Source organism: Bufo bufo, chromosome 4 (genome assembly GCF_905171765.1).
Source record: "Bufo bufo chromosome 4, aBufBuf1.1, whole genome shotgun sequence".
Lineage (NCBI taxonomy): Eukaryota > Metazoa > Chordata > Amphibia > Anura > Bufonidae > Bufo > Bufo bufo.
Genome location: NC_053392.1, coordinates 59,476,617 through 59,543,432, shown reverse-complemented (window position 1 = coordinate 59,543,432; position 66,816 = coordinate 59,476,617). Strand labels below are relative to the sequence as shown.

Below are 66,816 nucleotides of genomic sequence, written 5' to 3'. Positions count from 1 at the left end.
GCCCTTAGTTCCAAGACGTTTATCGGGAGACGGGACTCCTCCGTCGACCAGACACCCTGAACTGTGAGGTTCCGGAGAACACCTCCCCAACCGATGAGGCTGGCGTCGGTGGTGACTACCGTCCAGGAGAACGGAAGGAAGGACCTTCCTGACGATAGGTTGAGGGAAGACTGCCACCAAGGGAGAGAAGCTCGAACTTGCCGGGACAGAAGAACAGGAGTGTCTAGACCCCGAGGGCTCTTGTTCCAGAGGGCAAGGATCATTTGCTGTAGCGGACGAGTGTGAAATTGGGCGTACGGAATCGCCTCGAAAGAGGAGACCATAAGGCCCAGCACCCGCATGCACTCCCGAATGGTGGGACGTGGAGAGCGTAGAAGAAACACCACTGCCAGTCGAATCTGGGAAACCTTGGAATCCGGAAGAAAACACCCGAGAAATCGAGGTGTCCAAGATCATCCCCAGGAACGAGAGTCTCTGGGAGGGGTGAAGCGAGGACTTGGGAAGATTGATCAGCCACCCGAACCGTTCCAGGGCTTGAACGGTGATTCGGACGCTGTCCTCGGCCTGTGGAAGAGACGGAGCTTTTATCAAGATGTCGTCTAGGTATGGTAACAAAGAGATGCCCCTGGTGCGAAGAAGCGCCATGAGAGGCGCCAGAATCTTCGTAAAAACCCGAGGGGCGGTCGCCAACCCAAAAGGTAGGGCGACGAACTGGTAATGACGCCCCCCTATGGCAAAGCGCAGAAAACGATGGTGGGACTCTGCAATAGGGACGTGCAAGTAGGCGTCTTGAATGTCCACAGACGCGAGGAATTCCCCTGGACTCAGAGAAGCAATAACGGAGCGAAGGGACTCCATGTGAAACTTCCGCACCCGTAGAAACTTGTTGAGAAGTTTTAGATCCAAGATCGGACGCACTGACCCCTCCTTCTTTGGAACAACGAACAGGTTTGAGTAAAAACCTGTCCCTTGCTCTTCTGGGGGAACGGGGGAAATGACACCACGGTCCAGAAGAGAGGAGACCGCAAAAAAGAGATCCGAGGCCTTGGCCGGATCCCCCGGAACGCGAGAAGGGAAAAAACGTTCCGGCGGACTGGACGCGAACTCCAACTTGTAACCGGACGTCACCACTTCCAGAGCCCAGGCGTCCAGAACGTGAGCCCTCCAAACTTGTTGAAAGGAGAGCAGACGTCCCCCCACCACGAGGGGTGGGGGCACCCCTTCATGCGGAGGGTTGCTTGGGAGCAGGAGGACGGGCTGACTGCGCCCGAGGCCGCCAAGAAGGCTGGGGCTTGAAGAAAGGCTTCTTGCGGGAGTCCTGGGACCCCCCTGCCGATGAGGACGACGGCGTCCTGGCAGTGGAGAAGCGACGAAAGGACTGGCCCCGGAAACCTGAAGGCCGAGACCGAAAGGGACGCTTGGTCCTGGGCTGAGGTAGATGAGTGCTCTTGCCCCCAGTTGCGGCCGAAATAAATTCATCTAGTTGAGCCCCAAAGAGCCTGGACCCTTCAAAGGGAAGATTAGCGAGTGAACGCTTAGATGAGGCATCAGCATCCCACACCTTCAGCCAGACCTCCCTGCGCTGAATGACAGAGAGGGCCGAAATACGGGCAAAGAGGGAGCCGATGTCCATTGAAGCCTCACAGAGATATTTGGAAGCTTGAGACATCTGAATGATAAAATCCAGAGTATCTGCAGAGGCGTCCTGTTCTGACAGATCCTGGTGGTGGCGCTGCAACCACATTGTAAGGGCTCTGGCGACCCAAGCTGACGCGAAGGCCGGTCGCAGGGAAGCGCCCGCCAGGGAGAAGATAGACTTGGAAAGTGAGTCCAAACGTCTGTCCACCGCGTCCTGCAGAGAGGAACCGTCTAGGACGGGAAGGGCCGTGTTCTTGGCTAACCTGGCCACCGGAGGATCTACCTTAGGGGAAGAAGTCCACTTTTCCACTGTGTCAGCTGGAAAAGGATACAGTGTATCCATACGCTTGGTGGCCGAAAACTTTTGATTAGGACGATCCCAAGCTTTTGATATGACCGCAGTGAATTCCTCATGAATAGGGAACACAGCGGACTCCTGCTTCTTAGGTGGAAAAAGGGAGAACTCCCGACTAGTGGAGGGAGGCGAATCCCCTTGTATATTAAAAGTGTCACGGACGGCTGCCACCAACTCTGTTACCATGGTGGAAAGCTTAGGCAGGGGTTCCCGCTCCGTGACTTCGTCCGATCCGGACAATTCCCCTTCGGATTTGCGCTCCCTGCGGGGGGGAGAGTCAACCGGGCATGCCTCAAGGCGAGGGGGAGAAGCGGAGTCATCCGAGGAGGAATGCTGCCGCTCACGCTGCCTTTTAGAAGTCAGACGCCCTCTGTGAGAGTCACTGAGAGGAGATGGAGTGGTGGCTGCCACAGGGGTAGTAGCCGCCATGCGCTCCATGAAGGATATGGCTGCCTTGGCAACTAAGGCCAGATCAGCTGCTGCATTAGACATGGCGGAGGCCCAGGCGGGTACCGCTGGTTCCGCAGGGGCAGAGGGAGGACCGGGCTGAGCAAGAGAAGGAGGCTGATCCTGTATAGGAGCAGGGCATGAGTCACAAGAACCAGTGACAGAAAAAGGCCTAAGGCATATCTTACATGACTCCAATGGAGCCTGAGAGGGAGCCTTGGAAGGCTTAGGGGCCCCAGGTTTAGGCATGATGGATTCCAATGTAAAAACAGATTTCCTACCAGGTTGCTGCAATTCCTACCACCCAGGCAAAAGCAGAAGTCTCCGGTCACTGAGGAGCTGCACGGCCACAAACCAGCAGAGTCTCCGGCGTAAGGAGAAAACAGGCCGGACGCCGAAGCTCCGCCCCCTTGAGCGCGTCATTGCGGCGCGAAAAAAGCGCGCGCGCGCGCGATTCAAACTACACCCCATAGCCGTACGGCGCAGCAGGGGTTAATGAATGACGGAGCGGTCCGGCGGGGAGCTGCAGAGAGCGCAGCGGCCGCAGTCTAAAGGAACGGAAATAATCATATGCAGAGGCGTCCTGTCTCTGCCGATCTTAAGCTGCCGTTTGAGCTGTAGGCAGGTAGGAAAAATGAAGATAGGGAATCCTCAGCCCTACCCGGAAGGCCCCCTCCTCTAGGAAAAAATGCCCCCAGCAGGTCCTTTTCCAGCTCACCCAGGCGGCCTCAGAGTGCCAGACAAACGACATGAAGATAGGGGGGAGGGAAGAGAGAGAAGGGAGATTGAAGCAGGCAATACTTATCTGCTCAGCATGCTCCCTCGATGTCCAAACCAGCAGGGATTCACCTCTTCAGACATCTGACTCCAAAGGAGGGCAGTGCTCTGGGGAGGGTAGGCAGCAGGTGTCCCAGCAGCTGGTGGGATGCCAGAGCTTACATGTCGAGCCTGGATCCACTTTTCTTCTGTGGGGGAATGGGAGGTAGCCAGGAACCTTCAGAAGACCGTGGCAGACACTCCACAGGGGCCAGGAAAGCGCAATGCTGACCTGCGTCCCCATCTGAAAACAGAAAATAACAAACAGGAGAAGAGTAAGAGTCAACCTCCTTGGACGGACACTAAGCAAAGACTGAAGTTCTCCTGGAGGTGCCTGGGGGTATAGCCCGAGGAGGAGGAGCTTCTTTTTTTGCATAGTGTCCCTCCTAGTAATATCTCTAAGCTATACCCATGGTCTGTGTCCCCCAATGGAATGAACGAGAAAAATAAAAACTGTGCTAAATAAACCATTTTTTGTCACCTTACATCACAAAAAGTGTAATAGCAAGCGATCAAAAAGTCACACGCACCCCAAAATAGTGCCAATAAAACCGTCATCTGATCCCGCAAAAATCATACCCTACCCAAGGTAATCGTCCTAAAACTGAAAAAATTATGGCTCTCAGACTATGGAAACACTAAAACATGATTTTTTTTTTCTTCAAAAATAAAATCATTGTGTAAAACTTACATTAATAAATAAAAAGTATACATATTAGGTATCGCCGCGTCCGTGACAACCTGGTCTATAAAAATATCACATGATCTAACCTGTCAGACGAATGTTGTAAATAACAAAAAATAAAAATGGTGCCAAAACAGCTATTTCTTGTTACCTTGCCTCACAAAAATTGTAATATAGAGCAACCAAAAATCATATGTACCCTAAACTAGTACCAACAATACTGCCACCCTATATCCCGTAGTTTCTAAAATGGGGTCACTTTTTTGGAGTTTCTACTCTAGGGGTGCATCAGGGGGGCTTCAAATGGGACATGGTGTCAAAAAAACCAGTCCAGCAAAACCTGCCTTCCAAAAACCGTATGGCATTCCTTTCCTTCTGCGCCCTGCCGTGTGCCCGTACAGCGGTTTACGACCACATATGGGATGTTTCTGTAAACTACAGAATCAGGGCCATAAATATTGAGTTTGGTTTGGCTGTTAACCCTTGCTTTGTAACTGGAAAAAAATTATTTAAATGGAAAATCTGCCAAAAATGTGAAATTTTGAAATTGTATCTATATTTTCCATTAATTCTTGTGGAACACCTAAAGGGTTAACAAAGTTTGTAAAATCAGTTTTTAATACCTTGAGGGGTGTCGTTTATAGAATGGGGTTATTTTCGGGTGGTTTCTATTATGTAAGCCTCGCAAAGTGACTTCAGACCTGAACTGGTCCCTAAAAATTGGGTTTTTGAAAGATTTGCTTCTAAACTTCTAAGCCTTGTAACATCCCCAAAAAATCTAATATCATTCCCAAAATGATCCAAACATGAAGTAGACATATGTGGAATGTAAATAACTATTTTTGGAGGTATTACTATGTATTATAGAAGTAGAGAAATTGAAACTTTTTTACAAATTTTACAAATTTTGGGTAAATTTGGTATTTTTTTTATAAATACATTTTTTTTTTGTTACTTCATTTTACCAGTACAATATCTGACAAAAAAAACTGTCTCAGAATGGCTTGGATAAGTCAAAGCTTTTTAAAAGTTAGCAGCATTTAAAGTGACACTGGTCAGATTTGCAAAAAATGGGCAAGTCCTTAAGGTGAATTTTTTTTTTTGAACAATCATGTATTTTTAACCACCTCAGCTCCCCTAGCTTAAACCCCCTTAATGACCAGACCACTTTTTACAATTCTGCACTACACTACTTTTAAGTTTATTGCTGTCATACATTACCACCCAAATGAATTTTACCTCCTTTTCTTCTCACAAATACAGCTTTCTTTTGGTGGTATTTGATTGCTGCTAAGATTTTTAGTTTTTCCGATATTAATCAAAATAGGCCGCAATTTTCTCAAAAAAAGTTTATTTTTGACTTTCTCTTATTCAAATATAATTACATTTCTATACAAGTTTGTGTCAGAATTTATTGTGCTACATGTCTTTGATAAAAAAAAAATCCAATAAGTGTATATTTATTGGTTTGCGCAAAAGTTATGTTTCTATGTTATAGCGTTTACAAACTATGGTACAAAAATGTGAATTTCCGCATTTTGAAGCAGCTCTGACTTTCTGAGCACCTGTCATGTTTCTTGAGGTGCTAGAATGCCAGGATAGTATAAATACCCCCCAAATGACCCCATTTTAGAAAGAAGACACCCCAAAGTATTCGCGGAGGGGCATGGTGAGTTCATGTATGATTAAAAAAAAATTCACAAGTTAGGCTACTTTCACACCTGCGTTCGGGTGTCTGCTCGTGAGCTCCGTTTGAAGGGTCTCACAAGCGGCCCCGAACACATCCGTCCAGCTACCAATGCATTCTGAGTGGACGCGGATCCGCTCAGAATGCATCAGTCTGGCAGCGTTCAGCCTCCGCTCCGCTCAGCAGGCGGACACCCGAACGCTGCTTGCAGCGTTCGGGTGTCCGCCTGGCCGTGCGGAGGCAAGCGGATCCGTCCAGACTTACAATGTAAGTCAATGGGGACGGATCCGTTTGAAGATGACACAATATGGCTCAATCTTCAAACGGATCCGTCCCCCATTGACTTTCAATGTAAAGTCTGGACGGATCCGTTCAGGCTACTTTCACACTTAGAAGTTATAATGCAGACGGATCCGTTCTGAACGGATACAAACGTCTACATTATAGGAGCGGATCCGTCTGAGCAGACATCAGACGGACCCGCTCTGAACGGCAGTGTGAAAGTAGCCTTAGCGGAAAATGAAACTTTCTGAGAAAAAAAAAAACGTTTCCATTTCTGCTAACTTCTGGCAAAAATAAATAAAATCTCCCACGGACTCACTATGCCCCTCAGTGAATACCTTGGGGTGTCTACTTTCCGAAATGGGGTCATTTGTGGGGTGTGTTTACTGTTCTGGCATTTTGGGCGGGGCTAAATTGTGAGCAACCCTGTAAAGCCTAAGGCCCCTTTCACACGGGCGAGTATTCCGCGCGGATGCGATGCGTGAGTTGAACGCATTGCACCCGCACTGAATACCGACCCATTCATTTCTATGGGGCTGTGCAGATGAGCGGTGATTTTCACGCATCACTTGTGCGTTGCGTGAAAATCGCAGCATGCTCCTCTTTGTGCGTTTTTCACGCAACACAGGCCCCATAGAAGTGAATGGGGTTGCGTGAAAATCGCAAGCATCCGCAAGCGATTTTCACACACGGTTGCTAGGGATGGAGACCCGATCATTATTATTTCCCCTTATAACATGGTTATAAGGGAAAATAATAGCATTTTGAATACAGAATACATAGTAAAATAGCGCTGGAGGGGTTAAAAAATAATAAAAAATAATTTAACTCACCTTAGTCCACTTGATCGCGCTGCCCGGCATCTCGTCTTTTACTATGTTGATAGATCATGTGATGACCGGAGTGACGTCACCACAGGTATTGTTCCTGTAATGAATGCTCACCACAGGTCCTGTTCAACAAAGGAGACAGACGAGAAGCCGGGCAGCGCGATCAAGTGGACTAAGTTGAGTTAAATTATTTTTATAATTTTTTTTAACCCCTCCAGCGCTATTTTACTATGCATTCTGTATTCAGAATGCTATTATTTTCCCTTATAACCTTGTTATAAGGGGAAATAATACAATCTACAGAACACCGATCCCAAGCCCGAACTTCTGTGAAGAAGTTCGGGTTTGGGTACCAAACACGCGCGATTTTTCTCACGCGAGTGCAAAATGCTTTAAAATGTTTTGCACTCACGCGCAAAAATCCCACGTGTCCCCTGCAACGCACCCGCACATTTTCCCGCAACGCCCGTGTGAAAGGGGCCTAAAGGTACTCGTTTGACTTTCGGCCCCTTTACGCACCTAGGCTGCAAAAAAGTGTCACACATGTGGTATCGCCGTACTCAGGAGAAGTAGGGCAATGTGTTTTGTTTTTGTTTTTTCATATACCCATGCTGGGTGAGAGAAATATCTCTGTAAATTGACAACTTTGTATAAATTTTTTTAAAAAGTTGTCATTTACAGAGATATTTGTCACACACAGTATGGGTATATGTAAAAATACACCCCAAAACACATTGCCCTACTTCTCCTGAGTACGGCGATACCACATGTGTGACACTTTTTTGCAGCCTAGGTGCGCAAAGGGGCCCAAATACCAATGAGTACCTTTAGGATTTCACAGGGCATTTTTTACGCATTTGGATTCCAAACTACTTCTCACGCTTTAGGGCCCCTACAATACCAGGGCAGTATAAATACCCCACAAGTGACCCCATTTTGGAAAGAAGACACCCCAAGGTATTCCGTGAGGGGCATGGCGAGTTCCTAGAATATATATTTTTTGGCACAAGTTAGCTGAAAATGATTTATTTATTTATTTTTCTCTTACAAGGTCTCATATTCCACTAACTTGTGACAAAAAATAAAATTTTACATGAACTCGCCATGCCCCTCACGAAATACCTTGGGGTATCTTCTTTCCAAAATGGGGTCACTTGTGGGGTATTTATACTGCCCTGGTATTTTAGGGGCCCTAAAGCGTGAGAAGTAGTTTGGAATCCAAATGCGTAAAAAATGCCCTGTGAAATCCTAAAGGTACTCATTGGTATTTGGGCCCCTCTGCGCACCTAGGCTGCAAAAAAGTGTCACACATGTGGTATCGCCGTACTCAGGAGAAGTAGGGCAATGCGTTTTGGGGTGTATTTTTACATATACCCATGCTGGGTGAGAGAAATATCTCTGTAAATGACAACTTTTCCCATTTTTTTATACAAAGTTGTCAATTTACAGAGATATTTCTCTCACCCAGCAAGGGTATATGTAAAAAGACACCACAAAACACATTGCCCTACTTCTCCTGAGAACGGCGATACCACGTGTGACACTTTTTTGCAGCCAAGATGCGCAAAGGGGCCGAAAGTCCAACGAGTACCTTTTAGGAGGGCATTTTTAGGCTTTTGGATTTCAGTCTTCTTCTCACGCTTTAGGGACCCTAAAATGCCAGGGCAGTATAAATACCCCACAAGTGACCCCATTTTGGAAAGAAGACACCCCAAGGTATTCCGTGAGGGGCATGGCGAGTTCATAGAAGATTTTTTTTTTGCACAAGCTAGTGGAAATTGTTTTTTTTTTTTTTTTCCTCACAAAGTCTCCCTTTCCGCTAACTTGTGACAAAAAGTTCAATCTTTCATGGACTCAATATGCACCTCAGCGAATACCCTAGGGGGTCTTCTTTCCAAAATGGGGTCATTTGTGGGGTGTTTGTACTGCCCTGGCATTTGAGGGTCTCCGCAATCATTACATGTATGGCCAGCATTAGGAGTTTCTGCTATTCTCCTTAGGCCTCATGCACACGACCGTTGTTTGGGTCCGCATCCGAGCCGCCGTTTTGGCAGCTCAGATGCGGACCCATTCATTTCAATGGGGCCGCAAAAGATGACGACAGCACTCCGTGTGCTGTCCGCATCCGTGGCTCCGTTCCGCGGCCCCGCTAAAAAAATATAACATGTCCTATTCTTGTCCGCGCTTCACGGACAAGAATAGGCATTTATATTGCCGGCGCCCGTTCCGTAAATTGCAGAAGTCAACACGGGCGCCTTCCGTTTTTTGCGCATCCGTGCTTTGCGGACCGCAAAAAACGGCACGGTCGTCTGCATGAGGCCTTATATTGAGCATACGGGTAATGAGATTTTTTTTTTTCGTTCAGCCTCTGGGCTGAAAGAAAAAATGAACGGCACAGATTTCTTCATTCGCATCGATCAATGTGGATGAAAAAATCTCTGCCCAAAAATGTGCAAAAAAAAAAAAAAAGCTGCGATCGCTAATAAAGATCCAAAAAGCTCAAAAGTGATCTTTATAGCGCCGCAGCGATTTTACGGTGTTTTTGCAGTGATCAGAAAAAAAACATTTCTGTCACTGCGGTGGGGCGGACTGAACGCAAGTGTGCGCACAAGATCAGGCCTGATCGGGCGAACACTGCGTTTTTTGTAGAGCCTAAGGTGACTCTAATGTACTGATATAGATCTGATTGCGATCAGTCTTGATCACTTACAGATACTATAAAGTACTAGTGCTGATTAGCGACAGCGATGACGCTAATCAGCGACTAATCAGTGACTGCGGTGCGGTGGGCGCTAACTACCTAACAAGTGGCTAACTAACTGGCGGTGATAAGAGACCCTTAGGCCCCATTCACACGTCCGCAATTCTGTTCCGCATTTTGCGGAACGTAATTGCGGATCCATTCATTTCTATGGGGACAGTTTTTGTCCCGCTCGGATCCGGAATTGCGGATCTGGACTTTCGGGTCCGCAATTCCGTTCCGCAAAAATATAGAACATGTCCTATTCTTGTCCGCAATTAGAAAAGGCATTTTCTATATAGTTCTGGCAATGTGCGGATCCGCAAAATGCGGAAAGCACATTGCCGGGGTCCGTGTTTTGCGGATCCAAGCAAAAGGGACCACCAGAGGACCAGGTAGCAGGTATATCAGACGCTGTTAACAAAACAGCGTCTAATATACCTTTCTGATGTTAAAAAAATCGCATCTACAGCCTGCCAGCGAATGATCGCCGCTGGCAGGCTGTAGATCAACTCGTTTACCTTGCGATCCCGTGAGCGTTCACAGGAAATCTCACGTCTCGTGAGATGACGCGCCTATGCGTCCAAGAGGAATTACCCGGCCGCCCGCAGGACGCATCCCTGCGTTAGGTGGTCGGGAGGTGGTTATATTGGGCTTATTACTGAAAATTGCTCATTTCTTATGTTGGCCTGCCATCTGGTGGCCAAAATAGGAATTGCAGTTTGAATGTTCTTTGCCTTTTCAGCGAGGCTGAGCGCACTCAAACCAATTACCGGCATCCCCATTGGCCGCAGGGGATGACGGTAACACTCCCAGAAGCACAAGCTTCCGGGTTTTTGCGCATTTAGATGCCTTTAATTCGAAGCCTTTAATTACCGTGAAGGGCATTTTTGCTGGTGGCGGCAATTAGCCGCATGCCTCTGCGGGCGCCATGTTTGCCTATCGCTCCAGCGCCGTACATGTAAGGTGCTGGTAGTGAAAGGGTTAAAGGCTATGTACACCTTTGGGGGCAATTTTTTTAAATTTTTGCACTGTACTCATTTTGAGCTAAAAATCTTTTTTCAATTGGTCTTTATTAAAAATATGGAGTCCTTTTTTCTGTACAGAGCTGAAATGCTCTAGTAGCAGCCTGTGGGTTTTCTCTCTTTTCTCTCAGTTGGGGAGCTGAAGGGCTCATTATTTCTGCTCTCTTACGTTATAAACACACATTACAGCTCAGTTCTTATCTTACTGATGGGAATGTGGCTTAAATAAGTGTTTATGACCTCTCAGTAGTTTAGAGTTAAAGGGGTTAAAGGGGTTGTCCGGGATTGGGTACAATGGTCCCCTAAATATTACATTCACGCCTGTCCTTCCCTTACCAGACATTTCTGATGGCTCTTTTTCACTTCACAAATTTTCGGCCGGAAGTGCAGTTTCTATCACAGTCAGTGACGTACCAGGTTCCTTTCTGTATAACAAAGCCTCTTCTTCCGCTTCGCAAGAAGCCCGGTGAACGTCACCGTCAGCCTCAGTAATTATTCAAAGCGCATGGAGGGGCAGTAACTAGGCGGCAACAGACCGCGCTAAGCCACGCCCCTCTGGTCCGGTGACGTCACCGGGCAGGGCACATTCTTTGCAAGGAAGGAAGCAGGAAACATAGAAACAGAAACATAGAATGTGTCGGCAGATAAGAACCATTTGGCCCATCTAGTCTGCCCAATATACTGAATACTATGGATAGCCCCTGGCCCTATCTTATATGAAGGATGGCCTTATGCCTATCCCATGCATGCTTAAACTCCTCCACTGTATTTGCAGCTACCACTTCTGCAGGAAGGCTATTCCATGCATCCACTACTCTCTCAGTAAAGTAATACTTCCTTATATTACTTTTAAACCTTTGCCCCTCTAATTTAAAACTGTGTCCTCTTGTGGTAGTTTTTCTTCTTATAAATATTCTCTCCTCCTTTACCGAGTTGATTCCCTTTATGTATTTAAAAGTTTCTATCATATCCCCTCTGTCTCGTCTTTCTTCCAAGCTATACATGTTAAGGTCCTTTAACCTTTCCTGGTAAGTTTTATCCTGCAGGAAGCGTTTAGGGGAGTGACTAAGGGGGAGGAATAGTTGCGGCAGGAGGCGGCATATGAATTAGGGGGATGGCTGCACGGAGGAGTAGACACACACTTGAAACAACGCGATGCTACGCTTCGCTGGGACCCAGAAAGCAGTGAGGCAGGAAGTTACCACACGCATAAACAGAGAGGTAAACAATCAGTGGGGGACTGTAGGTGCAAAAATACCTAAAAACATCTGGGGGGACCTTCAAACCGCTATTAATAGTGATTCAACAGTTTTTTTTTTCTTAATCTTGATTCCGGACAACCCCTTAAAGCGTTATTAGATGACCTGCACAAAGTGAAAGTACCAGTCACACAGTTAGAAAAACTTTTAACCGTTTGTGACAGAACGTCTCAATATTTTTAATAAAGGCCTTTTGAAAATATGATTTTTAGCCAAAAATGAGTACACTGCAATCAAACAAAAATTGCCTCCAAAGATGTACATAGCCTTTAACCCCTTAAAGACTGGGCCTATTTTCATTTTTGTATTTCTGATTTTTCCTTCCCAAGTTCCAAAGCCATAACTTTTTTTTTTTTTCCGTTCGCATGGCCATATAAGGGCTTATTTATTGCAAGACAAGATGCATTTTCAATGCCACCATTTAATTTACCATGTCTTGTACTGGAAAACGGCAAAAAAATTATTTGTGGGGTAAAATTGAAACAAAAAAATTTCACCAAGGTTTTGGGGGTTTAACGATCAGCGTTAAACGTGGCATATGAGGGGTTAAATGATGGGGTTTGGCATGAACGCCATTCCCCGTTATTGCAGCTGGATGCCTGCTGTATGATACAGGAGCCCGCTCCATACAATTGCTGGCGCATAATGCCATACATGTACGGCATTACGCGTTAAGGGTTGCTCCACCCTATTTACTTTCAATATTTGTCTATCAGTGAAAACCTTTGGGACCCTTGCAAATGCCAAGAAAAAGGGAGCTAGAGGGCAGGGTGATTTCCATAGACTTGAATGGGAGCCTAATGGACAGCCTACTGCTGGGGATGTGTGGCAGTTCCTTTAACCCCTTCATGACATCCACCATACATGTACCACTGAGGATGGGTCTTTAAAGATGGCGCTCGATACATAGCGGAGCGAGCTTCATATTTAGCGGATGCCCGCTGTTTCATACAGCAGACACCCACGGCTAATGTGCATGACAGGCAGTAATGCCAATCGCAGACATTTAACTTCTCAGATGCCGTGATCAAATGTGACCACGGCATCTGAGAAGCCAGAAACCCAGAAGCGCGTGCTTTACGGGCTGGAACATCTCCCCCCAGAAAGAGATCGGGGAAAGCATTCTATGCAGGTAATGAGCTGTAGCCTGTACCAGGCTCATTACTTGTATATTCCAGTGCAGGCCAGCAGGTGGCAGCACTGAGCTGTAATATAACTATTTCTATACAGAATAATGGAGAAAATTCCATTACCCTATACAAATTGCAATCTGATGATTACATGTTGTGGTCCACTGGGAGACCTAAAAAAACGTAAAATAAAAAAAAGTTAAGTTTTAAAAAATATTTAACAATTATTCAATTTAAAACAAATCAACATCATGGGCATCGCCGCGTGTGAAAACCCCTGTACTATTCTTCTACGGTTTTTCTTTTTGTACTAAGAAGGTGGTCACTCAGAAACTCTATATACTTTGAGAAAGTCATTTTCACACCTTCAGGGACCCTAAAGGGGCCTACCAGCTTTCTCCCTCTGATTCTGGCCCAAAACATAACTCCAGTGCAGCCAGACAGTAGCGCAGGGGCAACACGTGAGGTGCGTGGTGGAAAGATGAGGGGCCAAATTATAACACACAGTTCATCAGTTTACTCACGGTTAGCAGAAAGCCTCCCTGGGCTGGGGCGCATAGTGTTGAGGCGGACAGCACGAAATCCTCCGGGGCACGCTCTGTGTAGGGAAGCATAAGCCAAGATGGTGGTTGAGGTGCCCTTGATGTTAGGGGTGCTTAGGGGGCTTGTTGCGGCTGAGTCCCTTGATGGTTTTTGTCGTGACGCCAGTACCGTTAATGGTGGTACAACCAATAATGGTAATAATGAGGTAGACAGTGGTAAGATGCAATTTACAACTTTTACTTTAGATGTCTTTGGCTGCAGCAGTACAAAAATGCAGTTTCTTGATGTTACAGAGTTAATTCTGCAAATCCACTGTTTCTAGGCTTTTCAGGTTTCAGTTTGGAGCAGTGGGTTAGGTGTACCTGGTTCCTATTGATGTGCTGGATCCTATTCCTTGTCTTTCCCTACAAGCTGAATATTTAGACAGGAAAACTCATCTGTCCCTCAGTAGTTTGGTGTGGCTGCCTGAAGCTATAAATCCTCCACCATGCAAAGGTGTCTGTGGCCCTCAATAATGGCTCTTATCACCGAGGATTCCTTAGGAAGCTTGTTTCTTTTCCAGGGAGGCAAACTCTTCTCCTACTGGTCAGGGATGCAAGTCTATAGTCCGGCCACAGAAGGAAAACGCTCTTCTGCGCCTCACATCTGAGTATCACCTACTAGCGAAGTTGGCTCCACTCACTAATCTGTGTCATGGAGTCTTCACTCTACATTCTCTCCCACTAATCTGATATCCTCAGATCTGCTCTCCTCTCTGACTACATTTTTACTCCACTCTATTCTGAACTGCCTCACTAGGCCTGACCTAGGTATATACACTCACCTAAAGAATTATTAGGAACACCATACTAATACGGTGTTGGACCCCCTTTTGCCTTCAGAACTGCCTTAATTCTACGTGGCATTGATACAACAAGGTGCTGATAGCATTCTTTAGAAATGTTGGCCCATATTGATAGGATAGCATCTTGCAGTTGATGGAGATTTGAGGGATGCACATCCAGGGCACGAAGCTCCCGTTCCACCACATCCCCAAGATGCTCTATTGGGTTGAGATCTGGTGACTGTGGGGGCCATTTTAGTACAGTGAACTCATTGTCATGTTCAAGAAACCAATTTGAAATGATTGGAGCTTTGTGACATGGTGCATTATCCTGCTGGAAGTAGCCATCAGAGGATGGATACATGTTCTCATTCTGTTTACGCCAAATTCGGACTCTACCATTTGAATGTCTCAACAGAAATCGAGACTAATCAGACCAGGCAACATTTTTCCAGTTTTCAACAGTCCAATTTTGGTGAGCTCGTGCAAATTGTAGCCTCTTTTTCCTATTTGTAGTGGAGATGAGTGGTACCCGGTGGGGTCTTCTGCTGTTGTAGCCCATCCGCCTCAAGGTTGTGCGTGTTGTGGCTTCACAAATGCTTTGCTGCATACCTCGGTTGTAACGAGTGGTTATTTCAGTCAACGTTGCTCTTCTATCAGCTTGAATCAGTCGGCCCATTCTCCTCTGACCTCTAGCATCCACAAGGCATGTTTGCCCACAGGACTGCCGCATACTGGATGTTTTTCCCTTTTCACACCATTCTTTGTAAACCCTAGAAATGGTTGTGCGTGAAAATCCCAGTAACTGAGCAGATTGTGAAATACTCAGACCGGCCCGTCTGGCACAACCATACCACGCTCAAAATTGATTAAATCACCTTTCTTTCCCATTCTGACATTCAGTTTGGAGTTCAGGAGATTGTCTTGACCAGGACCACCCCCCTAAATGCATTGAAGCAACTGCCATGTGATTGGTTGACTAGATAATTGCATTAATGAGAAATAGAACAGGTGTTCCTAATAGTTCTTTAGGGGAGTGTATATGACCTAAGTTGTATCCCCATCTAGTGGTGGGATGTATAAATTGCACCTAATCTGCCTGTTAACAGGGATTTTGCAGATACATAAATACAAAATCATACATTACAACCTAATACTGTTGACAAGGTGATAAGTGCTTTTAAGCAGTGCCCACACACACGGAGTGGGACGCTGCACCAGCACCTCCTTTCTGACTTCACAGTCTTTTTGCGACAGGGCGGCTGTCCACCAACCATCCGCTATTTCATCCATCTGGGGCATCCAGGCTTGCACGGCACTCATACATGAAGACAAATTTTCAGTTTTGTTTCCTGATGTCTGAGCACTGCTTAGGTGTGGCCCAATAGTAGGTATATGCACAACTGCAAGAGATTCTATTTTTCCCATAATGCTTAAAACCTGTGGCCTGCTTAACAATGCAGAACGTCCTTCTTATGTAGTTTTCCTTTAATTGGGCTCACCTGGCAGACTAATTATCAAAGTGCAGCAATATGAAGGGGAAGCAACACTTGCATTGAGCGCCACCTCCTCTTCAAACAGCTGATCGGTGGGGGTGTCGGACCCCCGCATATCTGATATTGATGACCTATTCGAACCCCTTTAGCCATGAAAAATTCTGCTTGCTCTGCAGTCGGCCTCCACACATCCTCCGCTATGACCTCAGTCACTGCTTGCTCTGCAGTCGGCCTCCACACATCCTCCGCTATGACCTCAGTCACTGCTTGCTCTGCTGTCGGCCTCCACACATCCTCCGCTATGACCTCAGTCGCTGCTTGCTCTGCAGTCGGCCTCCACACATCCTCCGCTATGACCTCAGTCACTGCTTGCTCTGCAGTCAGCCTCCACACATCCTCCGCTATGACCTCAGTCACTGCTTGCTCTGCAGTCGGCCTCCACACATCCTCCGCTATGACCTCAGTCACTGCTTGCTCTGCAGTCGGCCTCCACACATCCTCCGCTATGACATCAGTCACTGCTTGCTCTGCAGTCAGCCTCCACACATCCTCCGCTATGACCTCAGTCACTGCTTGCTCTGCTGTCGGCCTCCACACATCCTCCGCTATGACCTTAGTCACTGCTTGCTCTGCAGTCGGCCTCCACACATCCTCCGCTGTGACCTCAGTCACTGCTTGCTCTGCAGTCGACCTCCACATATCCTCCGCTGTGGCCTCAGTCACTGCTTGCTCTGCAGTCGGCCTCCACATATCCTCCGCTGTGACCTCAGTCACTGCTCGCTCTGCAGTTGGCCTCCACATATCCTCTGCTGTGACCTCAGTCACTGCTCGCTCTGCAGTCGGCCTCCACATATCCTCTGCTGTGACCTCGGTTGCTGCTTGCTCTGCAGTCGGCCTCCACACATCCTCCGCTGTGACCTCAGTCACTGCTCGCTCTGCAGTCGGCCTCCACATATCCTCCGCTGTGATCTCTGTCACTGTTTGCTCTGCAGTCGGCCTCCACACATCCTCCGCTGTGACCTCAGTCGCTGCTTGCTCTGCAGTCGACCTCCACACATCCTCCGCTGTGACCTCAGTCACTGCTTGCTCTGCAGTCGGCCTCCACACATCCTCCGCTATGACCTCAGTCACTGCTTGCTCTGCAGTCGGCCTCCACACATCCACCGCTATGACCTCAGTCACTGCTTGCTCTGCAGTCGGCCTCCACACATCCTCCGCTATGACCTCAGTCACTGCTTGCTCTGCAGTCGGCCTCCACACATCCTCCGCTATGACCTCAGTCACTGCTTGCTCTGCAGTCGGCCTCCACATATCCTCTGCTGTGACCTCGGTTGCTGCTTGCTCTGCAGTCGGCCTCCACATATCCTCCGCTGTAACCTCAGTCACTGCCTGCTCTACTGGAGAGCTACAGAGACAACCATAACATGGCTGCTACACTACAATGCTCATCTGCCAATGGACAAAATGCATACAGTACAGTCTGAACTGAGTCAGACCAGAAGGAGCAGCAAGAATTAACAACGCCGCTGGTTGTTATTTTTTTAAGGTGATGAAACTGAATGTGTTAGACCTAGCAATAGGCCTAGGTGGCGACGTACACCAAAGGTAAAGCTCCGTCAGCCATGTTTCATGACAGTTTGTGTGTTGTAAATTCCTCCCTCACATAAAGTAAAGGGTGGTGGCATCTTCTTTCCTGAAGGTATGATCACACGTATGTATGGTTTTTCTCCCTCCTTTGGAAAAATCTGCCACAGGATCCGCTGCAGAAATCAGAGGCTAACCCTCAAGTATGGCTCCGCGAGCAGGGTTAGCTTCATTGAACAGCCACTGCATGTACAGTTTGAAGGGTCTGCTTTGCATTTCTACTGCAGGTCCCTTATGGTCTCCATATGGAGAACGCAGCAAGAATGAACATGTCAACTGTTTAATTTTGCATGATTTCAATTCTGTATGTGGAAAAATTTGGAAAAAAAAAACATGTCATATGATCTATGGAGCGGGTTCCCACTGAGAACATTAAGAGGCTTATTTTAAACAGATTCCACACAGATTTAAAGTGTGGACAACCTGTGAAGTAACATTTCCTTAAAGAGCAATACAGGCTCTGGTTTAGCCACTAGACGACATCGGCCGTATGTGTACAGCAGATTTCAGGTCTTTAAAGAAGGCGCCAGCTCTAGAGCAGAGTCAGCGCCACAGCAGACACCCCGGGCTAATGTCCGAAATTGGTGGTAATGCCGATCACGGACATTTAACCACTCAGATGCCGTGGTCAAGTGTGACCACAGCATCCCAGAGGCCAAAAACACGGAAGGCTGCCGGGTAGGAACTCCTAGTCCGGGCAGAGATCAGGAAAGGCATTCCGTGAAAGTAATGTGCTAGTGTCTATACTAGGCTTGTATATTGTAATTCAGACCAGCAGGTGGCAGCACTGAATTGTAATATAGGATAGGATAAAATTCCATTACTCTATACAAAAGGCATTCTAATGATTACAAGTTAGGATCCACCTGGCGGCCAAAAAAAATAATAAAGAAAAAAAAATAATACACTGAACAAAAATATAAATGCAACACTTTCGGTTTTGCTCCCATTTTGCATGAGCTGAACTCAAAGATCTGAAACATTTTCTACATACACAAAAGACCCATTACTGTCAAATATTGTTCACAAATCTGTCTAAATCTGTGTTAGTGAGCACTTCTCCTTTACCGAAATAATCCATTCCACCTCACAGGTGTGGCATATCAAGGTGCTGTTTAGACAGCATGAATATTGCACAGGTGTGCCTTAGACTTCCCACAATAAAAGACCACTCTGAAATGTGCAGTTTGACCACACAGCACAATGCCACAGATGTCACAACGTTTGAGGGAGAGTGCAATTGGCATGCTGACTGCAGGAATGTCTACCAGAACTGTTGCCTGTGCAATGAATGTTTATTTCTCTACCATAAGACGTCTCCAAAGGTGTTTCAGACAATTTGGCAGTACATCCAACCGGCCTCACAACTGCAGACCACGTGTAACCACACCATCCCAGGACCTCCACATCCAGCATGTTCACCTCCATGATCATCTGAGACCAGCCACCCGGACAGCTGCAGCAACAATCGGTTTGCATAACCAAAGAATTTGGTTAGACCTAGCAATAGGCCTAGGTGGCGACATACACCAAAGTTAAAGCTCCGTCAGCCATGTTTCATGACAGTTTGTGTGTATTAATTGTAGGCCTTCCCCAAGTAGTAGCCAAAACACTCTGAAATGTGCACAGTTTTGCCTTACCGTCGCATAGAGTTGATCAGGTTGTTGATTGTGGCCTGTGGAATGTTGGTCCACTCCTCTTCAATACTGTGCGAAGTTGCAGAATATTGGCAGGAACTGGAACACGCTGTCGTGCGCACCGATCCAGAGCATCCCAAACATGCTCAATGGGTGACATGTCCGGTGACTATGCTGGCCATGCAAGAACTGGGATGTTTTCAGCTTCCAGGAATTGTGTACAGATCCTTGCAGTATGGGGTTGTGCATTATCATGCTGCAACATGAGGTGATGGTCGTGGATGAATGGCACAACAATGGGCCTCAGGATCTCGTCACGGTATCGCTGTGCATTCACAATGCCATCAATAAAATGCACCTGTGTTCGTTGTCCATAACATACGCCTGCCCATACCATAACCCCACCGCCACCATGGGCCACTCGATCCACAACGTTGACGTCAACAAACCGCTCACCCACACGACACCACACACGCTGTCTGCCATCTGCCCTGAACAGTGAAAATAGGGACTCATCCGTGAACAGAACGCCTCTCCAACGTTATTGAATATGAGCATTTGCCCACTTTAGTCGGTTACGAGGACGAACTGCAGTCAGGTCCAGACCCCAATGAGGACGACGAGCATGCAGATGAGCTTTCCTGAGACGGTTTCTAAGAGTTTGTGCAGAAATTCTTTGGTTATGTAAACCGATTGTTGCTGCAGCTGTCCGGGTGGCTGGTCTCAGACGATCATGGAGGTGAACATGCTGGATGTGGAGGTCCTGGGCTGGTGTGGTTACACGGGTCTGCGGTTGTGAGGCCGGTTGGATGTAATGCCAAATTCTCTGAAACGCTTTTGGAGACGGCTTATGGTAGAGAAATGAACATTCATTGCACGGGCAACAGTTCTGGTAGACATTCCCGCAGTCAGCATGCCAATTGCACGCTCCCTCAAATGTTGCGACATCTGTGGCATTATGCTGTGTGATCAAACTGCACATTTCAGAGTGGTCTTTTATTGTGGGAAGTCTAAGGCACACCTGTGCAATATTCATGCTGTCTAAACCTTGATATGACACACCTGTGAGGTGGGATGATCTCGGCAAAGCAGAAGTGCTCACTAACACAGATTCAGACAGATTTGTGAACAATATTTGAGAGTAATATGTATTTTGTGTATGTAGAAAATGTTTCAGATCTTTGAGTTCAGCTCATGCAAAATGGGAGCAAAACCAAAAGTGTTGCGTTTATATTTTTGTTCTTTACTAAAAATAAAAACTAACGAAATAAACATTATTTGAAAAAAAACGTATCCCATACAGTGAATGCTGTAATAAAAAATAAAAAAAAGCAAAATGGCTGATTCAACATCAATTTTTCATCACTGCATCTCCCCCAAAAAACTGAAATAAAAAGTAATCAAAAAGTCACACACACCCCAAAATGGTATCAATAAAAACCATAGATCATCCTGCAAAAAATTAGCCTCCAGACAGCTCCATAGACGTAACTATAAAAAAGTTATGGGGGTCAGAATATGGCGATGTGCCATTAAAAAGTACAACTTGTCCCGCAAAAAACAACTCCTCATATGGCTATGTGAACGGAAAAATAAAGTTATGGCTTTGGGAAGGCAGAGAGTAAAAAACAGAAAAATCACTCGGTCCTGAAGGGGTTAAAGGACATCTGTCAGCAGATTTGTCCCTATGACACTGGCTGACCTGTTACATGTGCACTTGGCAGCTGATCACATCTGTGTTGGTCCCATGTTCATCATATGTGCCCGCACTGCTGATAAAAATTATGTTTTAATATATGCAAATTAGCCTCTAGGAGCAAAGGGCTCAGCTCTCTCTGCAATGTCAACGCCCCCTTTGCTCCTAGAGGCTCATTTGCATATATTAAAACATTATGTTTCTCAGCAATGCAGGCACATATGAACATGGTACCAACACAGATGCCTTCAGCTGCCGAGCGCACATGTATCAGGGCAGCCAGTGTCATAGGTACAAATCTGCTGACTGTGACACACAGATTACAAAAGAAAACTTCAGACGTACAAACTCAGACTTAGGCTCCATTCACACGTCCGCAAAATGGGTCCGCATCCTTTCCACATTCATTCTCTATGGGGACGGAATGGATGCGGACAGCACACAGTGTGCTGTCTGCAGCCGCAATTGCGGAGCGCGGCCCCGATTTTGGGTCCGCAGCTCCGCAAAAAGATAGAGCATGTCCTATTCTTGTCCGCAGCTTGCGGACAAGAATAGGCATTTCTATGGGGGCGCCGGGCTGGTGTGTTGCGGATCCGCAATTTGCAGGTCCGCAACACACCACGGACAAGTGAATGCAGCCTAAGGGTGCATTCACACGTCCGTAAGTGTTTTGCGGATCCGCAAAACACGGACACCTGCAATGTGCGATACGCAATTTGCGGACCGCAAATCACAGAAACTATAATAGAAAATGCCTTTTCTGGTCCGCAATTGCGGACAAGAATAGGACATGCTCTATTTTTTTCAGGAATGGAATTGCGGATCCCGAAAAAACGGATCCTAATAAAAACCAGATGCAGATCCTGAAAATGCGGATGCGGATCCCGGAAATGCGGATTTGCATCCGTTCCAGCCCCATTGAAAGTGAATGGGTCTGCAAATTGTGGAACAAATGCGGACCAAAATTACGGACGTGTGAATGGACCCTTAAGACATTCTTTGGTTTAAATACCTTGTTCTGTTTCTCTTTGTCTCGTGTTGGTATGATCTGCAAGAAATGTGTCTTCATTCTGGCTCATTACATCCCTTCCAGGGTCCAAAACATGTTGGCTGTATTCCCCGGATCCTACAAGTTCAGACTCTTCATGGTCATTATCGTCATCTGCAGACAGAGATTCACAAAAAACTTTGACAGCTGCAGTCTCAGTTTCTACATCTTCTTTGGTGACAACTTCACCAGTTGCCCGGTGAAGCCCTGGGTTACTTGTACTAGTCACAAAATCTTGATTAAAGTCATTCAATGAGCCTTCACCAATGGTGGCCCCCAACTCCACAAAGCTTATGCCAGCTTGCTCAATGGCTACTTCGGTAGAAACGACAGCTGCAGCCTCGCTTTCTACATCTTCTTTGATTACAGCCTCTTCTCCAGCTACTGGTTCTTCACTTGCATTAGCTGCAAAATCACCACTCAAGTCAGTCACTGGACCTTCAAACTCTTCCAAACTTAGGCTAGCTTCTTCAATGGCTTCTTCTGGAGATACGACATCTTCATGATCTTTAATTACCTCTTCAAAATCTGTAGTGGTCACCTTTCCACACTCGATGTCTGTTGCTTGGTAAAGCCCTTGGTTACTTGTATTAGCTACAAAATCTTGACGGAATTCATACAATGAGCCTTCACCAATGGTGGCCCCCAACTCTACATAGCTCATGCTACCTTGTTCAATGGCTACTTCTGTAGAAACAACTTCTTCCTCCTTTTGAACTATTTCAAATTTTGTAGCTGTCACCCCTCCACACTTAATGATGTTAGAGCTGGTGAACTCCTCCTTACTTTGCACAAAGTCTTTACTAGTTATAGTCCCCAGATGTCCTGTAGCTACCTCACCAGATACTGTCTCTTCATTTCCAGTGAAGTCTTCAGCATGCACTGGTTCAATGTCCATGTAATAGTCACTATCTGGACCCTTTTCACCACCAGTTACGTCTACACTATTAAGAGGGTCTTCAACTTCAAGCATGTCTGCATCATAGAAACCCAGGGCCAAATCTTCACTGGTTACATCTTCACAGATAAGCCCACCATGACTTTGTACATCTTCTTCAAAGGTTTCATCTTGTAAAATCGATGTATCCTTCTGGGGTTCAATCTCTAAAAGTTCTGCAGACACCTCACTATTTACAATATCTTCTCCCATAACATCTTCACTATCCGTAGCTGCTTCGTTTTCCTCAACATCTTCATTTGTCACAGCGATTTCCATTTTGTGGACCTCTCTGATCCCTGATGATACAATTTCATCAGCAATGTAAATGTTTTCTAGTGTTTCACCTTCTTGGGTAGCTATGCTGGGGGCAGCCTCTCCTGCTTTGTCCAGATCTTCTCTTGCTGCAAAGGTGTTATCCTCTAAAGCTTCATTTCCCAGAGTGTGTCCACATTCCTTCAGGTTTTCATTACTTACAATGACATCACTAAATGTGGTCTCCTCAATCTCCTGAGATGTTTCTTCATTTTCTTCGCCATCATGAGTGGTGATGTAGTGTTCAGTATCTGTATAGTCTTCAACAGACACATCAACGCCTTCATATTCTGTATTTTCTTGTACTGTCCCATCTGGAAAACACGCAAAAAGTCAGACGGTAGGTTTTGTTCTACCCACAGAAGAAAATTACGCATCGACATTACCACATTTTTTCAGACTAGAAGACTCTAGAAGAATTTTTGCTAAATAGCATGTACTTTTTATAGTCTGGAGTCAAGGTGACCCGGCAGTGGCAGAAAACCACACACATTACAAAGTATTAACTCCCCCTTCTACCCTAGACCATCATGGAAGTGTGTAATGCCCTAGACCAGTGTTTCCTAACCAGTGTGCCTCCAGCTGTTGCAAAACTACAACTCCGAGCATGCCCGGACAGCCTTTGGCTGTGCGGGCATGCTGGGAGTTGTAGTTTTGCAACAGCTGGAGGCACACTGGTTGGGAAACACTGCCCTAGACCACCAGTGAATCAAATTTTAAAGAGGTACTCCCATCTGATAAACTGATGGGATATCGCTAAAATAACAATTTTTATCATCAGTCAGTGTCTGACTTTTGGGCCCCCCACCTATTCTGGCCCCTGCAGTGTTTTTCCTGCACAGTTGTGCTCCTGGCTACCCAACCCTGCAGGGAACTGGCCCCATTCACTTTAGTGGTGCTGTGCTACAGTTTCCTGAAGAGAGGGTGGCAGTGGGCACTGCCATGGAGGTAAATTGTGCATAAAGGCCACAGCACCGAGTCACTGATGCATCATTCTCAGAACTGGCAAGGGGCCCAGAAGCCAGACTACCAGTGATCATAAATTCACGGCTTATGCTAGCGATATTTCATCATTTCAGCCAATATGTCATCAGATGGAAATACCCCCTTAACCCCACAACATCATCTTTTTTTGTTGTCAAAACTTGGGAGGAAACAGAAATAATCCCCCCCCCCTTCCCACATAGGCCGGGCCCTTCACCGGTAATATACTTACCCCGCTCCTGGTCCCCGCACCGCCGCTTTTCCCTGCACACGGATGAAAAGGGTCACCAATACCAGGAGCGACACAATAGACCACATGACCTTAAAGGGGTTTTCTACTATGTATCAACATCCTTTAAAATTATCATTTATAAAAGGTAGCTGTAACAGAGGAAATTTCTATGTAACTATATGGATGGGAGGAGCTATAAATTAGCTGGGCATTGTGAGGGGCAGTGCCAGAGCTGTGACATAAAAAGGAGAAGTGCATCATGGGTTTGGTTGGATACAATAACAGGAAGTGCTACATACAGGATGGAAACAAACCAGAGGTCACCAATACCAGATCTGCAAGGGTCTGACACCCAGGACCCCTGTCGATCAGCTGTTAGTAGAGGCCCGGCAATCAATATCTTTATCCAGATAATCCCTTTAACTGATGACCTATCCTCTGGATAAGGCCCGCCCACATAGCAAGGGTTTCCCAGAAAAGCCAGACTACAACTTGAGCTGCAGGATGCATGAAAATATTAATACCATTTCAATACGCCTTTCAGTTCAATACTGATTTTGTCAGTATTTGAATACTATCCTGCGCTACTGACTGTAGCCAGCCTTCTGCTGTAACGGCCAGGATTGCATAGAACTCTGATCCAGGTCGCTGAACTCCCTTATGGTTGCAGTCATTAGTAACTGTGGCATCTAGGCAGTTACAGAGGGAGAGGGCTCCCTCTGCCACTATTGCCTAATAAAGGACCCCAGGCCTGCCATGACTGTATGTCTTTTAGACTATGTGGCAGACACAGCCTAACAGACTGCCTGCCACTTAGGGATAGGCTATAATGCATTGGTTTACAAGGTTACACCTGAGTATTATAAAAGCCACGTCTCCTAGTAGGAACCAGAATTAACCATGGAATTAATAATTAGTCAATAAAGTTTATTTTTATTTTTTTCCTAAACAGTGGTTTTATTTTGTTAAAGTGGTAAAAAAAGAACACAAAAGATATCACCATGCTTGCCTCAAGCTGTATAATTAAAAGACAGAATTGTTTCTCTTCTATCCCTTCCCCGCAAAACAATAAGTCACACGTACCCCAAAACGGTATGAATGAAAACTACATCTCATCTTGCAGAAAAAAAAGCCCTTAGTACGACTACAACAGTGCAAAAATGAAGAGTTCTGTTTGGCATCGAATGGTTGGCAGCCAGAATAGTGGAACATTGGGGTTTATGTGACAATATGCGAGATAGATGATGGGAGTTACTTATAATTAGTGAGGGGTACATGGTATTATTACTGTAGTACCCTATCCCCCCCCCCCCCTTCCCCATTAATAGTAAACAAACCCATCACATACCACACACATTAAGAGGGCTGTCGGGGCTTTTACTATTGATGACCTATCCTTGGGATAGGCCATCAATATCATATGGTGGGGGTCTGACACCTGGCACCCTTGCCGATCAGCTGTATGACGAGACGGCACAGAAGCTGCACACAGGAAGAGAAAAGGGAGATGGCACATGCGCACTGCCTGCGCCGTCTCCTCAAACAGCTGATTGGCAGGGGTGTCGGGAGTCGGACCCTCACCGATCTAATATTGATGACCTATCCTGGGGATAGGTCTTCAATAGTAAAAGCCCAGACAACCACTTTAACTCCAAAGTAGTATGGAACATTACATAACAGTGCCACTTAGGGCGAGGCCATGTTCTGCGGCATTGGGGTAGCCAAGAACTGCTCCAGGTTATGTTCTTCTAGTTCAGGGATCAGCAACCTACGGCACTCCAGCTGTTCTGAAACTACAACTCCCAGAATCCTCCTTTAACTTCTATGGGAGTTACAAGAACAAGCAAGTGTGCATGCTGGGAGTTGTAGTTTCATAGCAGCTGGAGTGCAGAAGGTTGCCGATCCCTGTTCTAATTTTTCTGATTGTGCAGTGTTGTCCCGCTGCTTGATTTTGCCAGAAAAGAGATCTGCAGGGCCATTAATCTGTCAGCAGATTTGTACCTATGACACTGGCTGACCTGTTACATGTGCACTTGGCAGCTGAAGACATCCGTGTTGGACCCATGTTCATATGTGATAGGCTTCCTGTAGAAATTTTCATTCAATTCCAACAACTCCTTCTTGGTGCAGTATGGGGGGAGGGGGAAGCATTTTTTACGGAGATGCATGTATTTTTGCAATTGGGTCTTATTAACAATTTTGAGCAGTTTTGCCTTTGGCAGCCTGTGTGTATTGTCACACATTGCAGGCTGCGCATATGTAATCTATAGGTGATTTTTTGGGTGGAAATATTGGAAATGATCGTCCACGGCAAAAATCAGTGAATGAACAGAACAACTGTAGCTGACCGGTAGGACATATATTACACTTCCGTCTCTACTGATAACTGTAGTTGCTATGACTGCTCCGACGGATGCCACGTTATAAAGGCATTGCTTCTTCAGAGTGGCACAGGGAATGCGTACCATACCCATATGAGTCCATGATCATCATTTCCATGTTCAGGGGCCTTCTTCAGAGATATTTTATGGAGTTAGTAGAATCGTTCAAACCGAAAGAGGGCAGAGATGTCATTTCTGTCTGAAGGAAATCTGTAAGAAACTGAGTCTTCTCTAGTCATATTCATGATCACTGGTGTGAAACAGGTGTCAGAAGGGTTAACACTTAAAGGGGCTGTCTGAAGATCACAGTCTATTTGTGTATGCAAAGAGCACACAGATGTCATGAGGTGGCGGTCTTTCCCTTGGCCCCTCTTTGACACACAGCAGCTCCCATTATGGTGGACTCAAGCCATCCTAGTATTACAAAGATGGGCGCCACATAATGCTACCTTTCTGCAGGGGAAACGTCTGGCTGGCTTTCACTTCCCAAATCAGATTCAGCTTTTTTCTGGGGGTACCATGAATGCATGCATTTTAAAGGCATTTGCGGGTAATTTATGATAGAACTGCATCTACAGTCTACAATATTCCTGTGTGCCACCAGAAGCCGCGCCTAATTTAGGATGAGGTGCACGCCCTGTCAATAATTAGGTGTAGTCTCCGGCAGTCCATGAGCCTGAATTAAAATCTTCACCAGCCCCTTGCTGGCATAGATTTCAGTCTTCTTTTACGCTAGAACACCAGTATAAAAGACATTTTACAGTTGCAAGAAAAAGTATGTGAACCCTTTGGAATGATATGGATTTCTGCACAAATTGGTCAGAAAATGTGATCTGATCTTCATCTAAGTCACAACAATAGACAATCACAGTCTGCTTAAACTAATACCACACAAAGAATGAAATGTTACCATGTTTTTATTGAACACACCATGTAGACATTCACAGTGCAGGTGGAAAAAGTATGTGAACCCTTGGATTTAATAACTGGTTGAACCTCCTTTGGCAGCAATAACTTCAACCAAACGTTTCCTGTAGTTGCAGATCAGACGTGCACAACGGTCAGGAGTAATTCTGGACCATTCCTCTTTACAGAACTGTTTCAGTTCAGCAATATTCTTGGGATGTCTGGTGTCAATCACTTTCTTGAGGTCATGCCACAGCATCTCAATCGGGTTGAGGTCAGGACTCTGACTGGGCCACTCCAGAAGGCGAATTTTCTTCTGTTTAAGCCATTCTGTTGTTGATTTACTTCTATGCTTTGGGTCGTTGTCCTGTTGCAACACCCATCTTCTGTTTAGCTTCAGCTGGTGGACAGATGGCCTTAAGTTCTCCTGCAAAATGTCTTGATAAACTTGGGAATTCATTTTTCCTTTAATGATACCAATCCGTCCAGGCCCTGACGCAGCAAAGCAGCCCCAAACCATGATGCCCCCACCATCATACTTCACAGTTGGGATGAGGTTTTGATGTTGATGTGCCTCTTTTTCTCCACATATAGTGTTGTGTGTTTCTTCCAAACAACTCAACTTTGGTTCCATCTGTCCACAGAATATTTTGCCAGTACTGCTGTGGAACATCCAGGTGCTCTTGTGCAAACTGTAAACGTGCAGCAATGTTTTTTTGGACAGCAGTGGTTTCCTCTGTGGTATCCTCCCATGAAATCCATTCTTGTTTAGTGTTTTACGTATTGTAGATTCGCAAACAGGGATGTTAGCATATGCCAGAGACTTTTGTAAGTCTTTAGCTGACACTCTAGGATTCTTCTTCACCTCATTGAGCAGTCTGCGCTGTGCTCTTGCAGTCATCTTTACAGGATGTCCACTCCTAGGGAGAGTAGCAGCGGTGCTGAACTTTCTCCATTTATAGACAATTTGTCTTACCGTGGACTGATGAACAGCAAGGCTTTTGGAAAAACTTTTATAACCCTTTCCAGCTTTATGCAAGTCAACAATGCTTAATCGTAGGTCTTCTTAGAGCTCTGTTGTGCGAGGCATCATTCACATCAGGCAATGCTTCTTGTGAAAAGCAAACCCAGAACTGGTGTGTGTTTTTTATAGGGCAGCTGTAACCAACACCTCTAATCTCATCTCATTGACTGGACTCTAGTTGGCTGACACCTCACTCCAATTAGCTCTTGGAGATGTCATTAGTCTAGGGGTTCACATACTTTTTCCACCTGCACTGTGAACGTTTACATGGTGTGTTCAATAAAAACATGGTAACATGTAATTCTTTGTGTGTTATTAGTTTAAGCAGACTGTGATTGTCTATTGTTGTGACTTAGATGAAGATCAGATCACATTTTCTGACCAATTTGTGCAGAAATCCATATCATTCCAAAGGGTTCACATATTTTTTCTTGCAACTGAATAGGCTGGGAAAGTGTCGAGGGAAGCGAAGAAATGCCAAGTGGAGTTAAAAAAAAGTAACAAACACACCAGAAAACTGGTGTGGGGGAGAAGAATGATATATCCCCCCGCCCATTGTCTATAAGATCTTGTATGTAAGGTTTTTTAAAAATGTATAAACTTTATTGAAATGTGTTTTTATGAGCGGTGTGAGTGTTCGGCTTATTTGACAGTCTAAACTGGCTGATGGTAGACATTCAAGAGTCACTGATTAACTTCATTAGGCAGATGGGGGTGATTAAAAGGACAAGCGTTCATCTTTATTACCCCTTTTGTAAGAAAAAAAACCTGTAATCAAAGAGAAACACAAAAAGCTGTGCAATATCTCTGGGGCAAAACCTGGTTTCCATGCAAGTCCTCGTTGCGGTTTCTCCTGGGATCGCTTCTTCATTTAGAAATCTTGCTTGCAGTTGAAATTTTTTTACGTGATACGGCTTTTGAATCAAGGGTGTACATCCCATATCCATGACTACATAAACCCTGCCCGGATGGAAGAAGGGGGATCAAAATGTGTCCGCAATCCAGTACATACGTTTTAATGGATTACAGAGAGCTGGCGCTCAGTAAGACGAGGACGCCCGAGCTCGTGCATTGCCTCCAGTTGGCTGACAATGGAGCTGCTCACAATACACAACTGGGTCAATACAAGTAAGTGACCCAGCATTTTGATCAGTCTCTCTCCCCCGTTTATGCTGCCCTTAGATAGGGAAGCATAAAACTGGTGACACATTCCCTTTAACCCCAGGCCTGTTTTCACCTTCCTGCCCAGGCCATTTTTTGCAAATGTGACATGTGTCATTTTATGTGGTGATAACTTTAAAACGCTTTTACTTATACAGGCCATTCTGAGACTGTTTTCTCATCACATATCGTACTTCATGACCGTGGTAAAAATGAGTAAAAAAAAAAAATCTATTTTGATTCATAAAAAAAATACCAAATTTACGAAAAAATTTGGAAAAATTAGCAAATTTCAATTTCTCTACTTCTATAATAGATAGTAATACCTCCAAAAATAGTAATTACTTTACGTTCCCCATAGGTCTACTTCATGTTTGGATCATTTTGAAAATGACATTTTATTATTTGGGGACGTTAGAAGGCTTAGAAGTTTGGAAGCAAATCTTGAAATTTTTCGGAAAATTTCCAAAGTCCACTTTTTAAAGGACCAGTTCAGGTCTGAAGTCACTTTGTGAGGCTTACATAATAGAAACCACCCAAAAATTACCCCATTTTAGAAACTACACCCCTCAAGGTATACAAAATACTTTGTTAACCCTTTAGGTATTCCACAAAAATTAATGGAAAATGGAGATGAAATTTCAGAATTTCACTTTTTTGCCAGATTTTACATTTTAACCACCTCAGCTCCCCTAAGCTTAAACACCCTTAATGACCAGGCCACTTTTTACAATTCTGCACTACACTACTTTCATCGTTTATTGCTCGGTCAAGCAACTTACCACCCAAATGAATTTTACCTCCTTTTCTTTTCACTAATAGAGCTTTCATTTGGTGGTATTTCATTGCTGCTGACATTTTTACTTTTTTTGTTATTAATCGAAATTTAACAAAATTTTTGCAAAAAAATGACATTTTTCACTTTCAGTTGTAAATTTTTTTTTAAAAACCGACATCTATATATAAATTTTTCTCTAAATTTATTGTTCTACATGTCTTTGATAAAAAAAAAAAATGTTTGGGTAAAAGTTATAGCGTTTACAAACTATGGTACAAAAATGTGAATTTCCGCTTTTTGAAGCAGCTCTGACTTTCTGAGCACCTGTCATGTTTCCTGAGGTTCTACAATGCCCAGACAGTAGAAACACCCCACAAATGACCCCATTTCGGAAAGTAGACACCCTAAGGTATTCGCTGATGGGCATAGTGAGTTCATAGAACTATTTATTTTTTGTCACAAGTTAGCGGAAAATGATGATTTTTTTTTTATTTTTTTCTTAAAGTCTCATATTCCACTAACTTGTGACAAAAAATAAAAACTTCCATGAACTCACTATGCCCATCACTAAACACCTTGGGGTGTCTTCTTTCCAAAATGGGGTAACTTATGGGGTAGTTATACTGCCCTGGCATTTTAGGGGCCCTAATGCGTGAGAAGTAGTTTGAAATCAAAATGTGTAAAAAATGCCCTGTGAAATCCTAAAGGTGCTCTTTGGAATGTGGGCCCCTTTGCCCACCTAGGCTGCAAAAAAGTGTCACACATGTGGTATCGCCGTACTCAGGAGAAGTTGGGCAATGTGTTTTGGGGTGTCTTTTTACATATACCCATGCTGCGTGAGAGAAATATCTCGGCAAAAGACAACATTTCCCATTTTTTTTTATACAAAGTTGCCATTTGACCGAGATATTTATCTCACCCAGCATGGGTATATGTAAAATGACACCCCAAAACACATTGCCCAACTTCTCCTAAGTACGGCGATACCACATGTGTGACACTTTTTTGCAGCCTAGATGCGCAAAGGGGCCCAAATTCCTTTTAGGAGGGCATTTTTAGACATTTGGACCCCAGACTTCTTCTCACGCTTTAGGGCCCCTAAAATGCCAGGGCAGTATAAATACCCCACGTGACCCCATTTTGGAAAGAAGACACCCCAAGGTATTCCATGAGGGGCATGGCGAGTTCATAGAAGATTTTCTTTTTTTGCACAAGTTAGCGGAAATTGATTTTTATTTTATTTTTCTCACAAAGTCTCCCTTTCTGCGAACTTGTGACAAAAAATAAAATTTTACATGAACTCGCCATGCCCTTCACAAAATACCTTGAGGTGTCTTCTTTCCAAAATGGGGTCACATGTGGGGTATTTATACTGCCCTGGCATTTTAGGGGCCCTAAAGCGTGAGAAGAAGTCTGGAATATAAATGTCTAAAAAATTTTACACATTTGGATTCTGTGAGGGGTATGGGGAGTTCATGTGAGATTTTATTTTTAGTCACAAGTTAGTGGATGATGAGACTTTGTAAGAAAAATAAAAAAATAAAAAAAATATCAATTTCCGCTAACTTGTGCCAAAAAAAATTCTGAATGGAGCCTTACAGGGGGGTGATCAATGACAGGGGGGTGATCAGGGAGTCTATATGGGGTGATCACCCCCCTGTCATTGATCACCCCCATGTAAGGCTCCATTCAGGAGGTCCGTATGTGTTTTGCGGATCCACGGATCGTATCCGCAAAACACATACGGACGTCTGAATGGAGCCTTACAGGTGGATGATCAATGACAGAGGGGTGATCAGGGAGTCTATATGGGGTGATCACCCCCCTGTAAGGCTCCATTCAGAGGTCCGTATGTGTTTTGCAGATCCACGGATCCATGGATCGGATCCGCAAAACACATACGGACGTCTGAATGGAGCCTTACAGGTGGGTGATCAATGACAGAGGGGTGATCAGGGAGTCTATATGGGGTGATTACCCCCCTGTAAGGCTCCATTCAGACGTCCGTATGTGTTTTGCGGATCCGATCCATGGATCCGTAAAACAAATACGGACGTCTGAATGGAGCCTTACAGGGGGGTGATCAGGGAGTCTATTTGGGGTGATCAGGGGTTAATAAGTGACAGGGGGGGGTGTAGTGTAGTGTGGTGCTACTTATTACAGAGCTGCCTGTGTCCTCTGGTGGTCGGTCCAAGCAAAAGGGACCACCAGAGGACCAGGTAGCAGGTATATTAGACGCTGTTTAGACGCGTCTAATATACCTGTTAGGGGTTAAAAGAAATCGCATCTACAGCCTGCTAGCGAACGATCGCTGCTGGCAGGCTGTAGATCCACTCGCTTACCTTCGGTTCCTGTGAACGCGCGCGCGCGTTCACAGGAAATCTTGCGTCTCGTGAGATGACGCGTATATGCGTCTAGGAGGAATGAATCGACCGCCGCCAGGACGCATCCGTGCGTTAGGCGGTCGGGAAGCGGTTAAGCAAGGGTAAACAGCCAAATAAAACTCAATATTTATTACACTGATTCTGCGGTTTACAGAAACACCCCACATGTGATCGTAAACTGCTGTACGGGCACACGGCAGGGCACAGTAGGAAAGGACCGCCATATGGTTTTTGGAAGGCAGATTTAGCTGAACTTGTTTTTAGATGCCATGTCCCGTTTGAAGCCCCACTGATGCACCCCTACATTAGAAACTCAAAAAAGTGACCACATTTTGGAAACTACGGGCTAAGGTGCCAGTTTTATTGGTACTAGTTTGGGGTACATATGATTTTTAATTGCTCTATATAATGTTTTTTGTGAGTCAAGGTAACAAAAAAAATAAAAATAAAAAATGGATGTTTTGGCACCGTTTTAATTTTTTATTTTGACAGCGTTTTAACTGGGGATTAGGTCATGTGACTTTTTTATAGAGCAGATCGTTACGGACGTGGCAATACCTAATATGTATACTTTTTCTTATTTATTTAAGTTTTACACAATAATAGCATTTTTGAAACCGAAATAATGATATTTTAGTGTATCCATAGTCTGAGAGCCATAGCTTTTTTATTTTTTGACCGATTCTCTTAGGTAGGGTCTCATTTCTTGCGGGATGAGGTGACGGTCTGATTGGTACTATTTTGGGGGGCATACGCCTTTTTGATCACTTGCTGTTGCAATTTTTGTGATGTAATGTGACAAAAATGCCCTTTTTTTACACCGTTTTTATTTTATTTTTTATGGTGTTTATCGGACAGGGTGGATCATGTGATATATTTATAGAGCCGGTCATTACGGACGTGTCGATACAAAATATGTGTGGGTTTGTTTTTGTTTTTCTGTTTATTATAAAATAAGGGGAAAGGGGCGTTTTTTCTTTCTTTTTTACTTTATTAATTTTCTTAAAAACACTTTTTTAACTTTTTTTTCTTTACTTTATTTATGATGTTCACTTTTGGGGGTCTGATCCCCTCTGCAATGCATTACAATACATCTGTATTGTAATGCATTGCCTGTTCGTATACTACAGTGAGTAGTACACTAACAGGTTGCCTAGGAGACCCAGCCTGAGGCTGGATCTCCTCGGCTCCCGTAGAAGGCAGGTCCCGATGCCGTACAAGGCATTGGGCAGCCTCTGCACTGCATTAGGCTGCCTTGTGATGCATAGGGTCCCCGCCACAGCAGCACGGGGACTCGATGCGATCACTCACCCGACACAAACCCCTTCTATGTCACGGTCAGCGCAGACCGTGGCATAGAAGGGGTTAATCCGCCGGCATCAGCTTTTACAGCGATGCCGGCTTATAAAGCAGGGGCCCAGCTACCACGGACTGCCGGGGCCCCTGCAGTGATCGCACGCGTGCACCGCTCCAGTGCCCGCGTGATCCCTATGACGTACTATTACGTCAAATTGCGGGAACGCAGTGGTTCCCATGACGTAGTAGTACGTCAAAGGTCGGGAAGGGGTTAAATATACCAATTTTTTCCATGCGAAAGGTTAGCATAGTTTTGTAGAGGTAGAATACTGGAATTTATGGCTGCCTGAGAACCTCAGGGAAACAAATACATGAGGATAATATATACTAATAGCAGAAGGACCCGTTAAAAGATAGACAGTATCCACTGTAACAGTGACATCTACAATACCCCTCCCCTTTAACAGTGACCTCCATAGCGGTCTGCCCCCGTAACAGTCATAGCGTCCTCCCCTTTAACAGTGACCCCCACAGCAGCCGCCCCTTTATAAGTGACCTCAACAATACCCCGTCTCGTTAACAGCGATTTCCACAATAACCCGCCCCCTTATCAGTGACCTCCACAGAGCTGTTCCCTTAAAATATGACCTTCACAAAACCCCAGCCCCTTAACAGTGACCTCTACAGCACCCCGCCCCTTAACACTGACCTCCATAGCGCAGCGTCCCCTTAACTGTGACCTCCACCGTTCCCTACCTCCTTAACAGAGACCTCCACATCATCCCGCCCCCTTAACAGTGACCTCCACAGCAGCCCTACTCCTTTAACAGTGACCTCCACAGCGGCTGCCCCTTTATCACTGACCTCCACAGTACCCCATCTCCTTTACAGTGATTTCCACAACACCCCATCCCCTTAACAGTGGCCTCTACAGCAATCTGCCCCTTAACACTGGGGGCCGTCCCTTTAACTGTGACCTCCACAGCAGCCTGCCCCTAGGGTGGCCAGAGTTCTGGTTTTAGGCCGGACAGGGCAGGGCCTGGACGGACACAGGGATGTCCTTTTGAACAGCTCACTCTTAGACAGCAGCACTGTGCTGTCTGATCGTGAGCTGCAGGGAGAAAGTCACCCTCCCTCCCACCCCTGCAGCTGACAGAAGTTGATTTTCACCTTCATTTTTTCAAATCCCGTAGGCTACGGAGTGGAAGGTGGCGTGGCTTAGAGGGACCTGGGGAGGGGTTTTTAAGTTAGTCTTTTGAGGGTGGCCTGAATGGCCACCCTAGATGTCCCCTGAACTGTGACTTTCACAGCACTCCACTCCCTTAACAGTGTCATCCACAGCGCCCTGCCCCTTTAAAGCTGACCTACAGCAGTGAAGAAAAATGGCGGGGTTGTTATGGAAACCTGGTGTAAAACTGTGTGTATGTGGAGACTAAGGGCCTGCGAGCTTCTATTGGCTGATAAGGGTCATGTAACCAGGCTTTTATTGGCTAATGCATTTTTTTGGGAATATCTCAGAGAGCTGAGACCTGGTCTAAAAGCTTCCCGGCCACCTGATGTACCCGTGTGCCAAATTTCGTGATTGTAAATGCAATGGTGCGGATTCCTTTAGTAGACATACACACATACATACACTCAGCTTTATATATTAGATAAATGATGGGGTTGACAGGTACTTCATGTGTATGGGAGTCTTAGGGTTCCGTCATATTTGCGTGCGTTATATGTACAGTATATGTATCTGTTTTTAAAGATTATAATATGCATGTCAAAATAAAATTTTAAAAAGTTATAATATTGAAATAAAGAAATGCCCACCAGATGTAGTTTGCCCCCACCACAGCAACCTTAACTAGTATATATTATATATATCAAAATAACTGTTACACAATGGCAGAAAAAGTTTAGATTTTTTTTAAACCATATTGTGGTATTTTTCACAGAAAAAAAAATAATAAAAAAACAAAAACGAGATTTTTGTACTTACCTTAAATCTGTTTCTCTTCCGTTCATTGAGGGACACAGGCTTGACCATGGGTATAGCTGTTGCCACTAAGAGGCAGACACTAAGCACAAAGGTGTGAGCTCCTCCCTTCAGCTATACCCTTCCTACAGGGACTAAGCTAAAATCAGTTAGTGCAAAAGCAGGAGGAGAAGAAAGACACAACAGGAAACCAAACTAGGTACAAATCCAGGACCACACGGGCCAGAAAAGGCTTGTAAACAAGAGAACAGGTGGGAGCTATGTCCCCCAATGAACAGAGAAACTGATTTTACGGCAAGAAAAAAAATCTAGTTTTCTCATCAGTGTCTTTGGGGGACACAGGCTTGACCATGGGATGTTACAGAGCAGTCCCAAGAGTGGGCCTAAACAAAAAAATCTCCGGCCAATTAGAGAACTGCCGTCTGCAAAACTCTACGCCCCAGAGAAGCGTTAGAAGACGCAAAAGGTGTGCACCCTGTAAAACTTGGAAAAAGTATGCAAAGACGACCAGGTAGCTGCCTTGCATACCTGCAGGGCCGAAGCCCCATGATGCACTGCCCAAGAGGCCCCAACTACCCGAGCAGAATGAGCAGTAACCCGGAAGGGCGGGGCCCGGTCACTGATGCGGTAAGCTTCCACAATGGCCAAACGAATCCATCGGGAAATGGAAGTTTTAGACACAGCCAGCCCTCGTCTCGGCCCCTCTGGAATGACGAACAGGGAAAGAGAACGTCTGGGACAGGTAGATGCCAACGGCTCGTACCAAATCCAGAGTGTGGAACAACTGCTCACGAGGACGAGACGGGTCAGGACAAAATTAAAGAATAATGATCTGTTTATTAAGATGGAATGCCGACACAACCTTCGGAAGGAAGGACTGAACAGGGCGAAGGACTACCTTGTTCTAATGGAGGATCAGGAAAGGCGACCGACAGGAAAGAGTCGTGAGTTCTGACCTACGGATAGAAGTGATTGCCACCAAAAAGGCCACCATGTAGGACAGGAAGCGAAGCAACACCTGCTGTAAAGGCACAAACGGAGAAGACTGGAGAGCGCTGAGCACTAGATTAAGATCCCAAGGATTCACCGGAGGACGGAAAGGGGGCGCAGTGTGCACAACTCCCTGCAAGAAGGTCCGAACTGCAGGAAGCGAAGCCAAGTTCTGCGGCAACGAGAAACGAATGGGAGACCGCTGGTGACGCTCGCACCAACTAAAGTAGGACCTCCAGGTCCAGTGGTAGATTCGGGAAGACGACAACTTCCTGGCCCGAATCATGGTCTGGACCACGGCATCCGAGAAACCCCAAGCCCTTAGTACGGCAGCTTCAACAGCCATGCCGTTAAATGTAGCGACCCTAAATTCGGGTGGAAGATCGGTCTCTGCGACAAGAGGTCCTCCCGAAGAGGAAGACGCCAGGGTTAGTCGGCAAGGAGGGTGACTAGAGATGTGTGCCTAACCTGGTGTGGCCAAATCGGGGGCCACGAGAATGACAGGCAGACCTTCGGACCTGATCTTCCGGAGTAGACACGGAATGAGAGGAAGAGGAGGGAACACGTAAGGAAACGTAAACTGACTCCACGGAATCACTAGGGTGTCGCACGCCAGGGCCATGGGAACCCTGGACCGCGCAACGAATTTCTCGACCTTGCGGTTGAAGCGGGAGGCCATGAGATCCAGTTCCGGCCGACCCCATCGCTCGCAGGTGGCTAGAAACACCTGCGGATGGAGAGCCCATTTGCCGGGATCGAGACGCTCCCGGCTGAGAATGTCAGTGATCCAGTTGTCGACGCCAGGGATGTGAACTGCCGACAGCGTCGAAACATGGCTCTCCGCCCAGCTGAGGATCCAAGCTGTTTCCGCCATGGCTGCCAGACGGCACCCTGGTGATTGAGATACGCCACAGCCGTGGAGTTGTCGAACTGCACTCGAACCGGTTGTCCCCGGAGATGGTTGGTCCAATGCAACAGAGAGAGACGGATCACTCTCAATTCCAGAGTGTTGATTGGGAGGGAACGTTCCTCGCGTGGTCATACGCCTTGAACGGATAGATTTCCCAACACTACGCGGGGGTGCGCGTATGACCACGCGAGGAACGTTCCCTCCCAACCGGTTCGAGTGCAGTTCGATAGGTTAACCGCTGTGATGGATAAAAAAAAGACAGGACTTGCCGCAGAAAATAAACTGTCAGATGACATGCAGAATGTAAAAATAAATTCCCCATTAAAAGTGTCCTGTCTGACCCAGGAAGAAGTACATCAGCGACTTAAAAAGATTAAAATAGACAAATCGCCAGGACCGGATGGCATACACCCCCGTATCCTAAGGGAATTAAGTAATGTCAAAGCCAGACCCTTATTTCTGATATTTGCGGACTCTATACTGACAGGGAATGTTCCACAGGATTGGCGCATGGCAAATGTGGTGCCAATATTCAAAAAGGGTCCAAAAACAGAGCCTGGAAACTATAGGCCGGTAAGTTTAACATCTGTTGTGGGTAAACTGTTTGAAGGTTTTCTGAGAGATGCTATCTTAGAGCATCTCAACGGAAATAAGCAAATAACGCCATATCAGCATGGCTTCGTGAGGGATCGGTCATGCCAAACTAATTTAATCAGTTTCTATGAGGAGGTAAGTTCTAGACTTGACAGTGGCGAATCAATGGATGTCGTATATCTGGACTTCTCCAAAGCATTTGACACTGTACCACATAAAAGGTTAGTATATAAAATGAGAATGCTCGGACTGGGAGAAAACGTCTGTATGTGGGTAAGTAACTGGCTCAATGATAGAAAACAGAGGGTGGTTATTAACGGTACACACTCAGATTGGGTCACTGTCACTAGTGGGGTACCTCAGGGGTCAGTATTGGGCCCTATTCTCTTCAGTATATTTATTAATGATCTCGTAGAAGGCTTGCATAGTAAAGTATCAATTTTCGCAGATGACACTAAACTGTGTAAAGTAATTAACACTGAAGAGGACACTATACTACTACAGAGGGATCTGGATAGATTGGAGGCTTGGGCAGATAAGTGGCAGATGAGGTTTAACACTGACAAATGTAAAGTTATGCACATGGGAAGGAATAATGCAAGTAACCCGTACATACTAAATGGTAAAACACTCGGTAACACTGACATGGAAAAGGATCTAGGAATTTTAATAAACAGCAAACTAAGCTGCAAAAAACAGTGTCAGGCAGCTGCTGCCAAGGCCAATAAGATAATGGGTTGCATCAGAAGGGGCATAGATGCCCGTGATAAGAACATAGTCCTACCACTTTACAAATCGCTAGTCAGACTACACATGGAGTACTGTGTACAGTTCTGGGCTCCTGTAAACAAGGCAGACATAGCAGAGCTGGAGAGGGTCCAGAGGAGGGCAACTAAAGTAATAACTGGAATGGGGCAACTACAGTACCCTGAAAGATTATCAAAATTAGGGTTATTCACTTTAGAAAAAAGACGACTGAGGGGAGATCTAATTAATATGTATAAATATATCAGGGGTCAGTATAGAGATCTATCCCATCATCTATTTATCCCCAGAACTGTGACTGTGACGAGGGGACATCCTCTGCGTCTGGAGGAAAGAAGGTTTGTACACAAACATAGAAGAGGATTCTTTACGGTAAGAGCAGTGAGACTATGGAACTCTCTGCCTGAGGAGGTGGTGATGGTGAGTACAATAAAGGAATTCAAGAGGGGCCTGGAGGTATTTCTGGAGTGTAATAATATTACAGGCTATGGCTACTAGAGAGGGGTCGTTGATCCAGGGAGTTATTCTGATTGCCTGATTGGAGTCGGGAAGGAATTTTTTATTCCCCTAAAGTGGGGAAAATTGGCTTCTACCTCACAGGTTTTTTTTTTGCCTTCCTCTGGATCAACTTGCAGGATAACAGGCCGAACTGGATGGACAAATGTCTTTTTTCGGCCTTATGTACTATGTTACTATGACTTCTGCCAGTTCAGGATCCATCCAAAGCGTTCCAGGGTGTCCAGGACTATGCGCAGGTTTTCCGCCATCGCCCGGAATGACAGACCCTTCACCAGGATATCGTCTAAGTAAGGGATCACCATAATCCCCATGGCATGGAGCAGGGCCATGACCATCGCCAGAACCTTCGAAAAGACTCTGTGAGCTGTGGCCAGGACGAATGGGAGGGCCACAAACCGGAAGTGAAAGGGACCCACTGCGAACCGGAGAAACCTATGATGACTGACGCAGATGGGAACATGAAGATAAGCGTCCTTGATGTCTATCGAAGACAGGTGCTCCCACGGGGTTCCATGGACGCAATGACCGATCTCAGGGACTCCATCTGGAAGCGGCGGATCTGCAGGAAGCTGTTAAGTGCCTTGAGGTGCAGAACGGGACGGACCGTCCCCTCCTTTTTGGGGATCACAAAGAGATTGGAGTAAAACCCCTAAAAACTGTCTTGCATAGGAACCGGGACAATCACTCCCTGCCGCAGAAGCGTGTGAATAGCCTGAAAAAAGGAATTTGTGGCAGAGGGAGAGGTCGGTGGAGACGACTGAAAAAAATCGGGACGGAGGGGAGGACCTGAATATCAGCTGGTAGCCCTCTGCGATAACCTCTCTGACCCAAGCTTTCGAGACACGAGCCAACCAAACATGCCGAAACAGATGAAGCCAGCCGCCCACCCGATCGGAGGGTGTCGGAAGCTGCACGTCATGCAGAGGAGGTCTTGGGGTTATAGGACTTTGAGCCCTGTTGACGGGGACACCAGGAAAGGCGAGGTTTGAAAGAAAGGCTTGCGCTTCTGATCCGAGGCAGACTTGTCAGCTGGCCTCTTGGAGCTGAAAAAACTTGTTGAAAGCAACCCTGTTCTGTGCTCTTTCCACCTTTAGCATCAGAAATGATCTCATCCAGGCTCTTACCAAAAAGTCTGCTGCCGATAAAGGGGAGGGCCGTCAGGGTCTGCTTTGGAGCATTATCTGCCGACCAGCCGGAGAGCCATAGGGTATAGCGAATAGCCACCAACAGGGCTGACGAGCGGGCCATAAGCCTGGCCGCATCCAGAGAGGCTTCACAAATATACGCACTGGCATGTGCAATATCGGCCGGTTTCCCAGAGGGGACCCCCCAGGAGAGACCCTGATGTAAATTATTTGCCCACTCACCCATAGCTTTGCTCACCCATGTAGAGACAAACACCGGTTGCAGTGCTGTGCCCACTGCTTCAAAAGAAGATTTAGCAAAAGCTTCCAATTTCTTATCCCTGATATCAGAAAAAGAAGCCCCATCCGCCATTGGCAAGGTAGTATGCTTAGCCAAGTGGGAAACTGGCGGGTCCACTATAAGTGAGGACGACCATTTCTTTGTCAAATCCTCCGGAAATGGATAAAGGACGTTTAAGAGCTTTCGCAAGGCAAAACGTCTATTAGGAAAATTCCACCCCTTGGAAAGAGAGGAATCAAAATTCTGGTGGTTTGGGAAACATTTGTGCGAGCGACGGGACCTCCTAAAAGAAAAACCTGAGCTGGCCGACGAGGGTGCGGGATCCTCAACCTACAACGTCTCTATAACCGCTGTAATAAGATTGTCCACCATGGAGGACAGTTTGGACGACTGACCCTCAGGGGAGACAAAATCCTAATCTGAAAACGTCTCCTCGGAACATGCCTCTTCCACGGAGGACAGAGACTCTCTGGTAAGAGGCGGAGAGGCAGAGGAAACGGGAGACGCAGACACCCTTTTGGGGGAGGACGGTCTGGCCCGTTTAGCAAGATGGCCGCAATGGGAATTAGCCCCAGGATCCCCAGAGTCAGACTGGTCAGAGGACTGCCTAGCCAACAAACGCCCCAATATTTGCACAATAGCTTTGTTTGTATTGGAGACGTCCTGTACCATCCTTTACAGGGAACGCACCCACTCTGGCTCTACCATAGGCTGGGCAGTAGGGGCGATTGGGTCAGGAGCAGAGCACGCAGAGCAGAGCAGAGGGGATCTGACTGACCAAATGGAAATTTTATGCGACACGACGCAAAAGCAAAATGGCGCACCAAAGTGACCGCCTGCTTTGGGGCCTGGGCTCAGACATAATGAGAACCCTGTACTGACAGGAAGAAGGACGAGGGGGGTAGGTTAAACCCTGTAGGAATGGGAGACAGCGCTTACCCGCCTGTGTCCCTCCACGCAGCTTGTCCAGAGGAGTCTAACCAGCGTCCCCCCGTCGGTGCATTTAAACGCAGGATGTGGGTGGAGTCTGAAAACAGCGCCCAGATTCACCACAGCTGAAGGCGTGGGAGTGGGGAGAACTCATGGCCCGCCCCCAAAACGGAGTCGGCCCCCGGCGCGGGTCCGATTCTCCTGCTGGCCTCCGCCCCCGCCCGCTTTGCAGGAAAACGAGGCAGCACTAAAGCCCCGGCCGAACAGAGGCACGGCAGGGAGATAAGAACCCGCGGGGAGCCGATGCGGGAGTAGGCCGCAGAGAAGTCGGGGCCTCAATTAGTAGCAGCCCCGGCAACGCCCCGGACCAGAGAGAACGACGGAACAAGGAAGGGTCTCTGGAATATGCCCTTGTACACCGTAGCTGCAGCCTACCCCCGACAGGAGAAAACACCTGGACGTAACCAGGACAGGGGGGGGGGGGGGGGGGGGGGGGGGGGGGGGGGCAGGTAACCTGAGAAGGGGAGAATGACGCAAGAAAGGGAGCACTTTGGGGCCAGGAATACTCACCCGTCTGGCGTCTTCTGCCCCCTGGCTTCAGCCACACCTTCGGTGTGCGGCCCCTTGGGGAGGGACGCTACACCAGAAACAGAGGGGACGGCTGGAGGGATACAGAGGCTTTAGGGACCTCTGGTCCTCCTTTGCTTCTGGAGATCGGGGAAGGAGCAGCGGGCTTGGGGACCCCTGGTCTCCTGGGTGGGAGTGCAGGCAGCTAGGACTGCCTGAAACTCCCGCTAAAAGAAAAGAAAGACACTAAGCTAAAACTGATTTAGCTGAGGCCTCTTTCACACTTGCGTTGTTGGGATCCGGCATGCACTTCCGTTGCCGGAGGTGCCCGCCGGATCCTGAAAAACGCAAGTGTACTGAAAGCATTTGAAGACGGAACCGTCTTCCAAATGCTTTCAGTGTTACTATGGCACCCAGGACGCTATTAAAGTCCTGGTTGCCATAGTAGGAGCGGGGAGCGGGGGAGCGGTATACTTACAGTCCGTGCGGCTCCATGCGCTTGGGGCGCCCTGACGTCACTCTGGAGCGCCCGGGGAGCCGCACGGACGGTAAGTACACTGCTCCCCCGCTCCCCACTACACTTACCATGGCTGCCAGGACTTTAGCGTCCCGGCAGCCATGGTAACCATTCAGAAAAAGCTAAATGTCGGCTCCGGCAATGCGCCGAAACGACGTTTAGCTTAAGGCCGGATCCGGATCAATGCCTTCCAATGGGCATTAATTCCGGATCCGGCCTTGCGGCAAGTGTTCCGGTATTTTGGCCGGAGCAAAAAACGCAGCATGCTGCGGTATTTTCTCCGGCCAAAAAACGTTCCGTTCCGGAACTGAAGACATCCTGATGCATCCTGAACGGATTTCTCTCCATTCAGAATGCATTAGGATAATCCTGATCAGGATTCTTCCGGCATAGAGCCCCGACGACGGAACTCAATGCCGGAAGACAATAACGCAAGTGTGAAAGAGCCCTTAGTCATTGTAAGAAGGGTATAGCTGAAGGGAGGGGCTCACACTTTGTGTGCTTAGTGTCCGCCTCCTAGTGGCAACAGCTATACCCATGGTCAAGGCTGTTTCCCCCCCAATGACATGGATGAGAAAAAAAACAACTTTAAAGTGGTTCAGCAGCGGATGAATATTGATCACCTATCATCAGGATACATCATCAATATCAAAATGGCACGGGTCCGACTCCCGGCACCCCTGCTGATCAGCTGTCTGAAGTGTATCAGGGAGCAGTTGCAATTACACTGCGCCACCTCTACAAGCAAGTAATTATGAAGAGGTGTTGGACCCCCGCTAATCTGATACTGATGACGTGTCCAGAGCATAGGCCTTCAATATTTACCCACTGCAAAACCCCTTTAATAACCCTATTTTTTTTTTTATAATTTACTCATGAATAAGACCCAAAACTGCATGTGCATTATGGGGTTAATACAAATTAAATGTGTTAAGCATAGCAAGAAAGCCAATATCTCTTATGCCCGTGTGACAATGTATCTGTATGCTAATATGTATCTGTATGCTCTCCCATGTACAGTTGCAAGAAAAAGTATGTGAACCCTTTGGAATGATATGGATTTCTGCACAAATTGGTCATAAAATGTGATCTGATCTTCATCTAAGTCACAACAATAGACAACCACAGTCTGCTTAAACTAATAACACACAAAGAATTAAATGTTACCATGTTTTTATTGAACACACCATGTAAACGTTCACAGTGCAGGTGGAAAAAGTATGTGAACCCCTAGACTAATGACATCTCCAAGAGCTAATTGGAGTGAGGTGTCAGCCAACTGGAGTCCAATCAATGAGATGAGATTTGAGGTGTTGCTTACAGCTGCCCTGCCCTATAAAAAACACACACCAGTTCTGGGTTTGCTTTTCACAAGAAGCATTGCCTGATGTGAATGGTGCCTCGCACAAAAGAGCTCTAAGAAGACCTACGATTAAGCATTGTTGACTTGCATAAAGCTGGAAAGGGTTATAAAAGTATCTCCAAAAGCCTTGCTGTTCATCAGTCCACGGTAAGACCAATTGTCTATAAACGGAGAAAATTTAGCACTGCTGCTACTCTCCCTAGGAGTGGCCGTCCTGTAAAGATGACTGCAAGAGCACAGTGCAGAATGCTCAATGAGGTGAAGAAGAATCCTAGAGTGTCAGCTAAAGACTTACAAAAGTCTCTAGGATATGCTAACATCCCTGTTAGCGAATCTACGATACGTAAAACACTAAACAAGAATGGATTTCATGGGAGGATACCACAGAGGAAGCCACTGCTGTCCAAAAAAACATTGCTGCACGTTTACAGTTTGCACAAGAGCACCTGGATGTTCCACAGCAGTATTGGCAAAATATTCTGTGGACAGATGAAACCAAAGTTGAGTTGTTTGGAAGAAACACACAACACTATGTGTGGAGAAAAAGAGGCACAGCACACCAACATCAAAACCTCATCCCAACTGTGAAGTATGGTGGTGGGGGCATCATGGTTTGGGGCTGATCTGCTGCGTCAGGGCCTGGACTGATTGCTATCATCGAAGGAAAAATGAATTCCAAGTTTATCAAGACATTTTGCAGGAGAACTTAAGGCCATCTGTCCACCAGCTGAAGCTCAACAGAAGATGGGTGTTGCAACAGGACAACGACCCAAAGCATAGAAGTAAATCAACAACAGAATGGCTTAAACAGAAGAAAATTCGCCTTCTGGAGTGGCCCAGTCAGAGTCCTGACCTCAACCCGATTGAGATGCTGTGGCATGACCTCAAGAAAGCGATTCACACCAGACATCCCAAGAATATTGCTGAACTGAAACAGTTCTGTAAAGAAGAATGGTCAAGAATTACTCCTGACCGTTGTGCACGTCTGATCTGCAACTACAGGAAACGTTTGGTTGAAGTTATTGCTGCCAAAGGAGGTTCAACCAGTTATTAAATCCAAGGGTTCACATACTTTTTCCACCTGCACTGTGAATGTTTACATGGTGTGTTCAATAAAAACATGGTAACATTTAATTCTTTGTGTGTTATTAGTTTAAGCAGACTGTGATTGTCTATTGTTGTGACTTAGATGAAGATCAGATCACATTTTATGACCAATTTGTGCAGAAATCCATATCATTCCAAAGGGTTCACATACTTTTTCTTGCAACTGTAAATGTGGGCTTCCTCGGATGAATACATGGCACTAACAGAGTTAACACTGTGGAAATGTGTGAAGATGTAGTTTCTGATCATTTGGACTCCATTTTGTATCTGTTCATATTAAACTCCATTTAGGCCTGTGAATGAACTGAAGATTTGTTTAGAATTGTTTGTTGAAGGGAGTTATATGTCCCTTCAGGGAAGAGGCCAGAAGCTCATCTACGCGGGGACGCCTTGCGTAGAAATCGGTGTTTACCCCATTGAGACGGACTACTTTCGCTGAAAAGGGCTTCCCAGCTGATGTGTCGCTGTCAGATGATGATAACTTTCGGCGGTGTAGTCAGGATTGCAGTTGAAGAGTTGATGTAATTGTGATGTAATGATGTTCTATCCTTTGTATATAGATAAAAGCAAAAGAAGAACATTAAATTGCTACATGTATATACCATATTTTTCGCCCCATAAGAGACATTTTCCCCCAAAAGTGGGATAAAAATACCCCAGCGTCTTATGGGGCGAATACTAATGAGTGCTTCCATTATGGACCAGGAAGCGGTGAAGGCCCTGTACTCACTGCTTCCTCGTCCTCTGCTGTCGGCTGTGCAGGGCTGTGCACAGCGTGAGGGCGCTCTGTGATCTCACGCTGTGCGTGCCGGTTCACAGCACAGCCGGCGGCAGGATGAAAAGGATCACGCTTAAGGAGAGGAGCGGCAGCGTCCGGAGCAGGAGAAATGTTTTTTTATTTTATTAAGCATGAGGCAATGGGGGCTGATCTGAGGCAATGGGGTTGCTTGGGGCTGATGAGAGGCATGGGGCTCTTATCTGAGGTCTGATTGGGATCATTCACATTGGAGTCTGAGCTGAGGTCTGATCTCAAGTCTTATTAACATTGGGGGTCTGATTGGGGCTGTCAGCTGAGGTCTGATTGCTGGCCTGATCTGAGATCTAATAAAAAAAAAAAAAAAATTTATATTGTCCTCCTCTAAAACCTAGGTGCGTCTTATGGGCCAGTGAGTCTTATAGGGCGAAAAATACGGTAATTTTCTTTTTATATTTAAAAAAAATTAGATCATTAACCTTCATATTAAGTGTAGCTGTAGTTTTAGTTAAGAGTCTCTCTTTAAAGAGTATCTGAGTCTGCAGTCTTGCTCAGTAAAATAGATGAGTACAAGTGTAAATCTAAATCACTGCTTTAAGCAAGATTTCCATCCAGAAAACCCATGAAGAAAAGACCCTGGCCCTCACTACCCATTCACTTCTGTTTTGAGTAGGACGCTTTCTCCTGATATCCAGATGTAGATTTATCACCTCCAGGGCTCCAGAAGAGGCTGTTCACTGTGCATGGTGAGATCTAGATTGTGTGTTTGGCCATGGTTACTCAATACATGAGACATGAACTGGGGTTTAGAACAGGATATGGAATATCATAGGACATATGGTTTTCAGCACATGACAGTCCGTTCTGTGATGCTGATTGGAGACATTTCTACTTTACAAGGGCATGGACCTGTTACAAAGCTGGATCATATGAGAGTGCAGCAAGTGTGCATGTGGATTTACAGCTACTGATCTACTTACTACATGCTGTAGACAAACATATCTAACATTATCAATGCAGCAGTTACTTTATATATCCCTTCACACCAGGTGGTCAGATATGTGCCCTGCCACTCCATTCAGTGTCTATGGGGTTAATGGAGATACGCTAGCAATGTACCCTGTTATGCATCTACCTTAGGCCTCTTGCACACGTGTCAGCTCCGTTTTTTTGCGGACCGTATATGGAACAATTGATTTCAATGGGTCCGCGAAAAAAAAAAAAAAAAAAAAGGGAAGGTACTCCGTGTGCATTCCGTTTCTGTATTTCCGTTCTGCAAAAAAACAGAACATGTCCTATTGTCCGCATTACGGACAAGGATAAGACTGTTCTATTAGGGGCCAGCAGTTCCGTAAAATACGGAATGCACACGGATGTCATCCGTATTTTTTGCGGACCGCAAAATACATACGGTCGTGTCCGAGAGGCCTTAGGCTACTCTCACATCTGCGTTTTTGCTGGATCCGACATGGATCAGCAAAAACGCTTCAGTCATGATAATACAACCGGCTGCAACCGTTATGAACGGATCCGGTTGTATTATCTCTAAAATAGCCATTACGGATCCGGCACTAAAACCATTGTAAGTCAATGGGTGCCGGATCAGTTTTCTTTTGTGTCCAAGAAAACGGATCCTGCACTATTGACATACATTGTGTTTCATGCCGCATCCCATACCGGACAGAAAAAAACCTTCATCTAGGATATAGCTCAGATTTGGTAGGGTGGGTTCATATAGTGCAGCTGGAAAATGACTGAATATAAAAGGGGATTCAAGGGGCGAGAAACCACAAGACCAGCAATTGTTCCAGGGCAAGACAATGCGGAGACAGGGTAAAAGAGTGAGCAGTGAGACAGTAAAAGAGCAGAGAAAAGGTAGCTATGTATGCGTCAGAGAACTGGTAAAAGAGTGAGCGAGAGAAAACGGAGGAAAGGTAGGTACCTGTCAGAAAATGTGTAAATGAGGAAGCAGAAGAAAGGTAGGTGAGAGTGGAGAGAGTAAAGGCCAAATTGGCTGGATTCCGCAGCAAAAACTGCATGTATTACATGAAGATTGGCTTTTAACCCTTCTGTGTATAGGGGCAGCACAGAGTATTTCTGCAATATAATGACCATGTTGTAGACTTAAAAATCCAACACATGCTCATTTTCTGTATGGACTTTATTCACATGTGGATAGTGTTTTCAAAACCCCATCCGCATGAAATGAGCTGTATTTTGGCACAGAATCTGCACCCCAAATCTGCAACAACTGAAGATGACGCAAGAGAGAGGATAATAGCAAATAGAGGGTAAAGAGAGCAGGGAGGGAAGAGAGACAGGGTAAAAGGAAAGAGACGGTAAAAGAAAGCAAAGAAAAAGGTAAGAGAGAGGGTAAAAGAATGAGTAAAGAGAGGAAGACCAGACTGAGCACACAGGGAAGGTAAAAGAGCAAGACATGCAAGAAAGAGAAAGCAATAGAGTTACCACATATAGGTATCAAATTAGGAATGATGAAACTGTCCAGTGTGAACAGTGCCTAAAGCAGGGTGAGAATGGATTGTTCTGCTATATCTACTCAGGATGCAAGCCATGCAAACGTGTTCGGTTTTGGTGGCAAGACCAGATGATACCTACAGTGCGTCCGGAAAGTCTTCAGACCCTTTCACATTTTGTTATGTTGCAGCCTTTTATTAAAATAAAAATAAAAATCCCCATCATTCTGCAAAAGTGATTTGTAAAGACGCAGCCCTGTCTATATGAAGTGTCACAGCTGACAATGCATGTCAGAGCAAAAACCAAGCCATGAGGATGAAAGGACTGCCTGAAGAGCTCAGAGTCAGGATTGTGTGGAGGTACAGATCTGAAGAAGGATACAGTCCCCGGGGGAATAGTGACTTCCATGATCCTTGAGTAAAAGAAGTTTGGAACAGCTAGGCCTCTTCCTAGAGCTGGCCACCCCACCAAAGTAATCAGGGGAGAAGGGCTTTAACCACCTCAGCCCCTATAGCTTAAACACCCTGAAAGACCAGGCCACTTTTTACACTTCTGACCTACACTACTTTCACCGTTTATTGCTCGGTCATGCAACTTACCACCCAAATGAATTTTACCCCCTTTTCTTCTCACTAATAGAGCTTTCATTTGGTGGTATTTCATTGCTGCTGACATTTTTACTTTTTTTGTTATTAATCGAAATTTAACGATTTTTTTTGCAAAAAAATGACATTTTTCACTTTCAGTTGTAAAATTTTGCAAAAAAAAAACGACATCCATATATAAATTTTTCTCTAAATTTATTGTTCTACATAAAAAAAAAATGTTTGGGTAAAAAAAAAATGGTTTGGGTAAAAGTTATAGCGTTTACAAACTATGGTACAAAAATGTGAATTTCCGCTTTTTGAAGCAGCTCTGACTTTCTGAGCACCTGTCATGTTTCCTGAGGTTCTACAATGCCCAGACAGTACAAACACCCCACAAATGACCCCATTTCGGAAAGTACACACCCTAAGGTATTCGCTGATGGGCATAGTGAGTTCATAGAACTTTTTATTTTTTGTCACAAGTCAGCGGAAAATGATGATTTTTTTTTTTTTTCTTACAAAGTCTCATATTCCACTAACTTGTGACAAAAAAAAAAAAAACTTCCATGAACTCACTATGCCCATCAGCGAATACCTTGCGGTGTCTTCTTTCCAAAATGGGGTCACTTGTGGGGTAGTTATACTGCCCTGGCATTCTAGGGGCCCAAATGTGTGGTAAGTAGTTTGAAATCAAAATCTGTAAAAAATGGCCGGTGAAATCCGAAAGGTGCTCTTTGGAATGTGGGCCCCTTTGCCCACCTAGGCTGCAAAAAAGTGTCACACATGTGGTATCTCCGTACTCAGGAGAAGTTGGGCAATGTGTTTTGGGGTGTCATTCTACATATACCCATGCTGGGTGAGAAAAATATCTTGGTCAAATGCCAACTTTGTATAAAAAAAATGGGAAAAGTTGTGTTTTGCAGAGATATTTCTCTCACCCAGCATGGGTATATGTAAAATGACACCCCAAAACACATTGCCCAACTTCTCCTGAGTACAGCGATACCACATGTGTGACACTTTTTTGCAGCCTAGGTGGGCAAAGGGGCCCACATTCCAAAGAGCACCTTTCGGATTTCACCGGCCATTTTTTACAGATTTTGATTTCAAACCACTTCTCGTGCATTCGGCCCCTAAAATGCCAGGGCAGTATAACTACCCCACAAGTGACCCCATTTTGGAAAGAAGACACCCCAAGGTATTTCGTGATGGGCATAGTGAGTTCATGGAAGTTTTTATTTTTTGTCACAAGTTAGTGAAATATGAGACTTTGTAAGAAAAAAAAAGAAAAAAATCATTATTTTCCGCTAACTTGTGACAAAAAATATAAAATTCTAGGAACTCGCCATGCCCCTCACGGAATACCTTGGGGTGTCTTCTTTCCAAAATGGGGTCACTTGTGGGGTAGTTATACTGCCCTGGCATTTTCCAGGGGCCCTAATGTGTGGTAAGTAGGTAAATGACCTGTGAAATCCGAAAGGTGCTCTTTGGAATGTGGGCCCCTTTGCCCACCTAGGCTGCAAAAAAGTGTCACACATGTGGTATCGCTGTACTCAGGAGAAGTTGGGCAATGTGTTTTAGGGTGTCTTTTTACATATACTCATGCTGGGTGAGAGAAATATCTCGGCAAAAGACAACTTTTCCCATTTTTTATACAAAGTTGGCATTTGACCAAGATATTTATCTCACCCAGCATGGGTATATGTAAAATGACACCCCAAAACACATTGCCCAACTTCTCCTGAGTACGGCGATACCAGATGTGTGACACTTTTTTTGCAGCCTAGATGCGCAAAGGGGCCCACGTTCATTTTATGAGGGCATTTTTAGACATTTGGATCCCAGACTTCTTCTCACGCTTTAGGGCCCCTAGAATGCCAGGGCAGTATAAATACCCCACATGTGACCCCATTTTGGAAAGAAGACACCCCAAGGTATTCAATGAGGGGCATGGCGAGTTCATAGAAATTTTTTTTTTTTTGGCACAAGTTAGCGGAAATTGTTTTTTTTTTTTTTCTCACAAAGTCTCCCTTTCCGTTAACTTGGGACAAAAATTTCAATCTTTCATGGACTCAATATGCCCCTCACGGAATACCTGGGGGTGTCTTCTTTCCGAAATGGGGTCACATGTGGGGTATTTATACTGCCCTGGAATTCTAGGGGCCCTAAAGCGTGAGAAGAAGTCTGGAATATAAATGTCTAAAAAATTTTACGCATTTGGATTCCGTGAGGGGTATGGTGAGTTCATGTGAGATTTTATTTTTTGACACAAGTTAGTGGAATATGAGACTTTGTAAGAAAAAAATATATAATTTCCGCTAACTTGGGCCAAAAAAATGTCTGAATGGAGCCTTACAGGGGGGTGATCAATGACAGGGGGGTGATCAATGACAGGGGGTGATCAGGGAGTCTATATGGGGTAATCACCCCCCTGTCATTGATCACCCCCCTATAAGGCTCCATTCAGATGTCTGTATGTGTTTTGCGGATCCGATCCATGTATCAGTGGATCCGTAAAAATCATACGGACATCTGAATGCAGCCTTACAGGGGGGTGATCAATGACAGGGGGGTGATCAATGACAGGGGGGTGATCAGGGAGTCTATATGGGGTGATCACCCCCCTGTAAGGTTCCATTCAGACGTGTAGTGGTGTTTGGTGCTACTTTACTGAGCTACCTGTGTCCTCTGGTGGTCGATCCAAACAAAAGGGGACCACCAGAGGACCAGGTAGCAGGTATATTAGACGCTGTTATCAAAACAGCGTCTAATATACCTGTTAGGGGTTAAAAAAAATCACATCTCCAGCCTGCCAGCGAACGATCGCCGCTGGCAGGCTGGAGATCCACTCGCTTACCTTCCGATCCTGTGAACGCGCGTTCACAGGAAATCTCGCGTCTCGCGAGATGACGCGTATATGCGTGACTCTGCGCATCGCTGCCACCTCCGGAACGCGATCCTGCGTTAGGCGGTCCGGAGGTGGTTAAAGGGCTTCTGTCACCCCACTAAACTCATTTTTTTTTTTTGGTGTACTTATAATCCCTATCCTGCCATATTGCCATACATTATGTTATTAATAATTCTCGTTCAGTAGATTTAGCAAAAAACTTACTTTTATGATATGCTAATTACCTTTCTACCAGCAAGTAGGGCGTCTACTTGCTGGTAGCAGCCATAGAAAACCGCCCCCTCCTTCTGTTGATTGACAGGGCCAGCCGCGATCTCCTCCTCGCGTGCCTGTGTTGATTCGGCGCAGGCGCTCTGAGATAAGGAGGCTCGCCTCCTCAGCACTCCCTCAGTGCGCCTGCGCAGATGACGTCGTCTCTTTCGGTGACGTCGTCTCTTTCGGTGACGTCATCGGTGCAGGCACACTGAGGGAGTGCTGAGGAGGCGAGCCTCCTTATCTCAAAGCGTCTGTGCTGAATCAACACAGGCGCGCGATTTTTGAAAATCCTGACAGGGCCACCGGAGGAGGAGATCGCAGCTGGCCCTGTCAATCAACAGAAGGAGGGGGCGGTTTTCTGCGGCTGCTACCAGCAAGTAGACGCCCTACTGGTAGAAAGGTAATTAGCATATCATAAAAGTAAGTTTTTTGCTAAATCTACTGAACCAAAATTATTAATAACAATGTATGGCAATATGGCAGGATAGGGATTATAAGTACACAAAAAAAAAAAAAAATGAGTTTAGTGGGGTGACAGAAGCCCTTTAGGCTGGTTTCACACGGGCGTTGCGGATTGGCTCCGGATGCGTTCAGGGTGCGTTCAGTGAAACTCGCACTATTTTGCAAGCAAGTTCAGTCAGTTTTGTCTGCGGTTGCGTTTAGTTGTTCAGTTTTTTCACGCGGGTGCAATGCGTTTTGATGCGTTTTTCACGCGCGTGATAAAAAACTGAATGTTTGCAAACAACATCTCTTAGCAACCATCAGTGAAAAACGCATCGCACCTGCACTTGCTTGCGGATGCAATGCGTTTTTCACGCACCCTATTCACTTTTATGGAGCCAGGGCTGCGTGAAAAACGCAGAATATAGAACATGCTGCGATTTTCACGCAACGCAGAACTGATGCGTGAAAAACAACGCTCATGTACACAGGCCCATTGAAATGAATGGGTCAGGATTCAGTGCGGGTGCTATGCGTTCACGTCACGCATTGCACCCGCGCGGAAAACTCGCTCGTGTGAAAGGGACCTTAAGTAAGAGGTGACCAAGAACTTAATGGTTTAGCAGCTGGGACAGGTAAACTTGTCAGGGTTGAGAGGAAGTTAAATGGAGAAGAGTAGAGAGATAGGCCTCATGCACACGAATGTTGTTTGGGTCCACATCCGAGCCGCATTTTTTTGCGGGTCCAATGCGAACCCATTAACATCAGTGGGGCTGCAAAAGATGCAGACCGCACTCCGTGTGTTGTCTGCATTTGTAGGTCTATTCCTCGCCCCACAAAAAAAAAAAAAAAAAAAATAGAACACGTCCTATTCTTGTCCATCTTCACGGACAAGTACAGGGTTGGTCTATTGAGGGCCAGAACTTCCATTCCATGCAGAACACACACGGCCGGTATCCGTGTTTTGCAGACCGCAAAACACGGTATGGCCGTGTGGATGAGACCTTATTCTTAAAGGGGTATTACCATCTTAGACAATAGGGGCATATCACTAATATATATACCCATTGTTTGATAGGTGCGGGTGCCACCGCTGGGACCCGCACCTATATCGAGAACGGAGCGGGGAGCGCTGTGGCTGGAGGACCCCAGATTTCCCTGGGTCCGCCCACCACCAAGCGCTAATCCCCGCCTCTCCCATAGAAGTGAATGGGAGTGTGCCGTGCATGCGCGGCCCATGCTCCCATTAATTTCTATGGGGCAGACGGCAATAGCCGAGCCAGCGCTCGGCTATTTTCGGCGGCCCCATAAAAATGAATGGAGGGCGGCTGCGCATGCACAGTGCGCTCTCCTTCACTTTCAGGGCTCCGTTCTCGATATAGGTGCTAGTCCCAGCTGTAGGACCCGCACCTATACGACAATGGGGGCATATCCTAGCGATATGCCCCCATTGTTTGAGATGAGAAAACCCCTTTAATGCGAACCTGATCCACATTGCTCTGGACCTGAGCGGAAGGTTCACCTTCTAACAAGACAAAAACGACAGCCAAGACAGCACAGGAGTGACCTATGGACAACTCTGTGAATGTCCTTGAGTGGTCCAGCCAGAGCACTGACTTGAACCCAATTGGGCATCTCTGAATACCTATGTCAGTGCAAGATTTTAGTTTTCCTTTTCAATAAACATACTGTTTTCATTTTCTCTTAATGATGGGGAAAAACTAGATTTTTTTAAATTATTTTAGAAAAAGGCTGCAACATAAACTGTGAAGAAAGTGACAGGGTCTAAAGACTTTCTGAATGCATGATATATCTAAACCGAGCTAAATAAAATGAAAGTGAAAGTGCGATTACACGCTCGACACCAAGCCGGTAACCGGCGCCTTATAATGTAGAACAGCGCCAGCCATTCTTATTTTCAGCAATACAAAAAAAAATTAATTTCATTTATTAAGATTTACATGAATTCAATGAATAAAAACAGCGTGTGTGCGTGGTACAACCAAAACAATAAATCTACATGGCTTTACATCCCAAGAAATGGAACTAATCATGAAAAACCTTGATGTGAGGACGGTGGGTCTGGGAACTGCTGATCGGCTGCAATCTGGAGGTGCCCCGACTCAATGGCAAAACCTATAAAAACAAGGACAAGGAGGTTATAAGGTGCAGAGATTTGGGCCTGGTGGATCGTTACTTGCCAGCCAGCAAACACAAAGATCAGGGATGAACAGTAAACTTTGCTGGCTATGGCTTTCACATGGAGTGCTACATATCTATCGTTAGGGGCTGTGATTTTAACCTGTTTCATCAATATCCCTGCTTTGAAAACTACATAGAAAAACCCCAACATAATTTGCACATGAGGATTTATGATAATGTACCGCTAGTTAAAGGCTGGACACAAATTAAAAGGGTTGTCCCATCTGGGACACTGATGGCATATCGCTAGGATATGCCATTGATGTTAGATACGTGTGGCACCCGCTCCCATCTCCAGCGCCTGCGCAGCCATCCTCAGTTCACAGCTATGGGAATTCTGAAAATGGCTGGCACAGCTATTTCTGGCAGTCCCATGACCATGAATGGAGAGGTGGCCGTGCTTGCGTGGAACCATCTGCTTCACCGCTATGGGACTTCCCAAAAAAGCCATAAGGATGAATAGAGATCAGTCACTCCGGGTGCCCCTTTCTCTAGAAAGGAGCGGGTGCCACAGGTGGGACCTGAAATTATCTATCTGACATTGATGGCATATCCTAGTGAAAGGGAAAATCCCTTTAAAACTCAATTGCAGATAACGTCATAATATTGGGTTTATGGATATATTCACACCCTGCAGATTTTTTGTCTGGGGATTGCATGCCGAAAACCGCATATATTTACAGTACCAGCAAAGTGAATGAGTTTTTAGCAATTCTCATCCACAAGCGGAGGAAGAAACGGACCTGTGGGGCAGATTCTGATACTGCAGCATGTCAATTTATGCAGAGGATTTCACCCTTTGCAATGCAAAGATTGATGATATCTGCATGAAATTAACAGCATTTCTGCAACAAAATCGGTTTGGTTTATTTTTTTTCTGTGGCAGAAAATCAGCAGCATTTCTACCCTGGGTGAACATATCCTTATGGTGGGTTCACTGTTTTTACTGGCATTTTTCTGTACTTTTGCCTTTTTAGTGGCCCCTTTTTGCAGTAAAAACACCAGCTTCAGATGTTAGCTTACAAGTCTATAGGAAGTATGAAATGCATTGCTACAGCAGTGAGTGTGGAACCACTATGTCAACCAACAGATTTGGCTTAGGGCTAATGTTAATGGTGTCATACTGGCAGTCTTCTGGTTTTCAACTTTAGGCCTCCTGCACAGGACCGTTTTTTTTTTTGCGGTCCGCAAAAACGGGTTCCGTTTTTCCGTGATCGTTTTCCCGGGGTCTTCCTTGATTTTTGGAGGATCCACGGACATTAAGGAAAAAGTCGTTTTGGTGTCCGCCTGGTCGTGCGGAGCCAAACTGATCCGTCCTGATTTACAATGCAAGTCAATGGGGACGGATCCGTTTGACGTTGACACAATATGGTGCAATTGCAAACGGATCCGTCCCCATTGACTTTCAATGTAAAGTCAGGAGTTAATATACCATAGGATCTGAGTTTTCTCCAATCCGATGGTATATTTTAACTTGAAGCGTCCCCATCACCATGGGAACGCCTCTATGTTAGAATATACCATCGGATTTGAGTTACATTGTGAAACTCATATCCGACAGTATATTCTAACACAGAGGCGTTCCCATGGTGATGGGGACGCTTCTAGTTAGAATATACTACGAACTGGGTACATGACTGTCCCCGCACACTGGCCACCAATGATATTACAATAGAGGGAGGGGGGCCCGCACTGGCCACCAATGATAATACAATAAAGGGAGGGAGGGGGGGGCCGGGGGAGGCCGCACACTGGCCACCAATGATATTACAATAGAGGGGGGGCAGGGGGGCCGCACACTGGCCACCAATGATATTACAATAGAGGGAGGGGGGGGGCCGGGGGAGGCCGCACACTGGCCACCAATGATATTACAATAGAGGGGGGGGGGGGGGGGGGGAGGCCGCACTGGCCACCAATCAAATTAAAACTGGGGAGGGAGGGGGGGTCTGCCCCCTGCTGCCTGGCAGCCCCTGATCTCTTATAGGGGGCTATGATATGCACAATTAACCCCTCAGGTGCAGCACCTGAGGGGTTAATTGTGCGGATCACAGCCCCCTGTAAGAGATCGGGTGCTGCCAGGCAGCAGGGGGCAGTCATGTACACAGTTCGTAGTATATTCTAACTAGAAGCGTCCCCATCACTATGGGAACGCCTCTGTGTTAGAATATACTGTCGGATATGAGTTTTCACGAAGTGAAAACTCATCTCTGAAAAAGCTTTTATGCAGACGGATCTTCGGATCCGTCTGTATGAAAGTAACCTACGGCCACGGATCACGGATGCCAATCTTGTGTGCATCCGTGTTCTTTCACGGACCCATTGACTTGAATGGGTCCGTGAACCGTTGTCCGTCAAAAAAATAGGACAGGTCATATTTTTTTGACGGACAGGAAACACGGATCACGGATGCGGCTGCAAAACGGTGCATTTTCCGATTTTTCCACGGACCCATTGAAAGTCAATGGGTCCGCGAAAAAAAAACGGAAAACGGCACAACGGCCACGGGTGCACACAACGGTCGTGTGCAGGAGGCCTTAACCTATGGAATTTGAGGCAGGGAAATCACCAGGTCGCCATCTCCTGGAGTAGTCTCTGTGTAACAGACAGCTGACACACGGGGGTCAAGCGACATCGGTGCAGAGCAATGTGGGACAGGCAAAACGGTAGCCCGGGACAGTCCAAGATCAGGACAAGCAGAGTACGAGCAATTAGATAAGACAGTTCAAGGTCAGGGTAGGCAGCAAAAGGTCAATACGGAGGTCAGAGAGCAAAGAGTCAGAATCCAGTAAAGGGACAGAAAGTGGCACCATGTACAGACAACAAAAACAGTACATTTATGCAGGACCTTAACCAGCTAGTAAACCTATTGTTCAGGCACCCTCCCACAGAGGAAGGTACCTTAAATACGTAAAGATGGACAGTTATAAGCTGGTGTGAATGAAAGGGATTGTCCGGGTTGAGAGCTGAACCTCAAAATATCCTCTTCACCCAGGCAGCTCCTCTGAGTTGAGCATCTGCTATGCACTAATGGGCTAGGGAAGAGCTAAAGCACACCCATTAATGCCGTCACCGAGGAGTCGCAGATTGAGGTGCAAAGATACGTAGGCGTATTTCTGTTTAATAAATGTCCCTCTATATGTTACCTTGTTCTCCCAGAACTGGTGCAGAAGGATCTGGAGACACGTCATCTGCCATGGTCACTTCATATAAACCTAGAATAAAAAGTGAAAACATTATAAAATTAATAATATTATTTTAAATAAGCTGACATATGGTAACCGTTCATTCTGGGAGTCCTGAGTTCCATGCTGTCAATCAGAGACAGGACCGCCCACTGGACTCAATCACTTACATGAATACGTTTTACTGAATCTTTCTATATGGGAGTCTGCTCAGCTCCTGCTGCTCTATAACATGCTGCCCGCAGATTGAACTGCATTTTCAGCCAGGACCAGACAACTATGTACAGTATATGCCAGGACATATTTTACAGATGCCTCTGCCAGATCCTTCATCCATATGGATTTGTTGCTAACAGAATGTATACAGCAGTATCCATTTTTTACATGATACCATTATATGGAATATTATAAGCAATCTTTTATTTTTTTTATTTTTTGGGGGGTGGGGGGGGGTTGACTGTCGCCAGTCGGAGATTAAAAGGACAAGTTTAGAGTGCACGCTGGAAGTTCTCCCAGCATTCACACTTCATGTACTCCACTTGTCATGTGCACTTAGCCTAATCTGCCTCCATGGCAGATGTTGGGCATGTGGGATTTCAGGTGCCTGACAGTGGCTTATTACCTTTCCTCCATTGGAAACACATTCACACATGGCCGAGCCCAGCGCGTATGTGCATCGAGGAGGTCAAATGTAAGAACTGTCACACAAGCGTTCTGCCAACAGCTATCTGAAATGTATGACCATTGCTGTCTCCCATATGGTGTACCCTTTTCTTACTAGTATTACATGGCTTCCATTGATAAATACAGATGGATCCCCCCTTCCCCCACCATACTCAGTTAAAGGGGTTCTCCAGGCTTTTAATATGGATGACCTATACTCAGGATTGTTCATCAATATCAGATCGGCAGGGGTCCGACACTGGGCACGCCCACCAATCAGCTGTATGAAGGTACGCAGTGTGCATGTGCCATCTCCCTTCCTGCTCGCGGCTGCTATATCTATGGCAAGCAGGAAGAGAACCAGCTCGCACGCACCTTCCCTTTATACAGCTGATCGGCGGGGAGGGGGCCAGGTGTCGGACCAGCGCTGATCTGATATTGATGACCTATCCTGAGGATTGGTCATCAATATTAAAAGCCAGGAGAACCCCTTTAACAATGCCCATTCACACAACCGTAGGTTTTCCGTATCTGTATTACTGACCGCAAAATACGGGTAACGGCCATGTGAATCCTTTATCATGGATGTGGGCCAATTGACTTGAATAAGTCCGCAATCCACGGTGTGGAAAGTAGGCATGAATCGGAAGCCCACGGAAGCACTCCAAAGTGTTTCTGTGGACTTTTAGGTCCGTGCCTCTGCACCGCAAAAGATAGAACACGTCCTTTCTTTTGCCATACATTGCGGATCGCGTACTCATTCAAGTCAATGGGTCCATGCCGCCATACGGGATTCATGCAGCTGGTGCCGATGCATTGAAGATCTCAATTTGCGGTCCACAGCACACGTGGTCGTGTGAATGAGCCCTTAAAGGTCTTCTCTAGAACACACAACGTTCTCTTACTTTCTATGATCCTTGTGTTAATGTGTGAGCTACACGTTACCCAGTTCATCCATGTCCTCTGGAGCGTGAGCGATCAGAACGGCATGATCCGAGTCTTCTCCAGCCAGGTCCACATGTTCTTTATGATGTAAGTCCACGGTGTCTGAAAGTAAAGTAAATGCAATTACTAAGTAAAAAACATACATAAAATACACCACAGATGATATAACCAGGAGGAAGCGCGGACTTTATGACATTCAAACTGCAAGGCCACTAAAGTGAACATTTTAATTTACATGTTACTGCAGATAAAGTCAGTGATCCTGGGGTGGTTATTATTCTAATTTTCCTGTACATATCAACATTGCAAATGGCTGAAAACAGAATACAAAAGCTTACAGGGACATTTATTGTGAGGATTTACATCCCCAAACCACCATTAGGTCAGTGATAGGTTCCCAACGGTGGTCGTGCTTGCATGCTATAGGAAAAGGCGCACGCCTCTCTGGTGGTCAGGACAGCGGGAGTTCACATAGGCTGGTGCTTTTTCCTACAGTGTGCAAGCGTGACCACCACTGCTGGATTGCAGGGCGGTCGGAACCATGGAAACGAGCAGTGTGTAATGTGATGGGACAAAATGATTCCAGCCAGCAAAGGAGGCAATATGGACAATCACAATACATTAGTTAGGCTACTTTCACACTAGCGTTAATATTTTCCGGTATTGAGATCAGTCACAGGGTCTCAATACCGGAAAAAAAAACGCTTCCGTTTTGTCCCCATTCATTGTCAATGGGGACAAAACGTAACTGAACAGAACGGAGTGCTCCAAAATGCATTCCGTTCCGTTCTCATACCGGAGAGCAGCATGCTGCGGTTTGCTTTCCGTCCTGGGATGCGGAGCAAGACGGATCCATCATGACCCACAATGCAAGTCAACGGGGACGGATCTGTTTTCTCTGACACAATAGAAAACGGATCCATCTCCCATTGACTTTCAATGGAGTTCATGACGGATCCGTCTTGGCTATGTTACAGATAATACAACTGGATCCGTTCATAACGGAGGCAGACGGTTGTATTATCAGTAACGGAAGCGTTTTTGCTGAACCCTGCCGGATCCAGGAAAAACGCTAGTGTGAAAGTAGCCTAAGTGGCTTGTATTAACTTTCTCCACCCCTCTTTAAGGGTGCATTCACACAACCGGATTTTTGGTCCATGTGCAATCCACAAAGAATGCGGACAGAAGTAATCAGTGTGCTATCCGCGTCCATGTGGCTGAGCCACAAATGGAGAGCAGGGCGGGATAAATTCCCGCCTGCAGGCTTTAGGCTTAGTTTTCCTTTAGAGGTCTCTCTGCTCTCCTGACACGCGTTTGGGAAAATACTGGCTTTCTGCATAAAACAGCAATTCTGGAGCATCTTCTCTTAGATCTGTGTTGTGCTGTTCCTTTGTTATTGCTCATTGAACTGCATGGATAAATTGGCAACCGGGTCTACCAGTTTAGGGTGTGTCCTCACATACTCTCACACTATCCAATAAGTGTTGACAGTATCAGACTGTGAAGGGACGTCTCTAACTGGTAAAACCCACTTGTCAATTTATTCCCACATTTGCATGAGGAGTAACAGAGGAACATCACAACACAGAATTGTAAGGAAAAAGGCTCTAGAATGGTTATTGTATGGGACATACAAAATAAAACATAAGGCTGGTTGAGACAAGAAGAGCTTATAATAACCAGTTAATCTCACCTTCAACCCCGTCTTCATACTGGGCGCTCTCTCCAAGGTTTGATCCCGGGTCTGCAATGTGTGCATCTATATAACTTTGAGACTGATCTTCTTCCAATAACTCCTTGGGACTGAAGTTGGTGGGTTCATGCAGCAGTTCTTGGTCCGTACTCTGTACTTTTTCCCCAAACCTCCTCATCTCTTCATTAACTTCCAGCTGATTATACTTAACGGTTACAGAAGCCACCGGTATATGGCATGAGTCACTTTCTTCTATTGTACAGACTGTTAACTCCAGCATGTCTTCAGTAACCTTCTCGTAAAAGTAATTTTTGGCTTCTGGGCTCCAGGTTCCTGCTTTCATGTCAAAATCTGCCAGGCAGCATGGAATCGCTTGGGGAGGAATTTGTATTAGAGAATCAGGAAGCGGCTTAATTTGGTCTCGGCCAACAGAGTCTTCATTACCGTAGTCTATGAACCTGACGGTCACCAGACCGGCCTCCAGACGAGTAACAATAGCCCTGTACCAGTTGTCATCCTCACTAAAGACGACGTTGCAAGGGCTGCCGATCTTGAGGGCATCAATAAAATCATCACTCTTGATGGACTGCTCTCCGGCCTCTTGGACTTGTGATGCCAGGGAGTCAATATCTGCTGTTGAGAGTTGACACCAGAAACAGTCAGGGCTGTCGGCTGCACTAGCAAAGACTTTTACGGTGGCGCCCGGTTGTGGCAAATTCCAAGTAAAGGTGTCAATAGAAGTTTCCTCCTTCGTAATATTCTTTTTTATGACCATTTCGCTTACTTCCTCGATGTTTTTCTCCGGCACAGGTTCTTCAGAGGCAGTCAGCAGATAATTAATGCACCCTAGCTCGTCTTTAAGAATTACGTCCCATTTAGGGCCATCTTGCGTCACAAACTCGCAATCAAGCTGGATGTCGCACACTCGCTTGGAAAACTCAGCCAGCAGCTCCCGCAGGTCGGGTGATGTCAACGCATTTCTAGGTTTAGCCAACGAGCAATGAATGCTCATTACAGGAACAGAGAGACACTTCTGTGGGAGCCTGTAGCTCTTACAGTCGGAGAGGGCAGAAGTGTTCCCATAATCGATGTACTCCACACATAGGCCTTGCCTGCTCTTCCTGGTCACTAGTCCCCGATAATACAGTCCATCATCAGGAAAAGGAACGCAAATAACGTTTCCGACACGGATGTCGTCAACACCGAGATCCTCGAAAGAACTCTTCTCGTTATTCAGAATGTCTGACATCTCATCCAGCTGACTGTCCTCGGCTACCTGAAGGTAAAAGTCAAAAACAGAGTTTGTTTGTGAAATGTATACAGGTTCCTTCATTCCAGGGAGAATTGTTCTCTTGGGAATATCACTTAATGTCGCCACGGGTGGTTTTGCCGGAGACTGGCGTTTGGCATCGACTGCCAATGTGCAGGATTGTCTTTCTGGCAAGGTCTTGTTTCCACCTTGTTTGGCATCTCTCCCTCCATGGCTTTCTTGGTATGAACCTCTTTGGACAGTTTCAATCTTTTTCTGGGAACTGAAATCTTGAAACGGTGAATTGTGGTCTCTCTTTTCCGCTTTATATGGAAAGGTTGGATTCTTTCTGGAACGTGGTTCTGGTTCTTGACCCATATCTGAATGATCACGAATATCAGAATCCCTGCTTTTAACATTCTTCCCTACAGAGAAACTGGTCATTCTTTCTTGGTGGCTTGTATTACTGGGCAACTTCCTTGAATCATCCTGCTTGAAGGTCTTTGACTGATCACCCGCCCCACGATCTAATTTGGCTTTTGGAACCGACAAACCCAACTTACTTTTGAGGGCTGCATTAATCTGCAGGTTACCGTCGTACAGCTCTACAGATAACTTTCCACCCGCATCTTTCTCAACAATCTGTGCCCGCAGTTTTTTATCCAGAACGACGTCTTCAAACCAGGCTACAATTTCATCCGGAAGCTTAGATGGGGTATCAGACAAGGAGAATTTTATAGCTTGCATTGGTGTAAATGAAAGGTCATTCTCGCTAGGCATAATTGGTAAAAGGTCTTCTTCTGGAAGAGTTTCGGTATTGCCGTAGTCGACAAAGAATATTTTCTTGATTCCATTCTCATAAACGATGAGGCCACGATACCACTGCTGGTCCACAAACTTTGCCAGACACAGAGTGTCAGAGATGGGGGTCGATTTTATCTTTTGTGCTTTTTTTACAGCCTTGGTGATTTTCAATGAAATCTGATCCAGGGTTCCAGAAGCCCTGGCCAGATGTCCATAAAAAGATGACGGTGAAACGACGTGCATTACATAGATCTCCTCATCGTTCCCCATTTTAATGTCATGCTTTGAATAGTAGTAGGAGTTAAGCTGTACAGATGGCGTCAGGGACTTGTGATGCAGGTGTGCCGCGTAGCTGCTCCGCACCAGGGTATCGCACACGCTTTCGAATGGGGTATACAAATCCACAATATTAAATACCTCCTTATTCAGACTTGCAGTCGCATAGACAATACAGTGGAATTCAGTCCATTTGGAGGCACCCTGGACAAACTGCTTGAAAACTTCGGAGGCCTTATTGTCCCAGATGAAAGGGCTGCCCTCTACGGGGGTAATGATATTGTAGAGGCTACACTTAAAAGCCTGGGACTTTAAGTGGAAGAATTCACTGCTCAAGGCACGGAGGTTCGTAACAGAGACAGTCTCTTGCTTTCCATAGTCCACGTATAAGACTTTCACAACAGATGTTTTTGACATGTTTACTGGACTCTCATTGATGAACGCTCGGCGCCAGATCCCATCACTCGGACTCCTCGCCAAACACGCCAATGTTTCGACGCTATACGGGCAATCTGTGGACATACAATGGCTCTGTATCGCTGCCATCAAGGAGTTAAGGTCCGCTTTATAGCTGGCATTTTGGCACCAAAACAGTCCAGGGTGCTCAACGTGTGACACCACTATCTCAATCGTTGTGCCGGGATCAAACAACTGATCTTCGAAGGGCGAGGTCTCCATATTCTCTTCATAGACGGCAGAAGCATCAGACTCCTGAACCTTAGACACATAATCTGGAGCAGCCGGATTCAATGCTGCCCTAGCCGATTCATCGTGTGCAATTTTTTCACCGCTGGTTGGACGGTTTACAGAATCGAGCTCCTCGAAGCTGGCCAGTCCTACTTTTGCCAGTATTTTTCCTACATTTTTTTCTTCGAACCTGGACTCGTCAATGAGCTCTATGGTATACTCATCGCCATCTTTTGCGACCACGTGAATGATGAACTTTTTATCGATGACTGCTACTTTAAAAGCCAAGATGGCTTCCTGACTCCAGGCCTCTTCTAGAGGGTACGTCTCGGCAAGGCAGCATTTATTGGCCAGCCCTTGAAGTTTTGTAAACTGTCCAGGCAGTTCCTTCACTTCGGTCCAGTCCACCGTCTCGGTTATTCCACTATCCAGGAAGTATACATTCACCTTTTTATTGACGACGGATATAATTTCGCAGCGGCAGTACATGTCTTGATACTTTGCACAGCAGAGCTGACCAGCGTTGGGGTAGGCTATGATCCCATCCAATTTTGAAGATTTGGTATACTTCGTGGTAATCCCTTCTACCATTTCCTTAAAGTCCTCGGCATACCTCTCAAGCCGGATCCAAAAGTTTGAGGGGTCGATGACATATTCCACCACTGCGTCTTTGAATTTTCCGATTTCAAGCTCCACCGGTGGGAACTTGGAGCTATAGGGACTTTCTTCTGTCACATTATCCTCTGTAAGTGGAGGCGGCTCTGTGGCGCCGCCAGGCATCTTACCCGGGCACACTTGAACTCTTTGTGATTGCAAGTTGAGAAAGTTATTGAGGTTCACGCCATCTTCGGCAAACAAGGTGACCACGTACAAACGCTCGTAAGAATTGTAGCACTCAATCTTCGCGCTGACGTGCCTTCCGAGCAGCAAAGAGCGGACTTCCGTTAACATCGCCGAGTCCCAGCCTAAGATTCCACGGGCAATGCCATACATGATGCAAGGGTAGGTCACCACCGGCATACGGAAGAATTCGGAGGCCAGGTTTCGCAATCCGCTTAATGATACAATCTCTCTCCTTCCCCAGTCCACATGGATGACCGTAGCCAGTTGGTTGTCTGGGAAGTACTCCTGCAGCAAGGAGCGGTACCACCGCCCGTCCGTGCCACGAGAAGCACACGGCTGACCCAGCACGAAAGATTGCTGGGGCCCTAGATCTCCGCAACCCTTCTGAACCTCGTAGTAATGGTACATGCTCTCCGACAGCCTCTGAACCTCATGAGACATGCTCCTCAGCTGGCAGCAGAGGCGATGCGAGTCCCAGACCTGGGTGACCAGCACCGGCTCCGTCACGCCGGTCTGAAGTTGTGGGTAGAAGTAGTCCATTTTCATGGCGCTATACGGCTGCCCTAGGTTAGCCATGTTGTTGGGAGGACAGGGTGGGGGGCCTTCAGGGCGCCGGAACTGCTGTCCCACGATGGCGGCCATATTGCTTGCAGCCGGGGTGCTTTCTAAATACCTGTAGGTAGGCACCAGGTTGGCAGCCATGTTGTTTGAAGCCAGGGTGCACTCTGGGTATCTGTAGGGCTGTATGCCGGCCATGGAGTCAGGTAGGGGCCAGTCAGGCCTGGAAATAAGTATTTGGTAGTAGCCTGCCAAGTCCTGGAGCTATCTGCAGTGTAGACCTAGGCCGCCCATGTGCAGCCCTGGGAGAGAATGGAGGAGCCGCCTGAGGGCCGCTTCTAGGAGAGGGCGCAAGGGTCAGAGATAGCGCCCGGGGACTTGTTCTCACCACACCACGGCAGCTCCGGGAAAGAACCGCAACCGCACTGCGCCACCACTAAA

The 66,816-nt window shown here is 46.1% G+C and overlaps 1 protein-coding gene across 1 annotated transcript; it reads right to left on the bottom strand.

Annotated features, from left to right (window-relative positions):
• Window positions 1-40,114: 40,114 nt before the first annotated feature.
• On the bottom strand, window positions 40,115-66,357 carry TDRD6 (tudor domain containing 6). The gene is made up of 4 exons (XM_040429856.1): window positions 61,959-66,357; window positions 60,266-60,367; window positions 58,619-58,687; window positions 40,115-40,356 (listed from the first exon to the last, which is right to left on the bottom strand). Exons 1-4 carry the CDS (start codon window positions 66,355-66,357, stop codon window positions 40,115-40,117), a joined length of 4,812 nt encoding a protein of 1,603 aa, XP_040285790.1.
• Window positions 66,358-66,816: the final 459 nt, after the last annotated feature.

What these genes read in the sequence shown, in the direction of transcription:
- TDRD6 (XM_040429856.1), bottom strand. Translation starts at nt 66,357, where the DNA reads ATGGACTACTTCTACCCACAACTTCAGACCGGCGTGACGGAGCCGGTG. An exon ending in GTATGAAGACGGGGTTGAAG is followed by an intron (nt 60,368 to 61,958) that starts GTGAGATTAACT and finishes CTTTACTTTCAG; the next exon opens with ACACCGTGGACTTACATCAT. An exon ending in AGAGGACATGGATGAACTGG is followed by an intron (nt 58,688 to 60,265) that starts GTAACGTGTAGC and finishes TTTTTATTCTAG; the next exon opens with GTTTATATGAAGTGACCATG.